This window comes from Urocampus carinirostris, chromosome 4 (genome assembly GCF_059441175.1).
Source record: "Urocampus carinirostris isolate Australia breed hairy pipefish chromosome 4, RoL_Ucar_1.0, whole genome shotgun sequence".
NCBI classification, from domain to species: domain Eukaryota; kingdom Metazoa; phylum Chordata; class Actinopteri; order Syngnathiformes; family Syngnathidae; genus Urocampus; species Urocampus carinirostris.
The window spans coordinates 42407586-42479674 of NC_142352.1; the positions used below are offsets into that span (position 1 = coordinate 42407586).

A 72089-nucleotide genomic window follows, 5' to 3' on the forward strand; every position below is an offset into this window, starting at 1 on the left:
TCAAAATCTGCAGCTGCAAAATGAGCGCATCAAACTCGTGTCGAGAGGCTAATTAAGTCTTCCATAAACCTGCACTTGTGCCAATTAAAACACAACCTTGATTAAGATTTGTTGTGTCTCTTTTAACGATGCAGACATTTATTTTCCCTTTTCTGCTTAACTTTATGCTCCTTCATTAACATCCATACATAAATCATAAACAGTAAGTGAACGCCCGTGTTCATTTACTCTCATTAAGTACCTAATATGCTCTTTCCTTCCATAATTTTGATGTTTTTTTGTCTTTAAGCCACATTACATATTAGCCGCCCTTCTTCACATCAATACACGCTCTATATCATCAAAGAGAGCTATTACAGTTGTGTGTGTTTTTGCTCGAGGGTGGTTGACCAGGAACTTGAGCCGTCTGTCATACATAACTTGTTCGTTTCAAGCATGTTTGCTCAGCTGGAAGCAATGTTTGCCCACAGGACGGCCGGAGGAGAGCTGCTCTCATCTGCATGCGTCTTTGACGGCCTCTTTGCAAGGACTGTTTTGACGCAAATAGTGCGGTATTTTAACTTGCGATGAGGGAATGCTCTCTCTAAAAACACCAGAGCCAGAGAAGAAAGACTTAAATGTACGCTTCCTGCCCGCAACAGTGCCCCACCTTTTCCTTTTACAAGTTTTTGCAGCTTTGACAGATGCAATGGACATAAAGCGTATCGTTTCGTGGATTAGAAAATTATAAAAACTGTCCTCCTCCAACATAATTGTAAACTATACCTCATATCAAAGATGCAGTTTGTGAAGCCAGATCAGTGATTACTTTTGTATCACATTGTAGCAGACATAAAGATACATGTTTCACTTAATTGCATTCAATGTTTGGAAAATGCTTGCCCATGAACAACAAATCACCTATTATGTGCGGCTGCACTGTTTTCTTTCATCCTTTGTTAAGTTTGTGTACACTGAAAAAGTTAGCGGTATCCTGCTGATCCAGCTTTCTTCTATCGCGAGGCAAATCCAGGCCATGGAGATGCGAGGCTACATAAAACTTGGCATCAGCTACGAGCTCATGTGTCAAACAAAACAGTGCGCAACACCATCAGAGGGCACATTGGAGCCAACGAAGAACTGTTGTGCGCAGACAGAAACTTCAGTGGTATGGTCACGTCACAAGAACATCAGGACAGCTCAAGTTTCAACATTCCAGGGCACAGTCCAAGGGGGCAGCAGGACAGGAAGACCGAAAAAGAACTGGGCCAACAACTTTAAGGAATAGACTGGTGCTAACTTTGCCACAACCCAAAAACAGGCCAGGAACCATCAACAGTGGAGAAAGCTGTCCAGAGTTGTGTCCTCATGGGTGCCCCGACAACCCAGGCGGTTAAGGGATACGTAACCGTTAACTGTGAATCCTTAAATATTCTGTTGCAGCAGAGGGCAGACATTTTCTCTCGTGGTATTCATATCATGTATTTCATCTAAAAAGAAGAGCAAGTTCAAATATTTATACAACTTATAGTTATAATGGGTAAAATGGTCTGTACTTTTAGATAATTATGTAACTTACTTCCATCTATGATGCATTAATACAATGCAAACAATTGCAATATGGCTTATCACTGGACGTTTCTTCTTTATCTCAGCAATACATTTTCTTATTGGAAAAAAAAAAAAAACAATAAATATTGTCATATTTTGTGGATGTGGCCCGAAATGAAAAGAAGCTGGACCCAGGTGTGCTCAGAACAGAATGGTGTATTAACAAAAAACTGTGACAAACAAACAAAAACAAACCAGGTCTTAAAACAACCTACAAAGTGTCCAAACTAGAAACGAACCCAAACCTGGCATAATAACCAAGACAGATGGAAGTGACAATGACCCGACAACCACAGAGCTGTCCCACCTGTCAATAGAAAGGCTAGGCTAGGATTTGGGACAGGTGTGTAGATTGGGGGTCAGGAACCTTTTTAACCCAAAGAGCCGTAAAATCTTTTTTTTTTTGTGAGAGCCACACCATATATTCTAAAACAAAATTCAACAAAACCGCCAAACCAGCTCTCCAGACAAAAGCTAATTCTTCAGCACATTTTATTTCACTGTGTGATGTTTGATAATTCGATAAAATTTAAGAAATAATAATAATGCCAGAGCCTGCTTGAAATTAGTTAATTATTTGGTTAATAACGCTTAAAATTGCTCTCCCTCAGTTACTTAAAAGTGAGGCTCATTTCGACTGTCATTTTCGTCCTAAAAATGGTTTTAAAACAAGGAGAGAGCAAAGTTCTTTTGTATAAACGTCACAAAATACTGCAAACAAGGATACCAATGTATTTACCTTCATTGCAGATGGCGCTGGGTGTGAAAGAGTGCGTGTGTCCTGCTCTGTGTATAGCTCCGCCCATTCCTAGCACTCACCCAATCAAATTGCCTTTGGTGCTTTGCAGGAATGTCAGGATAAAAACTTTTTGGGGGAGTTCATGTTCATTAAGTTGCTTTTCATCATAAAGTGTCTCACCAATGAACATAGATTGTTTATTATACTTCCATATAAAGAATTATTAAGTGATTTACAGCTAAAACAGTGTGTTGATGTGACACCCTGACTGTACCCTCTTATAAGAAATGTGTCCTAAAAATACTGGACGAACCCTGTTTACATACATAATTGCTTTGGCTTTCCGTCTGCAACAATTGACCCTGAATATCACAAAAATTAAAGTGCATTTTTCATTTTACGTCTGAGTCCTATGTACTCTTGAAAAGAGCCATATATGGATTGTGAGCCATTGGTTTTAATTAAAATTTAATTAAGGAAAAAACGAAAGGTTTATTAGTATTGTTATTATATTTGTGCAATATCAAAAACCACTATAGATGCCATTCTTTGGCGTATTGTTCGCACAACAAAACAGAATTTAGAGGAATCCAAACACATACTGTATGTGTTAAGTTAATACCATGACAGTCCCTTTCTTTTATGTTTAACTTGGAAGTCAATATAGGGGGTTAATAAAATACTCAAGGTATCTTTTTGGTATAAAAACAATTAAATCCCAATGACAAACCTCTGCATCAGGTCTCACATTTTAATCTATATACAATTTGACAAAGTATCACATTATTATAGTTTTAAAAAAAATATATATATATATGTAATTTATATTCAGATGGGAAATAATCCCATATTACAAGCATATGGCTTGAACTCACGTGATCCTACCCAAACTCTGACATAATTACATGATCCTTTCCGCTATCAGTTCAAAGATGGTCATTTAATTTAGGCTTTTCATTCTAAGCTAATAGAAGCAGTAGCTGTAATTTCCATGACTGAATCTACAGTAGACTGCAATTTGCTGGATTAATTGCAGATTATCTGTCTGAAAATCTGTGAGACGAAATCTACACAGGAAAACTTGTAACAAACTCTTCTTGACAGTCTGGTCATCGTTACATTCCTCTGCCGACGCTGTAAAATGAACAGAAGAACCTGCGGGCGAAGCTTGCGGCGGCGCTAATAATACGTGTCGGTTCCTATGACGTCAGGCAGGCGCACGTTTGGATTTCGGGCTCTTCAACTCTTGCCACCACATCCTGTTTGTTTTTGGCTGGCCAATCAACACAGTAGATCCAGAGGCTGTCTACCTTGGCCCGATTCAGATTTGTACAGAACCAACATAAGCACCTGGACAGTGGAGCCCAGGTTGTGTTGCAAAATGGGGATAGCTTTAAACCGTTCATGTATCACCTTTTTTTACTTTTTGCAGAGAAAGCTGTAGGAGACAGGATTGAAATAATCAATTTTTCTCTCTTAAAAGTACGAAGATGAAAAGTTCATCTTTTCACCTTTAAGACCTGTAAGACCATCTCATAATAGGCTTTTCTTCAGGTCAAAAAAACTAACCTGCAGCTCATTTGGGTAATTCTCTGGAGTCCTGTAAAAAATGATGGATTATTTGTGTTTAATCAGCAATTTACCATTCCTGTTCGCCAAATGAAATCAGTTTCCGAGACTACGCAGTGGTGACGTGAATCCTCAAAGTTTTAGGGCTAGCCCAAATTTAAGATTATCTGTGAAAATATTTTTAGTCTTTTCAAAGATCGCCAAGCATGAAGTCAACAAGCAACTTCATTTTGGAAACATTAAAGACATTAACTGCTTTTAGTTGTCTGTATTTATATATATACATATTTGTTTTTTTTTATTTGTGAGGGAGTAGACAATACTGGCAATTATTTTTTTCAAAATAGTGAGGAAAGCAAATGCAATTTTTAAAGATGAGTTGACTGAAAATGATCGACATGCTTAGAATATTTTTTTATACTACTTTATGAAAAGTTTCTGAAGAGGTAGAATTCATAAGGAGTGTTAATAGTTGACATGTTTATATTTCATTGGACACTCAAAAAAGGGACAGAATACATCAGTGAATTTTGAGCTTGCAAGGAAAACAGGAGTGGACTGCGTAAAAACACTCAATATGCAAATATTGCATTGTGTTCTACAGGTTCTCTCCTGAGCAAACACAATTTACATCCAATTTGAAATGTATAAATGAATTGCTCACAAGTTTCAAATTGTTTGACATAAAACTACTTATTTTTCAAATAACGGATATAGTTACTTTTCCTAGTAACTAGTTACTTTTACATTGCGTAATTTATTTACTAATTCAGTTACTTTTTGGAAGAAGTAGTGAGTAACTATAACTAAGTATCCTTTCAAAGTAACGTGCCCAACACTGCCCAGGACAGTAGAGTACATCCGTTCTAGCTACTTGCTCAGTACGGATGCTCCCCTACTTACGACCATTCAACTTACGTAAAACGGTAGTTACAAACATTTTTTTCGGGATGTCGATAAATATACAGACATTGCTATAAGTTAGATTTTTTATTGTGTGCACCTTTTTCCGAGTATAGAACATTACTATAGTGCTCCTTTCCGACGCTACCGCTATGTGGTGGCGCTGTGAGAGATCACCCAGCAAGAAGAAATCCGGCTTCTACTTCCTAATTTGCGTGTAAACATACAGTGGTACGTGTACTGAATCTCAAGCGCGCTCTGAATTTTGACGTTTGTATTGTTTAATATCGCGTTTATCCATTCAATATGGTTGGTGTAAAGTGTAAAGAAGAGGCAAGCCGTATCATTTGAAATGAAAGTGGAATAAGGAAGCTTGATGCGGTTGAGAAAATCATTGGATCATTTGTTTCGGCCACTTTTTGCCACGGAGGAGGAAGGGGCCTTACTCTGGAAGCACATCCTCCAAAAGTAAGTTGAACCCAACTTTATTTATCTTTATAGAGCATATTATTTCATAAAATCATTATTTTTTAGTACAAAAAATACAGGTTACTTTTACAAGCCTTAAACATACTTCAATAAACCTTGAACATACAAACTATAGCACTGAAGCAACTTACGAACAAATTCAACCAACAAATGATAGTTGGTAACCTATCTCGTTCGTAAGACGGGCACCGTCTGTATCGACAATATCAATATTTGGATTGATCCGTCCAAACGTATCCACATGTTTATTTAAAAGTTCACAAAGCTCATCTTAAAACAATGCCCCTATTCAAATATGACTTTCCTCTGTACAATTGCCTGTAATAATGCCATTTGCAAACAGTTACTTTAACAGTTTTTTTCCGAATAATTTGGTCAAAAATGCCGAGGTACTGACCGTTGCAATACCTAGTATCAAAATTTGCGTAACCACAAATTCCGTTGTGTACAAAAACACTAATGAGTGTTGACCCTTCTGCTTTAATCCACGCGTATCCTTGCTCCAAGCCTCCTATGCCGATGAACGCCCTCTATCGATACCCTCCCCCGAGGCCAGGGGGCGTCTTGTCATTTGTCCCTCCCCTCTTTCTTGGCAAGGTTGTACTTCTTCATTAGGGCCTCTGGAGGCTGCCAACGTCCCGCAGGACATCAGAGTTCATTAATTCTCATCAGGACGGAAGTGGCTCCTCTCAGGTGTGAATGGCAGCCAGCAGCTGGCGACGAAGCTTTTCTCCATCCCACCTGAAACTCATTTTTCACTTGAGTATACAATCACGCATAATGTACACATCCGAATATGCTAATTAAAATGCTGGACATGTTAGGAAAAGAAAGCCTCTTCCAGTAGAAGGTTTAGGCCCAAGCAAAATCCCTGGTACATGAAGATCACAATTTCAGAGCTGAACCATGGTAATTACAAAAGGAGACATATATATTAGGTCTTTAGGGGGACTGAGTATCAGCTTCATTTTCTATGACAATAAATCCTCTGAGTAGTCTATGGGATTGGTTTAAAAGCTCGCCACATAATGCCTAAAACCATCACCAGGATTTAGTCGTATGCTAGCTTTCCGCTGTTTGGGGTATGACGTATGATACCATGAAATATTTTGGAGCAATTGAATCCACTTTGGCTGTTATGACTCCCAGCTGATCTTTATACAATTCAGACACATTTGCTCTGTGGTCAAAACCACGAGGTGTCACAATGGACATTTGGTTAGCGGAGATCTGGGCATTAAAGCCATTTGTTGAGTTTGCACCCTTGCGTAGAACACAGACCAAAAAGACATAAACGAAAAGAGGTCAGCCTTGAGTTTGTTGCACAAGGCTGTGGGTTTATTCTGGAGACCCATCAAAACACATAAACAACCAGGCTTTGGTTACAACTGGATGTAAAATTCTCATTTCTTCCGGCAGGCCTGTGCATGCTAGAAGACACAATGGACTCGATCTAATAGACTCGGCAATCTTCCCAGAATTATTAGTGTTTCACATTATTATTTGTCAGCCAGTGATTATTTTGTCATCACAAAGCCATTTTCCTAACTCTACGGTTGTTTGGTAGAATTGCAGCGGTTATCATTGCTGTTACTAGATCTTTGCTGCCATTCTTGCATATGCAAACTATTTCCTCTGTTTTATTAGCACTGCGAAGTGTCCCGAATTGTATAATGGCTGAGAAGAGTTGAATTTTGAAGATTTATCATACTAAGGCTTTGCAACTTTAAAGTGAACGTGAAATCAAGTTTAGACTTAAAGCCCCTACTTAAAATTGGATTTTAAATTTCCGTGTTGGATCAGTTTAGCTAGCCTAGGAGACATTTGGGCTTGACATTTTGTGCAGATTAAGTTAAATAAGTATACCAATCAAAAATACATCAAACGTCATTCCAAAAGAAGAAGAGGGAAAAAAAAGAAGAGGAAAAACCCTGCTTGGGTTGGATTCAGTCACATTGCTTTCTATCCATCCATCCATCCATCCATCCATCCATCCATTCATCCATCCATCCATCCATCCATCCATCCATCCATCCATCCATCCATCCATCCATTCATCCATCCATCCATCCATTCATTTTCTGCACCGCTTATCCTCAAAAAGGTTGCGGGGGTTCTGGAACCCATCCCAGCTATCTTCAGGCAGTGGGCAGGGGACACCCTTAACTGGTTGCCAGCCAGTTGCAGGGCACTCAGAGACATACAACTCACTCGCTCATTCACACCTAGGGACAATTTGGACCGGCCAAAAAACCTTACATGCATGTTTTCGGAATGTAGGAGGAAACTGGAGTGCCTCGAGGAAACACACGCAGGGACGGGGAGACCATGCAAACTGTACACCGAGAGGCTGCGGTAGGTGAACTTGAACCTTGAACCTCTGCACCTTGGGGCTACGCGCTAACCGTGCCGCCTACATTGCTTTATACTTCACTTATATAGATCTATCAGCTTCTGAAACACCTGAGGAGAAAAACTGAGGAGTGGCTAAAAAAAAATCCTAAAATCATCAAACATTACAAAGTTTGGGAGACTGATGTGATGTATTTAGAGGTAGGAATGTATAGAGCTGTACGCAAAATCTAAAAATGTATGACTTATTTCAAAAATTAAAAAAAGCAATGCCGTCTTGAGCAGTTCTAATGTAAGCTATTTTTAGCACAGGAAAAAATGTAATTACAATGACCAAATAAACAGACGTAATAATTGATATTCAGTAAGCCATGCTTGTAAGGCGGTTCTAGAGCGACTATTAAGAAGTCGCAATATGAAGAATCAAGAGGCAATAATGGAGTCTATGCATTTCAGTTTGATTTTCCACTACTTGGCATTTCTGTCTTCCAACTATATGAAGCATAAAGGTATTGGTCGCCAAATGATTGGCAATGTAAATCTGGCAACTTAGCATGCATGGTCCGGATAGAGGAAGATTTAGGTATTTGTCTTCAAAACTGATTTTTTTTAATATGCGGACTTTGGAATGTTTATTGACTTCATGCAAATAAAGATCTTGTCAACGTGTCTTATCAAAAATAATGTATTACATTTTTCGAATCGTGATGATTTGCTAACATTATACATTTAATGACGAACCTTAAACTCTGAATTTGGATGTCAAAAGTATTGTTGAGTGTTTTCTTTTGGTGCTCACTCTGGTTTTCATCATTCCTGGCTGTCAGCGAACCTGCAATGCCCTGATGCATGATGATAAGGACTAGCTTGTGAGCTTGGACTCATGGAAAGGAAAATCAAAGTTCAACATCAGTATGCTTCTGCTGTAAATAGTCGGCTAATTGAGTATGTGGCACTCGGCGCCTCCTCCTTTTTTTTCTGTTTCAGAAAGCTCTTGAATGATTTACATGACTCTTGCACTTGATACTTGAAGAGTCAGCAACGTTTTTGGAGGCGACTAAGCTCTTTCTTCCTGCCCTCTCCCTCTCTTTTGATATCTGAGTTCCGAGTGTTTTGCCAAAGATCTCTGTATTACAGATTCAAGGCAATGTTTGTGTTGGCTTTGAGCCAATCACTTTTTCTATCTGTGTCAGAAAATGTTTGCTGGAAAAGGGTGCCATAGATGATTATTAATAGGCCCTGCGACAATCGTGAAGATTGATTTACAAAATTGATACATGGATAGATGGATGCATGGATGGATGGGCTGCCTGGAAGATGATAATCCAGGTTGTTTAAAAATTGTATCTTTTGAGATGTAAATATATGAGAAGTACATAATGAAGGCAAATTAATTTAAATTGTATTAATGTTGAAGATGCTCGCCACAGCGGATCAGTGGTTAGGGCATCGGCAGCACAGCTCTGAGGTCATGAGATCGGATCGTCCTGTGTGGAGTTTGCATGTTCTCCCCGTGCTTGCGTGGGTTTCGTCCTGGCATTCCAGTTTCCTCCCACATTTCTAAAACATGCATGTCAGGTTAATTGGCTGATCCAAATTGTCCCTAGGTGAGCACCCATCCATCCATCCATCCATTGTCTTCCGCTTATCCGAGGTCGGGTCGCGGGGGCAGCAGCGTTAAAAGGGAAGCCATGGCGGCGGACCTCCAGCCCGAGTGGATATGCGGTCTGCCTTCTTCATGGAGTTTTGGGGTGACTCGTGACGGACGCGTCTTCTTTGTCAACGAAGAAGCCAAGAGTACAACCTGGCTGCATCCCTTGAGTGGCGAGGCTGTTGTAACTGGGCACAGAAAAACTCCAGATCTCCCCACTGGATGGGAAGAAGGATATACGTTTGAGGGCGCACGATGCTTTATCAACCATAATGAGCGAAAGGTGACTTGCAAACATCCCGTCTCAGGCTCAACCTCTCAAGACAACTGCATCTTTGTCATCAACGAACAATCTGTCGCCAAAGTGCCAGTGAATGAAAAGAAGGAGCATCCAAGAAGCACCATGAGCGAGACCTCCAACTACGCTGGCATCTCGGACAATGCCACAAACCAATCCAGTACAGCAAGGACATCAAGAACCCCTAAAAAACTTCATAATTTTGGAAAAAGATCAAACTCTATCAGGAGGAATCCCAGCGCTCCAGTTATGAAGAGGAATTGGCTCTATAAGCAGGACAGCACAGGGATGAAACTGTGGAAAAAGAGGTGGTTTGTGCTGTCAGACTTGTGTCTATTTTATTACAGAGATGAAAAAGAGGAGGGGATACTTGGCAGTATCCTCCTACCAAGCTTTCATGTATCCATGCTGTCTGTAGATGATCACATCGCTAGAAAGTATGCATTCAAGGCAACACATCCCAACATGCGGACATACTATTTTTGCACTGACACAGCGAAAGAGATGGAGTCGTGGATGAAAGTGATGACTGATGCTGCTCTTGTGCATTCAGACCCCGTCATAAGGATCGACAAGCTAAAAGTGGAACCGTGTGGCCCTCAGGAGGTCAATCATGTGATCAATCACAGACCACCGTTGACGCAGCCCGAAATTGAAAACAATGAGCGCAACAAAGAGACAGACCGTGATTATGAATATGTAGAGGACAAGAAGCAGCAAGATGCCGAGCGCTACGGCTTCCAAATAGACGGCGCCGACCCCAATCGGCCACTCACCAAGATCAACAGTATCAAAATGCAGCCAGCACAAGCCGCAGCGGTCACAGTTAAGATTGCTACGCCACGGATCCCTACAGAGATTGATGGCACCCACCAGAGCCCAAAAGTCAATGGAGCAAGTGAACCGCATCCTGTTGACAACACTGGAGTTCCCCCTCATCGTCAACATCTTGTTCGGGGATGTGCTGACTTCCTCGACTGGATGTATCAACACTGCGAGAGTCGGACTGGGCATCAGATCTGCTGTCTAGTGAGTTATCCTCTACCTCTGGATGAACTTGCTCTTCACCTGCCTGTATCACCCAGTTTACTGTACGGACATCACTGTCTTCAACCGCGTCAGGTAAATCAGGGCATACATCACTTCCATGCATAGCAGCGTCAGACTCTGAGTGTTCAGATTCGCTGGCCAGATCATCCTCACAGGGCAAGAAGCTAACAGAGAGCAGCAAATTCCTGTGAACTACCTTCTCTTTGCCCGTCAGACAATCCTTGACTCTGTAGACATTGAGATCAGGCTTGACTGATATGACTTCATACGGGGTTGACTCCCACTTATCTGCAACTTTGCGTTTCCCCGGGACACCTCTGTTGGCGATCAACACCCGGTCTCCCACGACGAGAGGTGATCCTTTGGCCCTACGGTTGTACAGCTTGGCATGACGAGTCTGTTCTCTGAGACCATACTTCAAGTGACAATACGGAAAGCCCATCACAGTGCTCTGAAAACATTATCCCTTTGGGTATGGGTCTCCCAGACGAGACCCCATTGAACACTGACCATCTGGACGCAGACTCCCCTGATACTGACTGTTTAGACTTGACTGCCCCAGACCTTCAAGCTCAGGTTATTTGTGCTCAACCTAACCGTTATGGTCTTAGGGTCCGCCAGTCCATCAGGCCTCCTAGTCGTCTTATTTGTCAGATGAATGACCATGTGGTAGGTGACAATCCTCTGTCCGCAATATCTGCAAGTTCCTAGTTTAAGTTCAGTAGAGATGCACTTTCAGTTTGAGTAACAAAGCTTGAGTAAGAAACAAGAATTGTGCCTATGTGAGCACTTACAACTACAGGAACAATGTTTGATATTTCAGAGATGTAACAGGCATCTTTGAGTCTGTGCTTAGTTAGGAGTTTGCTCGCCTCCTTTCTTTTCACACTCCTTTTTGGGAGAGTTTTAGAACTGACATGCACTTCAGTTTGTTCCTTGTAATACTGTACCAGTTTTCGTGTCCTCTTTTTCATCAGTATTTGCCTTTTTGGCATGTGATTTTTTTTCTTTTTAGTGTAGCACTCCCATATTTAGCAGAATTTCAGGGGGGTGTATGTAACGGGTGTAATAATAACTTTTATTTTATTGAAATTCCTGCTAAAATATGTGTATAGTTTTTGGTAAATGTCCTGCAATGCTGAGTCCAACAGTGCCATCTGCTGGTATGGGGTGGGGTTTGGTTTTGGCTTCTAACATGTGACCAGGAGGCGGGGTTTTGTCAGTTTAACCAGAGTACTACAAAGGTAAGACATATCTTTTGGTGCTCCACAAAATAAGTTAATTTTAAACATTATAACCCCAGCTGACAAATCTCTCACCATGCATAGTAATGTGATTGATATTGTCAAGCTGTTTTGATTTATTTTCGTTTTGTTTCTGTTTTACTAAATATTAATTCCCCTTGTAGAGATCAAAGAGATCAAACCCAGCAGAAAAAGCTAATGTTGTGACTCATCCATTTGCAGGTAAATTGTACCCATTTTTATACTCATTATTGTTTTTATTCCTATTTTTTCATATACATTAAAAAAGGATGATGTTGGTTAAAATTCAGAGTAAAGAAAAACATGTTGAATTCATTGTAAACGTTAAAAATCCACTATACGATCTCTTGTTAAAAGTATCTTGTTAAAATGCAAAGATTTATAAATGTATTGTGATATTCTAAAATGTATTTTCTGTAAAGTGAAAAGACAGCTCTTTGATATGCTTTGTTGTCAGTTTAACCAGAGTACTACAAAGAGATCAAAGAGATCAATTTATGAGTTGTATAGCAACAAGATACCTCCATCGAAGAAGCTGATCTTTCAGGGGTTTCAGAGAATAGCGGAGACTGACGAACTGTTTTACACACCTGTACTTGTGCAAGAAGGCCCCACTTTCAGAGCGCTATTGGACAGCGGGTCGATGGCTTGTACAGTAAGTGAGGACACGGCTAAGTCCCTCCTGCAGCAATTCCCTGATATGATGAGTTACACGGCCAATGATTATGTCATTGTAGGCTGCGGTGGACACCAAGTTTCTCCCAGAGATATGTACGACATTCACGTCACAGTTTACGGGTGCCAAATGATAATACCAGTAATGGTGGTGCCAGGCCAGACAGAACAGATGATCCTTGGCAGCAATGCCATCAAATATATTTTGACTCAATTGAAAAGTACTGATGGCTATTGGAGATTAGTTTCCACTCCTGACAACGGTCTGTCCCATAACCACAGTCAATTCCTGTCAATGCTTTCCAACACAGAGAGATGGAGAGGTGATTGCATTCCAGACAAGGTAGGGACAGTAAAGATCAAAAGTTGCGTGACGCTGAATCCACGGACCGAGTACGTTATTTGGGGCAAGTTACCTGAGTTGGCCGGGGCATCAGCGGGCAGCACAGTTGTCGTTGAGCCAACCCAATCTAAGGCTGCGCCCAGACAAGTCCTTGTCGGACGAGTTGTTACTCCACTCTGGGGAGATGGATGGGTGCCTGTTAAAGTCTTTAATCCCACGGACAGAGTTGTGGTGCTGAGAAGAAACAGGAAAATTGCAGATGTGTCTCCTTGTATCGCAGCGGAAGACCTGCCCAATGCAGAGGAGGTCAAGTGCAACGTGCAGAGTGTACAGAGCAAAGAGGTCCGACCCAGGTCAGAAGAGGACATGATGCGTGCATTGGAAGCTCTGGGACTGCAAGACATTGACCTGAAGTCATGTGAGGTTTCGCTGCAGTGTAAAGACAAGCTCCTTCATATCATCGAACAATTCGAGTCAATCTTTTCTCGCCATAAGATGGACTGTGGAGAGGCCAAAGAGTTTGTACATCGTATCCACCTTGTTGATGATAAGCCGTTCCGTCTACCCTACAGACGTATACCACCAAGTCAGTATGAAAAATTGAGGACGACTCTGAACGAGATGGAAGAGAAAGGAATTATTCAGAAGTCGACTAGCGACTATGCATCTGCGCTTGTTCTCATATGGAAGCGGAATGGAGAACTAAGGGTATGCACTGATTTCAGAAGGCTTAATGCAAGAACAATAAAGGATGCCTACCCACTACCGCATCAAGCTGATGCTTTGGCCGCACTTGGGGGAAATGCCTTTTTCTCCACAATGGATCTGACGTCAGGCTACTACAATGTCCCCTTGCACCCTGACGACAAAAAGTACACGGCATTCTCCTCACCATTCGGCCTTCACGAGTACAACCGGCTCCCTCAGGGACTTTGCAACAGCCCAGCAACATTTATGAGGATGATGATGTCAATATTTGGTGATCAGAATTTCATGAGCCTATTATGTTACCTCGACGATCTGATGGTGTTTGCCCCCACAGAGGAAGTTGCACTCCAACGCCTGCAGATGGTGTTTACTCGCCTTAAGGAACACAACCTCAAGCTCGCACCCAAAAAGTGTTTTTTCCTCAGACGGACTGTGAAATTTCTTGGGCATGTCATCAGTGAGGATGGAATTCGGACTGACCCCGAGAAAGTGAGAGCGATAAATGACGTACAAGTCGCTGATCTAATGGAGTCGGATGGCAAGACGCCATGCCCTAGTAAAATCAGATCTTTTCTAGGCATGGTGATGTATTTCCAAAGCTTCATTGAAGCATGTTCTGCGAAGGCAAAACCTCTGTTCAGGCTCACATCTGAATCTGGTGACAAGCATAAGCGCAAGAGAGCCCGCAAGAAAGGTCAAGTGAAGCTGACGCCTGCAGATTGGTCCGATGCATGCCAGAACGCCTTTGAAACACTGAAGCACGACCTCGTGACAGGTGTCACTCTGGCCCACCCAGATTTTGATGCGCCGTTTATTCTGGCTGTCGACGCATCCTTTGATGGGATTGGAGCAGTCCTGTCACAGCTGCCACCTGGTGGAAAAGTAGCCAGACCAGTCGCCTTTGCAAGTAAGACGCTCTCTCGCTCCCAGCTCAACTACCCTGCACACAGGCTCGAATTTCTTGCCTTGAAATGGGCGGTATGTGATAAATTCAGCCATTGGTTGAAAGGAAGACACTTTACCACGTGGACCGACAATAACCCACTGACATACATTTTGACCAAACCAAGACTTGATGCGTGTGATGTGTGACAATGAAGTTTTATTATTTCACAGTCATGATGAATGGATGGGAGGTGATTCGAAGTGACTCAGCCAGTGTTTAGTATCCCCACAAACTTTACGCACAATGCATTATCATTTTCGTACGTTAGCACCGAGACAGAAAAAAAGGGATACAGTTTTTTGAGATTTTTTTTGCACCACAAAAAAAGCAACCAAACCATGGACACTTGCTCAGTCCTTGAGAGTTCAGGTTTCTTCGAATGAGATATTGGCTCACACTCTCACTGGCCAGAAGGTTGCTACATTTCATAGCAAAGTAAAATACAGACATTCACATGATAAACGTGATCTTCGTATTGGTACATAATTTTAAATAATGGATAATAGACAATAGTACAAAAGCAAAAAGTGATGGCAGAAGGTCTGTTTGTGTCGGCTAGAAAATGGCGCAATGCCCTTAAAGATTCTTGCAAATTACAGGTGATTCATACAAAATTAACCAAAGACGAGCATTGCAAAGATAAAAACTGGTTTGAGGAATTCTTGCATTACAGTATCTTATTGTTCAGCTATGCAGATAATAAGAATGATGTATTTGATGTTTTTTTTTCAAAGGCAGACATGGTAGTCTCCTTTTAAATAGGTCATTATCATCTGTGTGACCTCTGGGTGGAAAAAAAAGGAATTAAACCATCAATCACCCTTTTTTGTTTCTCATTTATCATTTGAAAAAAATATTTTACTGTAATTCAATAGGCAGACGTTTCAATGTGTGCATAAAAGGACGCACTAGCCTTCACCCTAAGCCGAAAACTAACCCAAATGCACATAATTAAAAGGCTTTTTTTTATATTTATACATCTGCTCTTAAAGCCTGCCACAGGCATGTGGTTCTGTGACACTGTTGTCCCCTCCCATGCAAAAAATCCAGGAGCGAAAACCCTTACAGTTGCGTTTTAATAACCACATTCCAAACGTGGAAATCTGTATTTTGTCAATTATCCTTAGCAAGCAAATCTCTTATGTTGTCTGAATAAATTAAATATCAGCATAAATAGTACATTTGCATATGAAAATAGTAACTTTATAGTTCACTGTGAAAAAAATTATAATGGATATGTATATAGTCTGCATAAGTAGGCTAGTTTGTACGCAGTTTACAAGAATGCTCATGTAAAAAAGGAAGATAAGGTGCTTTGTAAATAAAATTAATTGTTGATTAATTATTGTTACCATTTTTTACATGGTAACAATTGTTTTTGGTAGCCAAAGAATAAATTAGAAATGACTGATCGTTAACTATTTTTTGAAGAAAAGACAATTATAAAGCCTGATATTGCAATTGCAGTTCTGTTAAAAAATACCAAAGCACAGTTTCATGTCCATAGCTGATTAAATAAAAACTCTAAGCTGCCTCTAAATCAATTTGCAGCGGATAGAACGATATCAAAAGATCACACATCAGGTAGATTCCCAAGTACTCCTTTTCTGGCGATAGTCTCAATCGTAGCGATTTCTCCGTCCCTGTGTGCCCTGCGACTGGCTGGCAACCAGTTCACGGTGTCCCCTGCCCATTGCCCGAAGATAAATGGGATGGGTTCCAGCACCCCCGGGATCCTACTGAGGATAATCGGTGCAGCTAATGAGATGAGATGAGACATGTTGACAATATCTGTGCATTGTTTGGTTATCCCGGAAGGAGGATTACCTCAAGTGCGGTCCCCTTTCAAGGTTTCTTCATTTTCTTCATGCTCAGGTTTTGAGTTTTTCCTTGCCCTCATGTAAGTTTTAAATCGGGGATGGTTTAATAATAGTCTGTAGTTTGCAATAATCTGTGGTCCGTACAGCCCTTTGAGGCTTTTTGTGATTAAGGGCTATAGAAATTAATATGACATTTTACATTTACATCAGATAATAATTTTGTTCCTCTCGACTTCTCATCATTGCTGTCAATTATCATATTTTCTAGAGCATATCTCAGACTCAGAACAATTAATCATGTGAGTTTGTTTGTGCATGAGTAACAATAGCAGCCTTTAAATTTGGAGTTCATTATAGTTACTGTGTGTGTATGCGGCTAATAGACAACTAACTGGACAAACAGTGTCTAGTTTGCCATCATAAACTTTATGTGAATATCATCTAGGAGGTTGCTATCATCTGTTTGCCAAGTGCACAGTGTTTATAGCGTTCCTTCCGAGGTATACGGTCAAACACTTGTCAGGAGACAGCCATTGACGTGCGGCATGTTTGATATGAACTGAAGCATTATGTATCTCAAAAACATCCCCGTGCACGGCAAGTACTCTCATTCACTCTTTTTGGTACCGCTGCTGGCTCCTCTGAAAAATCATGATTGTATTCTTTCATGCTGGCATATTGGAACAAAAATGGAAAGTGAATGAACAAAGAAACTTAAAAAGACTGTACTCATATTGCGGCCCCGTTAAATTATTTTTTTATGGTCGTAGCGTAAAAAAGGAAATACGTTTTTTTGAATCATTCATGCCTGTCTCCTTATGTGAATGAAAGATGACCAAAAATGTTTATCTACTTTTCTCACTTTGTGTTTCCTTTGGCTTGACACTGGCCTTTGGATTTTGACTGTACCTTTTGCCATACAATGATCAATCTCCAATCATATTACTTTTCCCGCTTCCGTCCATACCTCTCGGTAGTCTTAACATATATTGTACTTAAAATGGTGTAGTATTGGGTTCTGTTTGCCCAGCTGCTCATTTAAAAGAAGGTTTGGACTTCTGGAGCACGTGTGATGATATAAAAACAATATTAGTGTGAGGAAGAAAAAAATGTATAAGAATTATTATTTCAATATTAGATCTGATGGTTGACAAAAAGATAAAAAAAACTTCCATCCATTCATTTTCTGGTGCTGCTTATCCTTACTAGGATCGCGGGTGCTGGAATCTATCCCATCCATCCTCAGGGCAGTGGACAGGGGACACCCTAAACTAGTTGCCAGCTAGTCACAGGGCACACAGAGACAGACAACCATTTACTTAGTCTCACCTAGGGACAAATAAGACCAGCCAATTAACCTGACATGCATGTTTTTTGGAATGTGGGACTAAACCAGACAACCCAGAGGAAACCCATGCAGGCATGGGGAAACCATGCAAACTCAGGGAAGGTGTTGGTATCTGCAATGAACCCTGGATCTGCACACCATAGGACTGTGCGCTAACCATGCAGATGCCGTGTAAGAAAAAAAAAAAAGCTTGTATTGCGCATGCACGTACTTGTCTTTCCTAGACTGGTCTTATTTTCCCATCTTTTTGGGGGTTTGGGTTGGTATTTGGACTGTATTTGAAACAGTCTTTTCCTACTTTCACTACTTTCATCCTGTGATGAAAGAAAAACTTTGAGCATACCAATCTCCCCCGCTTCTCTTCCTCCAGCGTAATGCGTTCCGTGGCTGGAAGACCGATTATAAAATTAAAATAATAGCAGATAGGCGAGCTGGAAAAATACATATAATGGCTCTTTGAACTCAGTTGCGTACTTTTAACACAGACTTTATTAAGAAAATATTGATTTTTAGATTTTTAAGGACACCTCAAACTACAGACCCTACCTTTAAAGATGATTTTTTTTGCAAATCGCTCTGTCATGTTGACTTGTTTTTATCAAAAGAGGATACTTTGGTCCATCCATCTATCATCTGAACCGCTTATCGTCAGTAGGGTCACGGGAAAGCTGGACAGTGAGCAGGAGACACCCCGAACTGGTTGCCAGCAGGTCGCAGCGAACACAGAGACAACTCACTCGCTCATTCACACCTAGGGACAATTTGGACCAGTTAATTAACCTGGCAAACATGTTTTCGGAATGTGGGAGGAAACCCACGTAACTACAGGGAGAAGATGCAAATGCCGGACAGAAAGGCTGGTATTTGGATTTGATCCTATGACCTTAGAACTGTGCTGCGGAAATGCTCACCACTCATCCGCCGTGCCGCCCAACTTTGGTCCATTGCAGGATTATTTTTACTACTTTACAATATGTTCAACTTATTCCTCAGGTAACTAACAAAGCAGATAGCAATCATTGCATAATTTGTTTATGTTCATCCATCCATTCATTATCTGCTCCGCTTATCCTCAGTCGGGTCGCGGGGTTGCGCAAGCCCATCCCAGCTATCTTCAGTCAGTGGGCAGGACACACACTGAACTGGTTGCCAGCCAGTCACAGGGCTTTTTATGTTTATTATATATTCAAAATTTCCATGAAAACTACCGTATTTTCCGCACTATATGGCGCACCATGTTATAAGGCGCACCTTCAATGAATGATATATTTTAAAACTTATGCCATACATAAGACGCACCCCATTATAAGGCGCTATAAGTGCATGCTGGTTTAAGATCAGGTAATTGTGCAATTTTGTAATTGTAATCCTGTGCAGTCCTTCGAGACATTTTTGGGATTAAGGGCTATTTACGGTAAATAAATGTGACGACTTGACTACAGTAGAGAATGTAGTTACTTTATGCAACCTCTAGATGTTGCCACGCTCAAGGGAATGTCAACAAAATATTCAAAAAGGTCAAACTTTATTAACAAACAAGCTTTCCACAACTCCATTCACTCCCAAAATAAATAAACAGCCGTTTTATTATTTTCTCTGAGGTAAAGCATTTTCGTGACACATCTTTGACATCTTTGAACAACATCGACATATCATTTTATTTTTTGTCCATTTAGTCAACACGCAAAGAAAAAAACGTCTGATACTGTTATTTTAAATGAAACGTTAGTGCAATCGCAATAAAGTGACACTCGTAATGTGCAAAAACAACGAGTGCAAAGCAATAACATAATAACTGTAAAATGTAAAACGTAAACACACAAAAGAAAAACAAAGATCACTCTATAAGCTCCTCATCGACGAATCCCTCGAATTCTTCTTCTGCTGTGTTCGAATTGACCATATCTCAGTGAATGGGCCATCCAACACGTCCGGTGTTTTTGTGCCAGCGCTGTTGCCTTCATACGTATAGTTATCGTACTGACACTTCTGCTTGCCGCTCTTTGTTGAACAACCCACTGTTCAAGTGTCTCCTCTAACTCTGGCCATCTTGCTTTATTGCCACGGAAACTTTGTTGAGTTTTCCTTACTTGGCGGAGCTTATCTTCATCCTTTCTCCACTTCCGTACCATCGATTCATTTAAGTTTAACTCTCTCGCTGCCGCTCTATTGAATCGTTTCTCCGGCGCCGTCACGAATGGCAGCCACTCCAGCAGCTCCCGTGTTATTTTCGATTGTTCTCAGTTATTTTTGATTGTTCTCAGCTTAGGGATGCTGCTGGAAAAGTGAATCTCCCTTCGGGGATGAATAAAGTATCTATCTATCTATCTATCTATCTATCTATTGCCGTGTTGTGCTGCGTGACTGATCGCTTTGAGTTTAAACTCGGCGTTGTACGCGTTTCTCTTAACAGGAGCCATTTTCTTATACAAATGCACGTATGAAAGAGAATCTCGCTCTCTCTCTCTCTCTCTCGCTCTCTCTCTCTTTCAAACGTGACATTCTGAATAATTCTGCGTTTGTTTAAGGTAAATTGTGCTTTACATCTTCACCAGTCATAACCCTGGATTCAGACAAATACTGTATTTGTTGAATATGAATTAAGCAGTTTAATGGGGTAGCCATTTTGCCACTTAGTAAACAAATACAACACGAGCCCCGGCAACTACCAATCGTTTAATATTTCCCAGTATGCACAGCGCGAAAAATGGAGTCGGCGGCTGTTTCTCGTAGTTGCGAGACCTTGCGAATTTAATATTGAGCCATATATAAGGCGCACTGTGTTATAAGGCGCATGGTCAGCTTTTGAAAAAAAACAAGACTTTTAGGTGCGCCTTATAGTGCGGAAAATACGGTAATAGATTTTTTTTCTTTGATTAAAACAAGAAAAAAATCAGGTTAACCTAAAGGATTTTTTAATCAAAAATGTAATACCAGCTCAGTAGCCTAGATGGTAAGGCGCCCGCTTTGAGACTGGGAGGTCGGTGGTTCGCGCCCCGGCCGAGTCATTCCTAAGACTTAAAAAGTGGTTGGCGGCGCCCTCTGTTGGCTGCGGCTGCATCGGCTCGCTACAACGGGTCAGGTGCAATTGACATTTCGTTCTGTGTACATTGTTACACAGAATGACAATACAAGGAAATTATTATTATTATTATTAATGGTTATATTTTTGCCTAATAAAAGACAAAATAAAATAATAATAACAAGAGTAATTTATGTGGGGATTTTTTTTTTGCAATGTCACAATGATATTTCACAGTGGATCAAAAAACTAATTTAAAAATATATTGAGGGATAAGCTCCCACTACAATATATTTAAATCATTTTCAAGTCTGACTAAAATATGAAATAAAATACAATTAAACCCCACAAAATAAAAACAATAATAAAAATAAGCAATCAGGTTCTGCCAATGGACAAATTATTTTACCGGTGCAAAATATGTGCTTGATTTCAGATGAAAAATGTACAGAACCAGCACTGCTGGGGTTTGCATTTAAGCAGAGCAAAATATTTTGTAGTATATGTACCTAATGGCGATTTCCTGTTATGCTCTGAGCCTGAGTTGAGTCACATTAAGCCCTTGAATGTTGTGCATGAAGATAGGCACGTACCCTCACGGGAGCCCAAAACGTCTGGTTGGCTTTGTGTATTCACAAAATCTCAAGGGCTGCACTTCTTTCTAAATATGCACGACTAATTAAGCAATAGGAGTCACAACATTTAAAATTCTGTTTAAAAAAAACATAAATTTTTCGCCCCAAGACACTTACAATGTAGGATGGTTGTTGATAAATAATACTGTCTCCGTTTACACCCCAACTTCAGTGTGTTGTCTTGGTTATGTATTTGATATTATTTCCTTAGAGTCTCTTTAATAAAGTGCATGCATTTCTTTAAACCTTCTTTATGGCTGGGTATTAAAAGCGCAGAGCTGTGTTTTAATCCAGCTGGGGTATTGCCCCAGACGCTCAGTGTCTTTATAGAGCGGTGACATTAGCTTGTTTATTGGTTGCAGGGGCGTAAAGATGCTATTGTTTTAATTGCTTGTACATGCTCTTGGGATCCATGGAGATTGCAGAGACTGCAGATGCCAGCATATTGGAAATGGGATTACAAAATAAAACTAAAGACAAAGCCAAAATATACATTAGCTGTATTTGATTGGCCCCATTGTGTTGGAAGCGATTGACGCCGTCGCATCCGTGTCGCTGTCTAATCGCCTGGTTGTGCTGCGGGTTGTGAAAGGATGCAGACTTGAGTGAGTCTTTGATGCCACGATTTACCGGGTAGACCGAGAGAAAGTGGCTTTCACACTGACACCCATCATAAGCCAATATCCGGCAACATTGATATTGTGTGAAGCATACAACAATGTAGAACACAGTTCTGTGGATAAGCGGGCTCTGTATAATTGAAATTAAAGTGGATTGTTTGGTTACAGGTTGGAATGCAATATTGAACGTTAAAATAAAATAAGATAATTTATCATTTACTCATATAATAGGTTAACTTATTAGTACATTTGCTCCTGATAGTACACAATTTACCCCATAGATGAGTCATGTTTCACAAGAATTCTTACAGAGGGTAATGTGCAAAAATAAACATCATGAACTAATTCTAAAGTCATTTACCGATGACTGCATTTTATTTCTGTTTGAAAACACAGGTCAGACCTGTAATAAAGAAATTGGTAAATATTTGTTCAAGGAACACTGTATTATTTGATGACCAGACGAAGCTGTATTGTTTCATGCAACCAGAAAAAGGGGATGAAACTAAAAAGCACAAGTAAGTATATAAACTTCACAGACGCAAAGTGACCAAACCCTTGACTATGTTGAATTGTCTTAGCTGGTCTTTGTATTATGTTTTATGTATTTTTTCATTAATCATTTTTTTCTCCCCCTTTTTTGTGTTCTTAAGCTGTTTATAAATCTTGTTGGTGTACTATATCTGTTTTGCACTGTTTCTCTTAAACAAATCAAAAAGAAAGAAAATGCAAGGAAAGCCGAGGACAGCAGCTTATCAAAAAGAGCGTGGGACCAGACCTTAAGTCATAAACCTGCGATACGTCCTGTGCTCTGCGTTGGGCTGGATGTCCTTACTGGGTCTCCAGAAAAGCAGAAATGCAAAATACAGGTCACAGCAAGTGTGGTTGAGGTCAAACTCGCATTAACAGACATTTTGATCCGGAATCACTTCATTTGTATGCATACATTGTTGATCATTGTATATAAAATAGGTAATTTAAAAAAATATTATTATGACTAAATCTAATTTTGTCTATTTATCTATTCAATTGTCATTTCTTCAATTCATTCAACATTGTGCATCTCCATCTGGTCAACTTCCACTAAATGGAAGCAGCATTTAAATACATACAAAGAACACAAACATTATTTTAAAAACGAATTAAACGTTGCACTCTGTGTCTTCTTGTTGTTGTTTTGTCGGTTGTTTCAGGTTTTTACTTCTTTTAGTCTATGAGTATAATTTAAATGTTTTCAATGTTATCGATATGTTAAATTGACTTTAGATGAAGCTGTTGGAATATTTGAAAACCACTAATTACTTGTTTCTCAAGTCTCTGGTTTCAAAATACATTGAGCTTCATTGAACCGTACCTCTTTAATCTCCACTCTAATGCAGTTTTTTAATAAGTATATAATAGAAATGAGAATGTTCAATTTCCCAGGCCCCAGCTCTCTTCACCCCCCTGTAGGTTGCTTTTAACACTCTTGTTCCTTCCATATGCACAAGCTGAACTTTTAACCAAGGTCCTCTGGTGTGACATTAGCCAGGAAAGGAGGGAGAAGGGAGCAGTTGGCTTTAACAAGTTCCTGAGAGGTTTCGTTCTCAGCTCAAATGCCGGCGGAGTCATTCCACAGTGCTACTGGGGGACTGTTTAGCAGAGCGCAAGCGGCTCAATACAGACTTTGCCTGTGGTTGTGCGCCTTCCCTATTTCCCTATAACGCCCCTCCTCACAAGAGGCAGCTTGAGCAATCCCTTCGAGCTTGGCTTGTGGGAACCCCAAATCATTTACCAACCAAGGAGGTTGATAGCTAAGTGGCAAGGAGGATATTTGACATAATCTTGGTGACAGAACAACTCTTATTGTTTCCTAGATATGAGGGGAAAAAGTTCCGGTTGCGGAAAAGAATCAGAACACAGCAAGCCAGCCCTCCTCCTTGACTGCCTGCGGAGCAAATGAGCCATTAGGACAAAGGAACAGACTCATAATTGGTGATTAGGAGTGAGGGAAAGGTTAGGGAATGTGTCTGAGCTATGTAGCAGGACAGACCAGTAACTGGATAGACACTTGCAAACCACTGCTTATACAATGGCCCACTCACTCCACAAAAGGGCATACAGTGAGATTGCAAGTCACATCATGGATTCGGATGACTGGGACAGGGTTAAAATGTGTTGCCTTGATGCGCAGTCAGGGGAGGCGGGTAGTGCTATGCCTCATCATTGAAATATGAAATTGCAAATATGTGAAATGGTTCTATTTACTTTTTTTTAAAGTTCTTTCTCATTTAAACTAAATGTTTCAACTCTATCTTTCAACCCCTTAATGTGACATCAGACTGTTGATAAACAAAGTTGTGTCTTCAGTATGTCACACATCCTTGGAAAGCTTAAATTCTTGGGATTCAAGATATGATGACATTTTCAAAATATCACAGAAATATCACAATCAGTGAGAAGCAAGATACCTGAAAACTATAAAGCCGTAACAACTGTTCCAAGAGTGCTGTAAAATTTTACTCATTGCACCATTCCCCTCAAACATGGTCTGGATACATTTATGAGAGTTTAGAAACACCAACTGAGTAAAATGTTTACTCCAAAACACACAATAATGACAAAAGATTAAAACAAAAACGCTTCAAAGCGGTCCTGTCTTGTTTGACAATCCTTGTTTTAATCAGTGTGTTTCCTTCCAAAACTCCCTTTTAAAAAAAAACAGACTCATCAGATAATTTCTAAATTGGTCGTTAACCTCTGATCTTTTAATTCCAGCCACTCTTAATTCCACTTAATTCCAGCCAGATTTTTTTCATGGTCCTTTGCCTGTGACAACCCATAAGAGCCTGTATTGAAAAAAAAAAAAAAAGTCATGAGCTACTTCGGCTAAAATGTGACTGATTTAAATATGAATTGGCACATTGGTTAGCCAATGAAATTCCCAAGTAATTTTATGCGATTTTATGGACTGAATTTTTACGCCCCATTAAAACATGCAAGTGTGCACAATCAGTGATTGACTTCTGGCAAGAGAACTCAAACATTTACAAATCTTTTACAATGTCTGAAAAAATGGTCAAAGCAAAATACACAGTTGAAGAGATTTTAGAGCTTTTAACTGGTCGTCTCCCAATGGCCACTTTTGGAAAAGCCGTGACATTCGATTTACTTTGGGTACGTCTTGGATTGGGGTTTTAGGCAAATTTTACAGGAACATTAAAGGGTTAAAATTGTTGATTTTTTTCACGTTTTTTTGGTATATATTATGAATACAATTAGTATGTAACGTATTACTGTGCTGCAAATGCATATTGAGGCACATAATCCTTTTGCCTAATGGTAAAAGGCGATAGAGAAACTAAGGATTCAGATTCAGCGCACACCTCAGCCCTAAACATTCCAATTAGAGCTAGTAATAGCAAGCTAGCAGGTCAAGCTATCCAGTATTTTTTTTTCTCTTTGCATGGCCTTTTTACATATTGATGCTCTTATTTAAAAGGAACAGTATGAAACGTACTACTGTGCTGAGCGTCTGCAGATGCATGCAATCCTCTTGTCTCATGGGTCATGGGAGAGGGCTATGGCGAGACCAAAGATTCTGATTGAATGCACAGTTAAGCCCAAGACAACATAATTAGTAATAATGTTAGCAAGCTAACAGAAAGTCAAGTTATCCAGTAACCTTCTTTTTGTCGCTTAGACTTTTTTATATCATGGATGATTACCCATCTATCTTTGCTTTTATTCAAAGGAGCACAGACTTTTATGTTTGTGTGTTATTGTACGAGTTCCCCAGCCGATTTGGAAACTAGGATGACGTCTGTTGGAATTGTTGTCTTAGCAACCAGGGAGGCTGCTGTGACCGCCAGTCTACTTCCTGCTCCCTATCTACCACATTAGCCATTCGTGTGCGTGAAACTTTGTCTACCGTCAGCAAAATGAGAAAGTGAACATATTTTCTACGATTTTTCATACTGATGTTTATTTTAGTCTACTTTTGTTCATGCTGCATGCACAAAAGAAAATGGAACACAGGACAATGTTGTAATAGGTAATCTGTCAGTGGGCGTGGCCTTTTACTTATGGGTCAAGGCAGCAGTGTTTTTTTTTTATGATGTTCAATGTCAGACAACCACCGTGAGCATGTTGGATTATTATATTGCATGTTTGTAGGTCATTCATAATGCTTTTTAGTTTATAGGCAAATGTCTACTCAACAACTTTTTTTCTCCTGTGTCTTTTAGGTCAACACTGCTTGGCTCTTCCGAATCAAATTAATGCCAAACTTTGGAAACATTTTGCAGTGGAGCACAAATGGTATATTTTAAGAGGTGTGGGACAAAGTTATGGGTCCCCACCCTGAGCAAGGAGGTGTAGTCAAGACACTTAGTCTGAACACAAATTGGCACGTAGCTAGGTATGAGAGGATGCAGAAAGTGTGCATGTGTGTAGTAAAAAGTCAGCAATCCCATTTGCTAATATTGACATGGGTGTCCCCGCTCAATCTTGTTACAGGGATTATTGTCTATTGAGATCCCATTTCATTAGGCTAAAACACACACCTCAGGGTGCACATCGGGGTTCCAGCGTGGACCCCTCCTCCCCCACCTTTTAGCTTCATCGCTGGGCTGATGGGGGACTCCTGTAAGTGGTTTTACTGAAGATCACTTCCCTGTACAGTTTGTTGCAGGGAATACATGCTGTACAACTGATGTGTAGATATGGCCCGAGAAGATACCTTCGGATCCCCCACATAATTGAGCATTTAACATTTTTCAACGAATGTTTAATGCCGATATCCTCTTGTCAGATTAGGCATTGACTCCTGATATGAAACCCTCATTTCATAAACAGATACTGCAATACCAAAATGGCCCCTGGAAACTTTGCATTCATCCTTTTATTCAATTCCTACTGACAGTCTTTACAAGTTCTCTTTCTAATTAAATCCATTGATGGGCGGTTTGTGTTGTGCATGCACGGGCCCAGGTCCCATTCTAGATAAAGTGCCATTGATCCCTATTAAGCTCACCTCTGGCTCTGCCGTGGACTTACAGGAAGAATTAAAAGTCTTCATGTTGAATATATTTACTCTTAGCTGGGCAGGACTAAGTGAACCAAACAAATTGATATGGTTGTAATATTGAAATGTGCCACTGCATTTATAGTCATGGTTGTACACATTTTTAGCTATAAGATATTTTATTGGCACCGCTATCTGTTAGTCTGTGCCTTTTCATAATTGAGTTTATACATTCATTTTGTAATATGTTTTTATTTTAACGATTTTGTGTGTGTGTACCTGTGTATTTGGGTTGTTAGGTGAGGGGAATGGGGGAATTGTATTTTCTTGACATGGAAGTTTATTATACAAATTCTAATTCTAATTCAAAAGTGTTAATTGTCGTATGCATAGTAAAGAACCACGTTTCCCTGCACAATTAGATTTTTACTTTGCTTTCCAGTCATTTGCTAGCGTAAAAAAATAGAGACTAAGAAACTATATACATGTATCCATAAAATCATATAAAGAATAATAATTAAAAAAAAACAATAAAAACACAAGATAAACTCAAGATGAATTAGGGCAATAAGGTAAAAATAAGATAAAACACAGTTGAAAGTGACTGCAGTGCAAGGCTAGTCCAAGTACGGTCCAGCATTTTAAGTTGAAATTTCTTTCCTAAATAGTGCTATACAAAAAAATAGTGCTATACAAAAAAAAAATAAATCAATTGAAATAAGTAACCGAACATCAATTTATTATTCATTACACTGTCATGAACCGGAACAGGATCAGGACGCAAATGAGTGACGTTTCTCACACAAGCCTTTTATTTTACAGGAAATGGGGAGTCATGCACGTTAGGCTGCAGTCTGGCGTGGAATGATAGGAAGCCAGAGGCCCACGAGATCGTTACCAATTGCCTGAGCAGATATAAGACTGATGGGGTCGATACCGGACAGGGCGGAACAGACAGGTTTGATATCAAAACAGGATATCGAAAATAAAAGGGAAAAACTAGACGGGAAGGAAACTGGAACGAATATTAAACAGGACAAAATAAACGGGAACAATACCGGACAAGAAATACCAACAGGAAACAGGACAGAGTCAAAACCCATGTCTTGCGGGGCAGAGGTTCGTTGATGGACTGACAAAGGAAGAGTGAGAGCACTGAGCTTAAATAGACGTAATGCCAATCTGTCAACGAGCCGCAGCTGGCGCCACACGGGTGGGGCCGATTGGGCGCTATGGCAACCGTGACAGACACAATTAATAATTGCATGACAAAAGTGGTGTGACAAAAAACTCTAAACCTTTTATTTTTGGCTTTAACTATTCATATGTATACATTTGTCCTCGTCCTGAGTTAGATCATCACATTGCCACCATCTCACTTTACAGTTGGCATGATGTTTTTTTTTCGTCAGTTTCTGTGCTGTTTTTATGACAAGTGTAACGGGCTGCACACCTTCTCAAATTATCAGTTTTTGACTGTTGTTTCCACGGAATAGTTTTAAAAAATTCTTCGGGATAATCAAGATTCTATTTGGCCAATGCAATACAATGCGTTGTGTTCTGTTATGACAGCAGTAGTTTTTGCCTCGAAACTCTCGGATGGGTTCCATTTTTGGCCACTGTCTTTCTTATAGTGTAGTCATAAACATTTAACTGCAAGGTCTGCAGTTCCTTGGATGTTTTTCGACTTTCGTTTGAAACCTCCTGGAATAGCCATTGTCACACTCTTGGAGTAATCTTAGCTGGTCGGTTATGCCACTGTTCCCAGCCATTTGTGGATAATGGCTCTGACAGTGGTAGGGTTGAGCCAACCAGCCTTTGAATAACTTTGTGACCTTTTCCTGACTGATAGATTTCAATTACTTGTTTTTCTCTTTATTTCTTCTGGATTTTATTTGGATCGTGCTATTGTATTCTGTACTTCACTTCATTTAGCAGATTCAATTGAAGTAATTTCTTGACAATTAATTATAGGTGTGACTTATAGAATTGAACTCAGTATTCCTGTCAGAACCCAGAATGGAATCTCGGACTCAAATGTGTACGTTTGAAAGGAATCTTTATTGACTAGTTGACAGAGCTGGCTTAGGAAGCTGGCGGGCGTCGGTCGCTAGCAGCGTTGGGCGGAACGGCAGTTCCGTGACAGGTAAGCAGAATCAATCTTAGCGGACAGGTCGATGGCCAGGGCAGGAGAGAAGGTCGTAACGTGGGGCAGAAAACGGGATGGAACCGAAGGCAGGAATCAAAACAAAGAGTAGTCTTTAGTACTTGATAATCTGGCATAAACACACAGGAACACAGAGGTATGCTCGGACAAACTGGTCTGGGCTCTGATCGCTTAAGAACAAAACGTCAGCCAATCAGGAAGCGCGCTCCAGCGCGCCACACGTCTGCCGCAGGTGTCTTCACTTCAGCAATCGTGACAATTCCAAAAACTGTGATTATTTACAGTTACTTTGTCATTTATTAAGGAGGGAAATTACTTTTTCACATAGGGCCAGATAGGTGTTGATTTGTTTTTTGTACCTTAACAAATAGAATCAACGTTTCAAAACTGCATTTTGTATTTTCTTGGGTTTTCTCTGTGTTATAATACAATTGGTTTGATTATCTAAAACCTTTGTGAGTGATGCATATGCAAAAAAAAACACAGAATTCAAGAAAAGGGAAAAACATTTTTTCACTGCACTGTATAAAAGCAACTCCGAGGAGGGACAATCCAGTATCATAACCACTGACAATTATTTTCACTAGTGCATGGGTCGGCAACCCAAAATGTTGAAAGAGCCATATTGGGCAAAAAAAAGACAAGAAATAAATTGTCTGCCCCCTGACCCCGGAAATTCAAAGCCTTTTAATGAATTCAACACAGGCTGTATACAACTATATTACTTATATTGGCCTACTGTCAAAATAAGTAAATTGGAAGCAGCACATCCTGTTGTAGAATCCCATCTAAAGTATTACTTCATTTCAACATTAATGCATTACAGGGTGTTTATGATAATGTTGGTGTCATTTTTGTTTTGAGGTTTGAAAAAAAAAAAAAAAAAAACAACAAGATGGAACTAGATACCATGCCCCTTATTTGGGCAACACTAAGAGTGTAATAAAACACAGCATGCATTTCTAAAAAATAAAACCACTGTCATTTGAAAATACACTTTCAGTTTGATTGCTGTGTAAATGTCAAACAAGTCAGGGCATAGGTATAATGCAGCAGCATCCTCGTGTCTCTCTTTGGATATCAAACCATCATTGGTCTTGAGCAATAAAACACCAATAATGTCCTTAATTGTCATTTCAAATTTATACTGAAGAAAATAGTCTGAAATTAGTACATTAAAAAAACGACAGGATTGTGTTCTTACACATTGAATGTGACTTCTGTTTTTGAAATTAAGAAGTGTAGCATCACATCGTGACGCTGCTCCTTTAAAATGGGAGGAGCTTGTGTCCTGCTCGGCTCTAAAACAGGCAACACGGGAGGGAATGGAAAACAAGCACAGGAGAGATGCGTCAACATTTTTGAAACATTATATTTTCTACACATTTTACAGCATTGGAAAACGCAAAGAGTTGTTGTGTAATAGTTCATGTCTCGTAAATATTTTTGGAAAACCGCTAGGGAGCCACTCCACAGAACTTAGGAGCCAAATGCGGCTCCAGAGCCGTGGATTGCAGACCCCCGCAATATGGGTAAATAAACAATGAGGACAATACCAAGCCAAGAGAAACGTTTAAAATCAAACCCTGGACAACAAACATACACACCCCAGGCAGTGATATTGTTTTGGGTCATTTTCAGGATCTCTTGAAGTGAATCTGATGGTAAATGTAAGCCAGATATTCTGTTTTGGGGAAAGCAAGAAGAAAGAAAGCTGAAGTCATTAATCTGACTGGTGATAAAAGAATACATTAGCCTCTGTGTTGCAAAATACCGTAGAGTTTGGGCATGTTCTGTGAAGTGATTAAAATATGCAGTTTTTGTTTGTTTTTTCGCAATGAGAGGAATAAATGTCAGCTCAGATTTGTGATTTTGCAAGCGGTTGTCTTCTTGCTTTTATATACAGGATGAAGAACAGCAGTTGACGGGTAAACTGTACAGTATTTACATGCTTGTGGTGACAAAAAAATCTCATATGTGGAACCACGTGTTCTTGGGAAAATTAAATAGTGAATGCATAGCATTTTTGTCATACTTCATTTATCATTGCGTGTCTAAAGTGCTTTAGAATATTGCTGATGATTTAGTGTCTCACTTTGGTGTTAATACACTGATGGCGGATCTCATGAAAGGTGCCAAGCAGATCATCAGCAGCAATTAGTGATTCAGTGTCCTGCGTGACAATTAATCAAATCAGAAAAAGCTTCCGCTGCTGTGGCTACATGAAATAAATCATTACTGTGCATGCGTTACATCTTTTTAAGTTACAGAAATTAGTCAATAACTTTTATGGTTACTCCAATAAAAAAAAAAAAAAAATGCATCAACACAAATCAATGCATTTCAAATTGAACATAAGCAGAAGCAAACGAGTATCTCACAACTGCTAAATGAGCAAACATAGATGTGTTCAGACTAAAGTATTTTGCACCTCCTAGTTGTAAAAAAGAAACTCTTAAAAACATGCATGTCAGGTCATTTGGCCCGTCCGAATTGTCTCTAGGTGTGAATGAGCGGATGAGTTGTCTGTCTCCGTGTGCCCTGCGACCGGCTGGCAACCAGTTCAGGGTGTCCCCTGCCCACTGCCAAAAACAGCTGGGGTGGGCTCCAGCACCCCTGTGACCCTACTGAGGATAAGCGATGGAGATAATGAATGAATATACTATAATATACTAATTTTGTTACCTTTATATCTTTGTATTTCACTGATATTTTATGAATAAATACATGTTTCTACATAACAGTTGTGACTATCGCGGGACTTTTTTGGAACCCAAGTCAGTGAAATACAAGGTATTACTTTACCTTTATATTACCGTATTTTACGCACTATAAGGCGCACCTAAAAGCCTTTATTTTTTTTCAAAAGCTGACCATGCGCCTTATAATACAATGCGCCTTATTTATGGATCAAGTTTTCCAACTAACTTGCAGCCGCCGACTCGATTTTCCCCTGAACGCCAAGTAGTACGCGGTGGATGGTGGGATTTATTTACTGGCGTTTCATTGGCTAACCAATGTGTCAATCATCAGTTGAATCGATCACTATTGGCTAAAGTTATTCGGAGGTCAAGAGGCGGATCCTTTTTATCATTTACAGACTGCCATTGGCTCAAACGGCAAACAAAGCCTGCAATTGGCCGAAAAAGATGTGTCAATCATCAGTTGAATCGATCACTATTGGCTAAAGTTATTCGGAGGTCAAGAGGCGGATCCTTTTTATAATGTACAGGCTGCCATTGGCTTAAACAGCGAAACAAAGCCTGCAATTGGCCGAAAAAGATGAATGCGTATAGCATGTGGCCGATGGCATAGAGAAAGCATTTTTTTCTATTCTGTATTTGTAAATATTGTATTCTCCTGGATTTACTACCCTCACGGATATAAGAGGACATTGCCTGCACATTATTATGAACACAATGACTTCGGTGAGCTATTCCCGGTTTTATATTGTCTTGTTTCAGACTGAACTCGATGTTTCTGTGATAAGCGGTGCAGATAATGGATGGAATGGAGTGTCTATTTTTAAATTAAACTCAATTCCAAGTGTTTATTGTCATATGCACAGTAAAGTTCCCATTGTAGCGCCTTATAATCCGGTGCGTCTTATATATGTCAAAAATAGGACTAAAAACTATTTTTTCGGGGTGCGCCCTATAACCCGGTGCGCCTTATAGTGCGGAAAATACGGTAGTTTATTTGCATATATAGGACAGAAAATCAATACCAAGTACCCATGCGATCATTTTCTACGTATGAAAATCAGTTTAAGTGCCTAGCCCCAAGCGTTAAGAGTAAAGTGCAAACAAAATGTTGAAAATAATCAGCCAAATTCCTCTCAACGGCACGTTCATCATCCCGCGAGCTCCACCTGGCACCAAGCGGGAGCAGCAGTTGGCTGATGGAGAAGGAAAACGCCGGCGTCCTTAATGGAGGCAAATAGTGGAAACATGTTCCATCAGAAGTGATTACTGGCAATTAAGCTTTTTTCACAGCTGGCTGCTCTGCTTTAATATTCAAGCGCGCATAGGAAGCGCTGACGGGAACAATGAGACAAAAGAGAAGCACAACACTGATTGTATTGACTCCTATTACTTACAAACTAACAAAGCAATTATTGCAATGTTGTCAGACATGAATTTACAAAAATGCTATGATAGCCGTGATTGTTTTACCTTCCAAATATTGTAAAATCCATGTACGGATTCTGATTGCAATTATCGGTACAAAGAGGTCCATTAATTGGTCGTGGATAAATTGTCATAGTTTTGAAGGGTTCATGTGTATTACGTAGCACCTGCTAGTGGCAATAAAAAAATCCTTCATCAAAAAAAAAATAGCTGGTTCATAACTCTGCTGGACATATCATCACCAAAACCTCCTCTCGCCATGACATAACCCCTGTCCTTCAGCAACTCCACAGGCTTCCATTCAACCAGAGTCAACTACAAAATTCTCCTTTTCACATACATGGCCCTTCAAAACCTTGCCCCTCTCTACCTCTCCAACTTTTTTCAAATTTACACGACATCCCAGACTCTCAAATCATCTTCCTCCTTCCAACTCACTGTACCCACTGCCCCTCTCAGTTACATGGGGAACAGAGCTTTCAGCCGCTCTGCCTCCCAGTTCTGAAATTCATTGCCGCCTGATTTTCGGAATTCTACCATCCTGTCCACCTTTAAATCCAGACTCAAAATCCACCTTTTCAGACTTGTCTTTTCATGATAATCATCCTCACATATCGCCCCCCCCTTTTAACTATACTATGTTTTTATTTGCTATTCATTACTTGCTTGTTTTATTCTTGCGTTATTGTTGTTTGTTACTCTTTGTACAGCAACCTTGGGTGTCCTGAAAGGTGCTTTGAAGTAAAACGTCTTATTATTATTATGTATTATTATTACAATATTGATTTAAATATTAAGCAAAACTTTGTAAACTATCAAAAAATTGTACATACTTTAAAGATAGATGAATTTACATCTGCCATTTTGCTGCTGCAGGTACTCAAAAACCCACATTTTGCAAAAGGCTGTGTAAAGAAATGAGAATAAAATTGGTGTGGATTGGTCACTTTGAGTCTCCATATTTTGTATCCGTCCGCGTTTTCAGTGCACGACACAACACAGTGACAGGTAATGGTCAAATAATAGACACTGTCCCTTTAAAGTAGTTGTAAATAATTCATACTGGACTGTCTCAGAAAATTAGAATATTGTGATAAAGTTCTTTATTTTCTGTAATGCAATTAAAAAAACAAAAATGTCATACATTCTGGATTCATTACACATCAACTGAACTATTTCAAGCCTTTTATTATTTGAATATTGCTGATTTTGGCTTACAGCTGAAAAAAACTCAAAAATCCTATCTCAAAATATTAGAATACTTCCTCAGACCAAGTAAAAAAAATAGTTTTATAACAGCAAAACTAAATCAAACATTTGAAAATGTCCATTGATGCACTCAGTACTTGGTTGGGAATCCTTTTGCACGGATTACTGCATCAATCCGGCGTGGCATGGAGGCAATCAGCCTGTGGCATTGCTGAGGTGTTATTGATGCCCAGGATGCTTCAATAGCGGCCTTCAGCTCATTTGCATTTGTAGGTCTGGTGTCTTTCATCTTCTTCTGAACTATACCCCACAAATTCTCGATGGGGTTCAGGTCAGGGGAATTAGCAGGCCAATCAAGGACAGTGATGCCATGGTCAGTGCACCAGTTACTGGTGGTTTTGGCACTGTGGGCAGGTGCCAGATCATGCTGGAAAATGAAATACTCATCTCCATAGAGCTTTTCAGCAGATGGAAGCATGTAGTGCTCTAAAATCTCTTGGTACACAGTTTCATTTACTCTGGACTTGATGAAACACAGTGGACCAACACCAGCAGCTGACATGGCTCCCCAAACCATTGCTGACTGTGGGAACTTCACACTGGATTTCAAGCAACTTGGATTTTGCTCTTCTCCAGCCTTTCTCCAGACTCTGGCGCCTTGACTTCCAAATGAAATGCAAAACTTGCTTTCGTCTGAAAAGAGGACTTTGGACCACTCTGCAACTGTCCAGTGCTTCTTCTCCATAGCCCAAGTCAGACGCTTCTTCCGTTGTCTTGAGTTCAGAAGTGGCTTGACCATGGGAATACGGCTATTGTAGCCCATTTCCCGGACACGTCTGTGAACTGTGGCTTTTGATACCTGGACTCCAGCTTCAGCCCACTGTCTTTGAAGCTCCCCCAAATTCTGGAAGCGGCTCTTCTTCACAATTTTGTTAAGGCTGCGGTCATCTCTCTTGGTTGTGCAGCGTTTCCGGCCACATTTTTCCCTTCCAACAGACTTTTTGTGGATATGCTTTGAAACTGCACTCTGTGAACAGCCTGCTCTTTGAGAAATTTCTTTTTGTGTCTTACCCTCCTGATGGAGGGTATCAATGATGGTCCTCTGGACAGCAGTCAGATCAGCAGTGATTTAGTTTACTGAACCAAGCTGAGTGTTTTTAAGGCTCAGGAAACCCTCGCAAGGTGTTTCGAGTTAATTAGATGATTCAGGTGATTAGTTGAATAGCCTACTTGTATACTTTTTCATGATATTCTAATATTTTGAGATAGGATTTTTGAGTTTTCTTAAGCTGTAAGCCAAATTCAGCAATATTAAAATAATAAAAGGCTTGAAATAGTTCAGTTGATGTGTAATGAATCCAGAATGTACGACATTTTTGTTTTTTTAATTGCATTACAGAAAATAAAGAACTTTATCACAATATTCTAATTTTCTGAGACAGTCCACTATATAAGTTTTCAAATGAAACTACGCATTTAAACCTTTTTAATATATTTCATTTTATTAAAAACATCTCTACCATATGTTTAACAAAAAGTAATTTTATTTATCTATGCTGTATCAGGCCATTTTGTTTTGGAATGATTCTTTAAACTTTTGCTCGAGTTAATAATAATAATGATAATATTAATCATAATAAAAATCTTATAATGTAGAAGAAAATGAAAAACAACATTTAAAACAAACATAACAATCTGCCAGTGGAAAAGGACTTTACTTTTTGCAGTATCAGTAGCTTTTGGTGAATACGCTTGCTATGGATGGACTTTTTTTGCTTTGTGTATTCTTTTAACAGGTATGACAAACCCTAAAGTGAAGCAGTTCCATTGAGGTTTCTGTTACAGTAAAACAACTAAAATGAATAAAGTAAATATTCTGGGCTTGTGAGTAAATAAATAAATACAAAAAAACAGAGAAATGAAATCAAAAGCAGGAAAAATAGGAAAAAGAGGAAAATGCAAGAAAATAAGTAAAAAGCTCAGAAAAAAGGGAAGAAAATACAAATAAAACAAGCAAATAGAAAATTAAAGAAGAAAAAAGTAAGAGCAAAATAAATAAATCATCTAGGAAAAAAACAAATGGGGAAAAAAAGAATAAGGAAAAAAATAGAAAGTAGAAAGAAAAGCAAAGATAAAGAAGAAGGAGTCAAGAAAAAAGAGAGGGAGAAAAGAGTTTTTTTGTGGCCTCTTTGATTGGTCTTGTGTTGCATTTAAATATTTTTCTAAATATATCCAGTCAATTTTGTTGCCAACATTGTATTTCCACTAAAAAGTGTGATTAGATGCAGTTCTCTGATAGATAGATAGATAGATAGATAGATAGATAGATAGATAGATAGATAGATAGACAGACAGACAGACAGACAGACAGACAGACAGACAGACAGATAGATAGATAGATAGATAGATAGATAGATAGATAGATAGATAGATAGATAGATAGATAGATAGATACTTTATTCATCCCCACAGGAAAATTCACATTCCTGGTTCTGATGTGCAACCAGCATGATAAATCCAAGATAATGTCAGTATTATGGAACAATATATACAGTAATGATCAAAAACTAGAAATCTCATGTAAAAATTGAGGTAAAAACAGCCGACATTTGTGGGCCGTACAACCTTTCCAATAGTATATTAGTCGATTCATTTATACTGTACGTTAAAAACAATTTAGTATTGCCGAAAACTCAGCTAAATATAACTTGTTGTTGGGTTTTGGACATGTTTGATAACGGTTTGGTTGCCACACTAGTGATCAATGTTGCTCACCGTTATTCCAAGTGACACTCACAGACTGTGTAAACGCTCAGATCTGTTGAAAATTGAAAGTAACATTGATGGTAAGTCTTAAATAGTGTAAGAGTTTACAACAAAATTCTGTTTTTGGCCTTCTTGTATATTTTGAATGACTTTTTAATTGTTCTCAGCCAATCCCCGTGTGGCCTCGAGCTGCTGGCCAACATCAAAGCGCACCCGGGCATCCGGGAAGCCACTGCTGTTTGCGCGCTTCATACAAAAGCACTTAGTAGCTCGTAATCCTTTGCGTAGAAGAGGGATAAAATACCCACAATCCCTCATGCTGACACTGTTTTGTGGTTCTGTCGCAGCCTACGGAGAGAATCAAAGGGCATCAGGTGGCCGGTCATTGATAAATGTCTAATAATCTGTCATATCACCATCAGTGTAACATTCAAGAGAATATCTTAGGCTGATCTGTTTTTGCTTGACACTATTTGTTGTGACACATTTCCCCATGTGGAAACATGGAAATGGATAAAAAAAGATATATTTTTATTACATGAGCTGCCTTTTTCCATTACTGTTTCTTGCCATCCAAATGTGATTGCCATATGACCAAGAGAAATATAAGAGTGATGACACCTGAAGGAGAACTGTGAGAAGTGTTTTACTTTCTGTCAGATATAAATTTGTGGGCAGCAAATAGGCATACTCTAGTAGTACTTTGAGGTCGTCTATTGTATCCACCAATAACTTAATATATTAATGTTATCATATAATGCAACAGTTTATATTTGATGCAATATCTAAGGATATGATATTACATGAAAAATATAAATAATGATACAATATGATATCAAGAAATTACAAGGGGCAGGCATGGGGAAATTTGACATAGGTGCATTCATGGTGCCCTCCTGAAAAAGAAGGAATGTAAGCTCTTGACATTTACAACTCTCCAAAGGGCTGGATGCCAGACGGCCCAAACCAGCTCCCAAAAAACAATCACAGAGACAATAGCAGACAGTCTTTCTCCGCCAAACCAGTAAACGAGGGTAGCCGAGGGTCCTTGTCCTTCCTAGTCAAAACAGGAACCAGAAGCAGCAAAGGGACCTTCTCATCACAGGTACCTTCTCCTTTCTCGCCTGGTAAGGGACCAGAAGCAGCTGAAATACGTTCTCATCACAGCAGGGACAGGGACTTTCTCCTTGCCAGCGGTAAAGGGACAAGAAATAGTCAAGAGAACTTCTTTTGGCCTGGCTAAGGAATACAGAGGGACCTTGCTACTTCGGGGTTCCACGTTTGCGGGTTTTAGAGCTTCGCGGGTCTAAAAAATAATAATAATTAAGTAAAATAATTAAAAAAAAAAAAATAAATATATATATATATATATATATATATATATATATATATATATATATATATACATATATATGTAAAAAGAATATATATATATATATATATATATATATATATATATATATATATATATATATATATATATATATATATATATATATATATATATATATTTATATATCTGTGATTGGCTGGCAACCAGTTCAGGGTGTCCCCTGCCCACTGCCCGATGATTGCTGGGATGGGCTCCAGCACCCCCGCGACCCTACTGAGGATAAGCGGTGCAGCTAATGAGATGAGATGAGACGATATGAGATGAGATGATATATATATATATATATATATATATATATATATATATATATATATATATATATATATATATACATATATTGTATCATTTATTTTTGTTTAAGCATTTTTGAAGGGGCGTCACTACTTCGTGGTTCTACGTTTGCGGGTTCAGAGCTTTGCAGGTCTAAAAAATAATACTAATAAAACAAATATGTAATTTATTTTTTTTTAAAGCATTTTTGAAGGGCCGTCGCTACTTCGTGGTTCCACGTTCGCGGGTTCAGAGCTTCGCAGGTCTAAAAAAAATAAAAATAAAAAACAAATATATATATATATATATATATATATATATATATATATATATATATATATATATATATATATATATATATATATGTATATATATATATATATATATATATACACATTTTTTAAGCATTTTTGAAGGGGCGTCGCTACTTTCGCGGGTGGTTTTGTTCCCCATTAACCGCGATAACCGAGGGATTACTGTATCGTACTTCCCCACCAGAAAATAGACCAGAAGCAGTGGGAACTGAGGGACCTTGTTATTCCCATGCTGTAGCATGGACCAGAAGCGGCCAAATAACCTTCTCTTTATTTGAAAAGCTGGGTCCCTTGGTGGTCATTTCCATCTTCTCATCTTTTAATTCTATAGTCATTTTTACTTCCATGCCAAGTTTAGTGCGTTTTTGTTTTGTGGCTTGAATAGTTAGTTTATTTTTTATTCTTTATGCCGCTTCTTTGGTTATTAATTCATCATTATGTTATTGAAAAAACGTCTTTCTTTGAGCACCCCTGCCTTGGTTTCTGATTTTTTTGTATTTTGGTTCCACCCAATTTTAACAGCGTTGATGGACAATACCAGTACAAGCCGCTGAATCTGGCTCAGATGGTTAGGGATTTTAAAGACTAGTCTTATCGTTAACTAATATTGTTACCAAGTATAAGTATCAGTGACTTGTTAAGAGTCAGTGAATGTTTAAGTACATTAAATACATCGTGTCAGAACTCTCTTTAACTTTTACCATTCCTCCTTCTGGACTGCACATTCAGTCACTTGATTAATATCTTAAGAAGGGTCGAGAATCCAAACGACAGAAAGCCTGTCATCTTCTCACAGCCTGTGTGCAACGCATATCCCCCTGTGATTATTGTGTATTGTTGTGTTCCCAAATGACGAGCCAGCCATTGAGTTAATGCTAATATTTGACCACAGTAGGAAAACGAACTGGCCCCTGCTCCAGGACTTCTCCCCTCCAAAACACTCTTATTTTGCTCCCCGAGATCAAACACACTTTCACTCTGGATGCCTTTTAGTCAAAGGAGATCTGATTGAAATCCAAAAGGAGGGAGCTCATGTTATTTCTTAAAGCGGTACATATATGCTTTATATCATCATGGACGCATTGCACGGCTTCCCTCTTAAGACTTAAAAGTGCTAGCAGAAGATACCTTCAATTTTCCTCATGACATTTGAAAACCAAGCGGAACCAAATTATTCATGAATATGAAAAAAAAAAAAAAGGCGGGTACTCCTTTGCACGTTTTAACATTACTCTCCAGGATAGTTGAAAAACAGTTTTATTGTTTTGTTGTCGGCAAAGTTTTACTGCCTGCTCGTTGACAGAGAGCTCGCAGTTCAAGATTATGTAAGCTAGCTAACACATATTGATCCGAGCAACTGAGAACAATTCCACAACTTCCAAAACGAAATGCGGGTAGTCAGATAAAGCAGATTCACATAATCTGTTATCGTTCATTTTTGCTTTCACGGACAACTTGAGGAAACATTGTGTACACCGTTTTGGCGAATTTGAAATAATTTACATGAAAAGTTATCAATGGATTGTTTTGTAGCCACATCAGAAACATTGAAAAACTAAGATATTTTTTTAGGATTTTAATTCCATGAGTTTGTTTATTGTTTTTTGACCAGTCTAGTAGAAATGAAACCTTCCAGGAACCCAAAAAACACATGAACAGCAAGCAAAACAATACTCCATGCAATAGCTAATAATAATATTACAAAGAGTAATACAGTGGTCCCTCTACTTATGAAGTACCTGAACATCAAAATATTGCACTAGATACAAAGGCGTTTCAAGATACGAAGAGAAAAATACGCGCTGCTACTAGCTGCTCCCAGAGTTTCCCGTACGTGTCATGAACCAGGAACAGAGACGGGAACCCAATTGTGTTAGTGTCTTAGTTTTATTTGAAAAGAGATGTAAGCTGGCACCCACGATCCAGTGATCGTTGATTGTGGGGAGCAGGTCGCTCGGGAAGCGGAAGTGGCACTTCTCTGGTGAGCGATAGCGGTGTCGAAGAGGAAAAAGCAGGTCGGGTTACCGGGGCGCAGGAGCAGAGACGTGATCAAACGGAAACAGGTGGAAGCCGGGAAACGTACGGGAGTCAAAAACAGGGAGTCAGGTTCGGAAGGCTTGCCTTAGCGGGAGCTGAAGGTTCGCAACAATCGGACGCCGGTAACAGGGAGACGGGGGGTTTAAAAAGTGGCAAAGAGCCCATCAGCGACCAGGGCTGTTGGTGCCACTGAAAGATTACGTATTTCAGTCAATTTGAAACATCATACCTCACCAACTAACATTGACATATAATTGTATTTATCCGAACAAACATTCTGTACAAATCATCAGGACAAGAATAAATCTGTTATAATGCAAATTTCACATGTGGGTCTTATAAAAAGAGTGACTAAATTGTTTAAATCTGGCATGCCAGCTTCCCCCAACGGGGGGCCAACCACCAAATGTTATCATCCATCGATTTTCTGCACTGCTTCTCCTCACCAGGATCATATAGATGCTGAAGCCCATTCCTGCTTTTTTCGTCAATGGGCAGGGGACACCCTGAACAGTTTGTATCCAGTCTCAGGGCACAGGGAGACATACAATAATTCACACGCCCACTTATACATAGCAACAATTTGGAAATGTCAATAAATGTCCCCTGCCCACTGCCCGGAGATGGCTGGGATGGGCTCCAGCCCCCCGCGACCCTAATGAGGATAAGCGGTATGGCTGATGAGATGAGATGAATAAATAGATCCACCAGAGTGATAGGCCACGCCCACCATAGTTATGGTATCCATGTATCACACACGCAGCAAATAGGGCGCCTAAAATAACAGCGAGATACTCTTTAGTAGCTATGTCATGATCGCATAGCCATATCACTTCTTCCTTACCATGCAAAATACAGTAGAAAAGGGTCTTAATTATCGATGCTTCGCCCCTAGTTCTATTTATAGCATCATGGTGTCCAAAGATGCAACATTTTGTCTATCTATGAGGAAGTCAAAAGCCCCGTACCAACTACAAACAGAAATAGATTTAAATCTGATTTATAATAGAATTTTCACAATAACTTACTTTAATTTCACGATGCCACCTTCGCTTTTATTTGTTGTTGTCATATGCTAACGAGGGCTGAGTGACAATACTCAAAAAAAGCGCGAGTTAAGCGGCCGCAGTAACTTGTAAACCTCTCTCACTGACAACTAACTGATCCAACAGCAGCATATTAAACATAAAACACCGTGGAACAAGTCAAGTCAAGTCATGTTTATTCGTATAGCCCTTAATCACAAAGAGTCTCAAAGGGCTACACATATCAAAGACTATTGCAAACTATTATTACAGACTATTATGACACCATCCTGTCATCTATAACCTACATGAGGGCTTATGATACACATATTATCAACATAAAGTTTAGGTTATACATATGCTATAGAGTAGAAGTGTGTTTTGAGCTTAGATTTAAACATTTCCATTGAGGTTGCAGGTCGAATCTCACGGGGAAGCAACGGGGCCCGGTTGGAACAAATAACTTTCTTTCAGTTCCGATCAATTTTATGCAGGTTGAGTTGATCGTGAAGCCGCAAGCATGCCATGCTTGTCCGTGATACAATAAGGGCCGGGATGTCGTCTGCCTCAAGTTCTGATTGGCTGAAAAAAGCGCTGTTGGATCTTTTAATTGACCTGCATGGCAGGTCTTTGAAATTTGGTAGAAAGCAGGAGTGCCTGAAGGAAACCCACGCAGGCATGGGGGCAACATGCAAACTCCGCACAGGGAGGCCGGTACAGACGCTGCCTTACTTACAAACAAAATGAATGGCCTTTATAGTCAAAATACAATAGTACATTTACATAGTAGGGCTTCTCCTTTCAGAGGATAGAGTTCTGAGTCAGAAAATGTATTGTCATTGTCAAAGAACCATTCACAGTTAAAATAAAATACAAAGACAACAAAATACACACAAACGCTGCCCGACCTACGAATGACTTTCCGGACGATCGTTCGTAAGTCAAAGTTGCTTCAGAGCTATATTTTCTATGTTTAAGGTTTATATAAGTTTGGTCGAAGCTTGTATAAGTAACCTGTATTTTTTTGTACTAAAAAAATAAATGTTTGATGAAAGAATATGCTCTATAAAAATAAATACAGTTAAGTTTAACTTACTTTTGGAAGATGGGCTTCAAGAGTCAGGCTACTTCCTCCTCCGGGCGGCAATAGCTCAGGAGGTAGAGCGATCGTTTTAGGATTAAGGGATCCCAGTTCGAATCCCGGCTTGTCCATGTTACATGCCGAAGTGGGTAAGACACTGAAACCCCACTACCCCCAATAAGCAGGTTAGCGCCTTACATGGCTGCACAGATCACGGCCGCTATTGGGAAATGTGAAGCACAATGTAAAGCGCTTTGGGAAGTCATTGACTTGAAAAGCGCTATATAAATGCAGATCATTTCATTTCATTTCCTCCGCGGTAAAAAGTGGCAGAAAAAAAGCGATTTAACCATTTTCTCAACAGCGTCTAGGTTCCATATTCCATTTTCATTTCAAATGAAACGGCTCACCACTTCTTTACACTTTACACCAGCCATATGGAATGGATGCACGAGATACTAAACAATAAAAATGTTAAAGTTCTGACACACGAACGACAGAGAGGAAGCGGATTTCTTCTTCGGGGTGGATGCTAGGTTACCTCTCACAGCGCCACATGCCAGTAGCGGCGGGAAGAAGCTCTACTATAAAGTCCTGTACTCAGAAAAAGGTGCACACAATACAAAATTTAACTTACAGCAATGTCCGGATGTTTTTCGACAAATGTTCGTATCTACCGTTTTACGTAAGTCGAATGGTCGTAAGTATGGGAGCGTCTGTATCTGGATTTGAACCTGGGACCCCAGAGCTGTGGGGCTGACCGGCTAACCACTCATTTATGTTATCATTATATCATTAACATTTATGCTTGGCAGGCTGGATAAAAACGAAGAGCGGAGGGTATGTGGTCCACGGGCAGTAGTTTGCCGACCCCTGCTCTTCAAGACATAATTGATTTTAAAAACATTTACCCATTTCCTCACTGTCCGTGAATACAGCCTTCGATACACAACGCCAACTTCCGTAAATCCGGCCCTATTTAAAAGGCCGTCTTGTTATCCGTCTGTTTCTTTTTTTGGTGGCACACGTATGATCTAATGTTGGCGTGTGTCGGATGTACCCTGCATGTCGGGGGTCTTATCCAAGGCCTTGAAACAGCAGCTGAGGTGTGTAAACTGTCTTATTAAACCTCGGCGATCACTCACTTAGCTCGCCACTCTCTCCGGGGTGCTCCTGTTTGTCTACGCCACCGTTCCGGTTCAGTAGACAGAGCAACAGGGAGGCGAGAGACTCTCCTGTCAAGAACTCCTTTACCGTAAATGCACACACATGCACAAGCACATACATGCACATGTGCATTGCTCTTAAGCGAGTCCGCAGACTCTAAAGGCTGGAGGCATGCTGGCTCCAATTGCGCTCACCTACTGTGGTTCCATTCATTATTGTTCTAATTAAAACCTTTAAAGCCTTAATAAGGCCCCCTTGATTATGGCTGCAACCACTGTTATAGTTGAATAACATTTGTAAATTAATACTACACTGTTCCGTGGTAGTTAGCGGGTTAATAAGGTTAGTCTTTGAGGTTCGAGGTGATTGCACTTCAATGGGATTTGTGCTGAGTGTGCTGGGAGCGTGCAGGCCTTTGTTAAGGAAACAGGTGCTGGGCGCCACCGATAGAGGGCATTGTTGTGTAGCTGCAGGCACTGCAGGCGTCCGTCTTTGTTTGTGCAGGTAGTCATGGTTGCTCTGTTTTACTTTTCCCTTGACCTCAGCCAAGGCGGATGGTTTTGCAATATGTTCATATGTGTGCTTCGGGCTGTCGTTAAAAAGGGAAAAAAGAAAGGATAGAGGGAGAAAAAAATAATTCCATCTGCTCTTTAGGGAACAATTACTGTATGTATTGCTCTGAGGTGGTCCATAAAGCAATTCTGTTAGAATATTTGTATATTCTTGTAAAAAGCTTAACTTTACACTATGTTTTTGATCTAGTCAGAAAAAAAAATACACTTATCTAATTTTATTATTGACTGTTGATATAAATACATATATGTGCTAATGAGAAAATAACAATTAATAATTTTTATACTAAAGGTAACAAATGGGTTTAAATATTTGTGGACTTAAAGGTACAGTGTGTAAAATTTGACCACAAGTTGTCTCGTTTGTGTTTCCAAAAATGAGTGCTAGAAAGCACAATATCATTATTTTTCCCTCACCTTTTTGTCTAGGATTAAGTGAAGAAAGAAAAAAAAAACAAAAAAGAAAGAGAAGATGTCGTCAATGACTATGAAGCTATTGTCGCAATAGGCCAATCATGTTGCTGGTCTTTGGTATCCACACCCTTTAGGGCTGATCAGTTTTTTGTTACCTTTAAGATTTAATGAGAAGAGACTCAAAGACTTGGAGGAAGGCTATAGGATGGGATGGGATTTTCTTATCTGAAAGCCCCTCTCGGGTCCTCCTTGATAAGTAGAAATTCTTTGATGCTTCTCCCCTTATTTTGAGTGTCTACTCAAGTTTGAGATTAACAGTTTTTATTATGTGTTCATTTATATCTGTTATACATTTTACATGCATTGATATAAACATATTTTACGTTTCTTATATGATGTGAATGTTTCTATATGTGCTGACGAGTGTGATCCTTCAATTTTGTTCCAAACACAATAATTATTCTATTCATAATAATAATACAATTAATGGACTTCATTTGATTTCAGACCAATACTGATGCAATACTCAAATCTTGAGTCGTCACCCATACCTTTTAGAAATACAATCGTGAATTAAATCCCTCATAGATTTGAAGGAATTCCTCAAAATATCGACAAAATAGTTATTTTCTGGATAAATAAATGCATGAATCCAATATTCCTCTAATTCTCTTTTTGTGTTTGGAAACAGGCAATGAGAGTGCAGTGGATACAGTATCAGCAATACTTTCAGGTCCCGATGGGATGATGCTGGTATCACTTAAACAATGAACACATATTTGTACTTTCTCAGTCACACTCAATAATAATAACAACAATTCATATCATTTCTAAAATAAAATTGTGATCACACATTGCTCAAACATAATATGTGTTAATATCTTCCTCATCGTACATCCCGCTTATCGTTTACACTTAAGATTTATAATCAACCCCAAACCCCTTAAGGAAAAGTTGGAGTTCGAAAGATTAAGCCAACTGTAAGTTCAGTAATAGATAAAATCCAGGAAAAATCCGAGTTTCTTATAACAATGAAAACATGCATTTGGCCAAAAAGGAAAAACCTCCCCCACCCTCATGTTAGCACAATAGTTGAGTGTTCAATCAAATACATATCAATGTATCGATTCAGGAGAGTGCACAAACAAAAATAATTAATTCTATATACAGGCATTGAGTTGTGAATGGCAGAATAATCAATTTGTAAATTCATATACAATAATCCCTCCTTAGTTCTTTTCATCGTACTGGAGACATTGGAAAATTGGCTTTAAAATTCCTTAAAATTTGTTTGAATTTGGAAAAGAAAAGGTGTACAAACCCCGTTTCTTTTGCATTGATAGCAACCACGAATATCTCAGTGCGAATCGATTTTCAATTTGTCAACAAAACTAAAAACTACATGTCAGAAAAATGCGATGAAACATAAAGTCACAGGTTAACAATCAAGTTTTTCATACTCTGCATTAACATAATCTTTTAAACAGGCCGCTACAAACACAAAAGCAAGTTGTAGGAGACGCTGACAAGATACATTCGACGGCGCCGGCAGCACGACGTCGTCCCTTCATCGGGTACACGCGTGTCATCCCGGCCCCGAGTTCAGCATGCAATTGATATGTGATCTAGAAATGGGGAGGGCGGCTGTTTATTGATTACTGTGGGGATTTAGGCTGGAGTATGTTGGTGTGTGTGGACGGTTTGTTCCGCGGTCCTGCAACACTTAAGCCCTCATCTTGCTGGTACTGAGCCTCATACAGTAGGCGCTGTTTGACGAGAGGAGAAGAGCACCCCCTGGGAAATACACCAAACATAAAGCGCGCTCGGACCACTAGATAAATACAGCGCAGTATTATGTTGGACAGTCTTTACTGTGTTTTTACAGGAGGCTTTTACTAACAACATAGTACTACTCTATATTCGGTTAACGTTGAACAAAATTCAATACCATGCAATTTTGACGGATCACAAAAAATACAAACACCAAAGTGCTTTTAAAGTGGGCAGAGTTCCCAATACTGCACTCAGGTATAATGTATGCTAGTTTGAAATTAAGGATTGGAAATTAAGCCGTCGAGGGAAGTACTTCTGCATGCTGCGGAGGCTACTCATCTTTGAAAGAGATGGAGGTCCGATCTAGACTGACCAGAAACTGGGGGGTGTTAGGCTTAAAATGTCAATCATTACATTAGGGCGATCTGACCTTCTCTCTTGCTAACTTTTTTTATTTCATTTTTTAACCCATCATTGTTCTTTGTTTTTCAGCCTCTCTCTATCGGTTCCACACGTCCAAAGGAAGCACTTTGCTGTAGAGTATGGTCCATTTCTTATTTTTTCAAAAGGACGGACAGCTTTAACATTTTCCTGTCAACGCTTGAAAAAACCCCCGCAATAATGGCAAATTGTCGAGTAAAGTAACCTCCGCAGACACAGAAATATAAAAGTATGTACATTTTTATACAATCTTGTTTGACTAAGATTTCATTACAAAAGACAGACTTTAGATGTCACGTGGTACGAGGTCCCTTGTGCCTCCCCCTTTCTCGCGCAGTCAATGTTGCCAGAACCAGAGAAGCGGCAACGCTGCGGGGCTGGGGTTGGCCAAATTACCCTTCCTCCTCCCATGATCTCAAAAAAAAAAAAGAAATTTCAGGTTTGATTTGGGCTTGGTCCTGCAGATCAAGTTATTGGGTTGGGCCCTGGCTGGGTCGGGTTTTAATACCCACAGGCCTGGGTCGGGCTGGATTTTCAGTGGATTTTAGGAGTTTTTTTGGATCATTTTAAAATACACATCATATTTTTACATGGACATTCTTTTTTTTTATTTATTTTTTGTTAGACCAGTCTTGTTTGGTGCATTTTAGCTCTGATATGGATTTTATTGGTCACTGGTAGCAGATGAAAATGTCCTTGTAGATTGTTAATATTGTTGCAGTATTAACATTGTCCGTCTTGCTGGGAGTAAATATGTGCTGCATTGTGTTTGTGAGGTTTATTATCCCCAATAAGGACAACTGCAATTCTTAATAAGGGAAGCAAGTTTTCATTCATTTGATTGATTCATTTGAATCAGCAGTATTGGAGAAGATCATTCTCCAAAAGCAGCATGATTTTAGCCAGCAAGGACCTAATTTCTCCGTCCCTTTCTTGTATGTTAAAACAAATTTACCTTCAAGGGACATACTGTATTATTTAGTGCCTCCTAGTGGTAAAAAATCCTTGATTAATTAAAAAAGCAATATTGTTTTGAATAATAAGAAAATTGTCAGCCACCTGTGCCCGCTCCTTTGGTGCCTTCGTTCCCGATCCCGACCACGTTTTTTGCTCTCTACAGACCCGTTTTTCCGACACCGCCATCGCTCGCCATGGAAGTGCCACTTACGCGTTCAGAGCGACCTGCTTCCCGCACCCAGCGATCACCGGATCGTGGGTGCAATCCTTTCCTTTATTCCAATAAAACTGAGAGAAACCTAACGCAAGTGGGTCCTGTCTCTGTTCTGGTCCTGACAAAAATAAATTATGAAGTATGACTTACTTTTTCTAAATGCTCAAAGGTTGAGAAATGTGTATTTATTTAATGTCTATTTACGTAACATGAGCCTTGGGTACATTCCTAGTTGTGTACAAAGTATAACAATTTTAGTACGGAATTTTTTTTGTTTGAGGGATCTTGTCTTGCCCCTCTCCCATTTATGTGGATCGTCTCAGTCACTGGTAGCAGACCACAATATCATCATAGTTTTCTAATGCTGTTTTACTCAATCAAGTCTTCTAGACTGAGCAACCGCTGAATTTATGGGCTGGGTTTATTGTTGTTGATATTGCTTAATAAGGAGAGTTGCAATCAATAAGGGGAACGATTGGCTGACAGGTAGACATGTATGGAACAAGCAAGACAAGATGTCAAAAAGACATGTAAAAGGATACAATTGTCAAAATAAATTCTAATCAGAAGAAGTATATAACACACAAGACCTGGAGTTATTGTTTTAAATTGACTGGGACTGTCCAGGTCACTCTAAAAAAGGACAGCTCTTCCTAACTGATTGGAGGGTGTCCAGGGGGGCCGCAACGTGAGCTTGGCTGCGGTCTGTGTTCTCAGGTGATGGATAGACTTGGAAGTAGGTGCCGGTTTGACCTTGAACGTGGAAGAGTAAGCGTTTAGCTCGGATAGCTCACACGATACCAGTACGCGGCGGTTGATTACGGAAGAGCCCGCTAATGTAAAGTGCCGAGCTCAACACTGGCAACGGTCTGGCCGAGCACTGCTGACCGAACAAGAAGACAGTTGGCCTCTCCTCTTGCTTTTCTAGATGCCTAGTCAGGGTTACTTCACCTGCACTGTTCTGCAAAGGTTTCAACTTTCCAGTGTATACCTAATTTATTCTACGATTTTTACAAACTAATCTTTAGTGTCAGACTGTTACCGTCCTTGGATTTTTTAAGCAATAGAACAGGGTTTTACAGACTCTTAAAGTTGTGGCCCGCATCAGTTAAAAAAACAAAACAAAAACAGCCGAGATCTGGGCTACGGAGAAAATATATTAAATTGATGGGATTTTTCGTATCTGCCAATACAAAATCTAAAACCTAATACCTGGGAAAATGAGGAAAAAAGATAATGTAGACTCCTCCAATTTGTCTCACATGTATTTATAAATGAATCATCTACATCTATTTCATCTTATATCTGTGAATAAGTAGACTATTTTCTCAAATCTCTTTTGAAACATTGAGAATTAAAGTAAAGTATTTCCTTTTTAAGAACTAAGTTGTCAAAACGCAACATGCAATAGGTCTAGTTTGGAAGTGGATTTTTTTTTGCATTCAATTTAATAAATGTGTTCAAGCAAGTGATAAAAAAATCATGTGCAGAAAAATGTAACCAACAGAAACAACAGTGATATATTCATATCGTATTTTTACCATTTTGGTTGGTGGGCGGGATTAGCTTGCTCACCCCAGCCCTACAATGTATCTTGTTTAATTTTGGCTTGTTGACATATTCTCTATTATAAATTATCTGGATTTTTATATAGCGCAAGTCAAGTCAATGACTTCCCAAAGCGCTTTACAATGTGCTCCACATTTCCCAAAAGCGGCCTTGCAGCCATGTAAGGCGCTAACCTGCTTATTGGGGGTACTAGGGGGTTCAGTGTCTTACCCAAGGACACTTCGACATGTAACACGGACGAGCCGGGATTCGAACTGGGATCCCTTGATCCCAAGACGAGCGCTCTACCTCCTGAGCTACTGCCGCCCCTAAATCTAAAATACACAAGAAAACCAAACCCCTGAAATTTCCCAAAATTAGGCAAAATTCAGAATTCCATAAAGCAGAGGGAGGTGTTTACACTAATATGTGACATAAAATTACAATTTTGGTATCATTCTAAATGTTTTCATATACAGTGGAACCTTAGTTTTCAAACGCCTCTCAGTTCGAACAAATCGGAGTCCGACCAAAAATTTCGAAAAATTCTTGCTTCGCTTTTCGGTCAAAAAATCGGAGTTTGAACGCCGGTAATGCGTGAGTGCGTACGTTAGGGTGCGATGCTGAGCGGCGTACGGGTGTAGATCGCTCTTTTTGTGACCAACTGTTATCGCGTGTACGAAGTGTTTTAGCCCCTAATTATGCCTCCGAAGAAAGTCAGTGTGCGCAGCAAAGTTGCTACAGGTGAACAAAGAAAAGTAGTGCGTACAACTACGATCCCTCTCCTCACTGTCCAACTGCGCCTTCTGCTGACCACCACAAAAGTAAGAAATCCTATTCATAATTATTTTCTTTACCCTTTTTTTATTTTACACCTTCATTTTAGCGTAATCTTTCATACGGAAGATTACGATAACGCGAACGTACGATTGGCCTGGGTTAGCTTTATGTTTACGTTAAACATTCAAGGTAAACATTCAGGGTGTTGGAACGGAGCCCAACATTCAGGGGGTTTGGAACGGAGCCCCCTTTCCAATGAACCGCTCACCACTTGTTGTGGAGACCCGGGTGCTAAATGACTTGTAAACGACCTGATTTTTTTTATTTTTACACGTTCACGATAGCGTAATTTTTCGTACGGAAGATTACGATAACGCGAACATACGATTAGCCTGTTTTAGCTTTATGTTTACGTTAAACATCCAAGGTAAACATTCAGGGTGTTGGAACGGATTTAAACGATTTACATTATTTTTAATGGGAAAAATGATTTCGGTGATCGAACAAATCGGTTTTCGAACAGGGTTCTGGAACGGATTATGGTCGAGAACCGAGGTTCCACCGAATGCTGTGAACCGTATGTGTTATTGATTGAGAGAGAGAGAGAGACAGAGAGAGAGAGAGAGAGAGAGAGAGAGAGAGAGAGAGAGAGAGAGAGAGAGAGAGAGAGAGATAAAAAAACTTTTGGACCAGGTTTTGTCTTCACTGTATCAATGTTCTGACTCATCATGACAAGATCTGAGACCAAGCGCTTTGGCAACAGCTTCAGTGAGACGGGAGCTGAACTTTCCTGAGAAAACACGTGTGTATGTGCTACGCGTGTGCGTAGATGTGAAAAGACTTGAAGCGAAGGACCCATATTGTGGATGTCGTCTGGTGGACAGGCCTATCTGCTCCAGGGTTACCTCTTATCAGAGCCATTGGCATATCCTCAGCAGAATGACATAATCAATGATCAGAACTGTTAATCAATGGTTTTATAAATAAGCATTGATTGGGCCTACAAGGTTACCCAGCTTTATCGGTTTACATTAAGCAAAGCAATACAATAGACAAAAGGCCTGTGACTAAGATGTGCTGGTATACCCCCACACGTCTGTTTTCATAACGAATATGAATATGGCTGTGACACAAATATGACTTCAAATATGTATGCGTATGGGTACCTAAGAGTTTTTCTTTATTTTTGACTCTTTAACATGATTGTCACGCGCAGACTCATTTGAATACAATGAAGCTCCACTTGCATCTCATTATCGACATGGTCAGGTAGACAGAGGTCACTGATTTGTGTCACCTTTCACGTAATGGCCGTTTTGCTCTCTCTGGGGGGCTCTGTTGGATTTGGTGTGGGTGTGGCAAGAAGCTAGCGGCATGCAACCCTTCAGGGATGATGCAGGCCCACGTCTCCCTAATTACCAGCTAGTGGAACACTGTCACAGCTGTCTGAAGGGTGGCTTTAGGTGACTCTTGAGAATACACAATTTAGCATCTTGTGCAAAACAGGAGCATTTTCTGAACAAATGATGCATTTCTACTATGTGTGCCATCACCTTGCCACATACTGTATAATGTTTGGACACTGTTATTCCACAGTTATCATTAATCTCACAATTTTTGAACTACTGTAATACAATCTACAACTTGTAGAAAGTGGACAGGACAAAATTGGAGTTGCAATTTAGATAATTCATTCAGCACAAGTTGACAATCTTTCTCTGTTTCAAGACATTGACACAGATGACCAGTGTTGGAAGTTTCTTTTTAACGAGTTTCTGGAATACAATTAACTATTTTGGTTACGAGAATCGCAAAGCGTTATCGATAACATTTTGTAACTTAACTGTTGTTATTACATGGTGTGTTACTCTTCTAACTTTTAAAAGAAGATATTGAATTTGGAAGTTGCTCTTTCGCTCATGAAGTCTTATTTACCAAATTTGAGTTTGTTTCCCTTAATTGCAACCCCCCTAGACAGTTGCACTCATGCAGCCCCAAACCATGACATTCCCAACACCATGTTTGACTTAAGGCACGACACAAACATGTTGGTACTCCTCACCTGGTTGGCGCCGCACATGCTTTACACCATCTGAGCCAAATAACATACTCGTTTATCTCATCAGACCAGACAAAAAATAATTACCTTCATGTCATTAAAACATGCCCAATTTGAGGCATCAATGCTACTTAGTGGCAGAGAAATTCCTTTTAAAATTAAGATCATATATATTATCCATCTCTGAATCAGTTCATGCCAATCTTATGTTTACACAATTATTATTGTTCTGTATATACAAGTACTAATGAATCAGAGGACATTCAAAATGGACCACAATTGAGTTAAATTGTTTGAACTGATAAAAAAACGTATTTGTTTAAATGGACAATTAGTATCATATGTAATGTATTATTCATACTGAATTATTTCACTGCGTTCTGGAGCATGCTAAAAGCAAAGAGTGGCGAGCATTAATGATACTTGTCTAAGTTGTGTAACTGTGTCGATTTTTCGACTCGTACTGTGTCTTCACCCACTGTATGGTGAGCACTAGCTTCCACTCCTTTTGTCCCCCATGAAAGCCCCCTGTCACCTCTGGCCCCTCCTCTCCTCCCCCTCTGCGAGGTTATTACGAGAAGCGCTCCTCCCTCCCTGCCTTGCCCATGTATTGCCATTAGAAGACATGCATCCTGGGAGCAGCAGCTCACTCCTCTGTGTTTTGATTAATATTTTAGCAGCCTCTGGGAGGAAATGGGCCTTCCTCCCAGCTTATCCGTTATGCGGTGGATGCTCGGACCAAAGGAAAGATGATAGACGAGGAAGGATGCGTTTCGGCGTTTTTATTTTTCGTGTCGGAATGTTGTTGTGACAATCAATATACAAATAAACACACCTTTGAATAAAACAAGAATTATCTTGTGTATTTATTGGGCATTACTAGGCACTACAAAAACAACTAAAAAAACAAATGTACTGACTGACTACCCTGAGGTTTCACCACAAACATCACTTTTAACCAACAAGAACCTGCACCTCACCAAATTTCAATATCTTGGAGCTGTCATATAAGAAGAGGGGTTTGAAACCAAAATCATGGCCTGGATAGTTAAAACTAGTCGCTCTTGCCAGAATTAAATCCATCTGGAGAGACAAGAACATTGTAGTGAAATCAAAGATCAGGCTGAAGTGCTGGTTAATTTCATCACCCTCTATGCTTGCAAGACATGGACTTTCACAGTATAGCTGGAACGGAAACTCCAGGCTATGAAGATGTGATGCTCCTGGAAACTTCTAGGCATCATCTACATAGCCCATGAGACAAACGAAATAGTGGCCAACACCATCAGCTGGAACATTGTTCCCTACGTAGAACTGTTGGCAACTGTGCACGGATGAAAACGGTAGTGGTATGGTAACTTCAATAAACATCAGCACTGGCCAAGATCGTGCAAGGGGCAAAAGAAGAGAAAGACAGAAAAATAACCAGGCAGACAGCATCAAGTAAGGGACATGTGCTAACTTTGCTACAACCCAACTCAGGCCAGGACCCGCAGCAGTGGAGAAAGCTGACCAGAGTTGCATCATCAGTGCTGCCCTGACTGACTACAACTCAACATGCTTGCCAAATTCTAGCAACTGATGTTTTTAACTTGTTATGTTGATAGTATTGATTATCCACTGAATGTTATTGTTTATCCATTCTTGCATTTTTATACTGTTAAATTTATTGATTCTCAATCGCTTTTATTTACATTTGTTTACGGAGCAGCATGAGTTAAGAGGAGCCATTTGTTTTTATTGTACGATCCAATGAAGGGTGTTTTCATCACCATTTGCTTGTGGGTCAAAGGTGAGAATTGAGCCGACTGCGCCAACTGCACAACAATGACTCAGGTGTTCCAAGCCGAAAGTCATCCATGTCGTCTTCTATCATTGTTTTCATAGACCAGGGGTCTACAACCTTTTTATACTGAGAGCTATGTTTTGTTACTAATGAAGGTGCAAACAGCTCCCAGTTTAACAACATTTCTAAAATGATAACATGTTATTACTATGTTGTTCCTATGTTTATACCAGTTTAAATATTCAAACTATAGTTAAATAGACTATAATTTTACACGAAAATGGTAAGAACCCAGCACTGGTGAGATATTTTCAGAACAGATCCCGGGTGCTTCCAGTCCCCATGGTGGAGACCCCTGCTCTGAACATTTGCCTTGCATTACCTTAACCCCTCAATGTTTTATGTTTTCTTCTAGCTCTTTTTGTTTGTATGTTTTTAATGAAAAAACACCTTTCAATTGGATTATTTGAGTGTACTGTGTTCCTTTGGGAGCTGCACGACTTACTATGGTTGATAAAACAACAAAGTCTGCATAGGAAGTAAAGCAACTGATAATAATTAAATACAAAAAAACTCTTGATAGTTACCTATTTTTTTACTTTTGACCTAAAGAAATACAAGCACATGTGTCTCTTAATGGCTAAATTGCAGACCACTCAAGGTTTCTGTCACTTTATTTAGAGGAGTTTCTAATGGGACGGATTTGAAACAATTCTGCAAAGTACCAAAATTACCACAACAATACATAGACTCAACACCAATGTTCCCTCTAATGTTCCACCGGTCTGAGCGTTCACACAAAGTCGGTGAGCAACGCTTGAAACAACAGTGAGCAACGGCCATCCCAAGTGTGGCAACTAAATCATTATCAAACATGTCCAAAACTTGACATCAAGTTACATTTTGCTGAGTTTCCGGCAATGCAAAAAAAAAAAATCACTTTTGAATAATTGACTAATCTATTATTGCAAAGGTTTTACTGCCTACAAACGTCATTTGTTTTTACAACAATTTTTTCACAAGATTTTCATTTTTTTTTTCCTGGTATCTTTTGACGCATGTTGGTTTCAGATCAGGGGATGGTTTAATAATAGTCTGAAATAATAGTCTGTGCAATAACCTGTGCAGCCCTTTGAGACTCTTTGTGATTAAGGGCTATACAGATAAAAATGACTTGACTTGAATAACATTTTGGGGGGCTTATTTAGTCGGTTGCACAATACAGAACTGCATTTAATCACATTTTTTTTTAGTGGAAGTACAATGTTGGCAACAAGATTGACTTGGTATAATTGGAAATTATTTGAATGCAACACAAACGTTTCTTCTTTTTCCCTGCCTTTTTTTCAATTTTTTTAAATTCCTTTACAAAAATCGCATTGTGTTTATTTTTTCCTAGCTGTTACTTTTTTCTTTTTGTTCTCTATTCACTTTTCCTTTGTTTCTTTCTTTTCTTTTTTTTGTTTTTGTTTTCTGAATTTTTCCTTTTTTTCTCTTCCTTTTGTTTCTTTTTTCTCAACTTTTCACTACTTTTTCATTTTTTTTTCTATTTCGTTCTATTTCCCACCTTCCCTTCTTTTTGTCATTTTGTGCACAATTTTACATACTAATTGGTCGTGTAGGGATTAAAGAAGCAAAAACAACCTGAAGAGCCGTTTGGGACCAGAAAGAGCCGGTTCTCTTTAGTGAGCCGGTTGTCGAAAAACTACTGACTTTACTTTTCAACTTCGTTCGACATTGACTTCAAAATACCGCATTTAGAAAACAGCGTCAGGGGAACCCGTGTATTTTTACCTTCATGCACTGTAACTCTGACTTAATTCGCTTCTTAATTAGCGATTTCGAGCGCTGATTTTTGTGCGCTGGCTAGATTTTCTTGTGCGCTGAGAACGTGCAGGCAATTCGCGAATGCGCACGCGCGCAGCTTAGAGGGGACATTGCTCAACACCAATTCTCAATTGTGGCTAAAGTATTTATTACAAACTGTTTGACAAACTGAAAACCGAGGAAGAATACAAAGTCAAACGAGCAATCAGAAACAATATATTGTCATCATAACTCTCATGTGTTATATTGTTTGTGAATTAATCCCTCTTCCTGCGCTGATGAAAAGGATGGAGGTCAAGTGTTAACAATTACTCATCAGGCGCGTGGAGCAGCAGACATGTTGAGTAAGTAAGGTTGGCACAGGAAAAATGTTCAAATAAAAACCTTCCTTTGTGCTATGAGTGATCATTTTCTCCTCTGCCAGCCCTTTTGGCACAGCATCGTCAGTGCGTGAGGTTTTTCTATTACGGGGTCTCCACTCTCTAAAGCCCATGTTTAATTTGGATAAATCAGCCGGGATTTGGTGTTATATGTGTGCATGGATGATGCTTTCTTTAAGTGACCTTTGGTTTTGCGCCAGGGTAATGTGGCTCTATTTCATTTATGTGACATATTGAAAGTCATCGAGTAACTTCAGGACCTCAGTTTCCTCTTTGTATCATGAACACAATTTCAGCAATTTGCATGAAACAGACCCACTTTTGGTCAGTTTTAAGAGACCCGCAAGGTTTATTCTATTTCTGTCTGGTTTCCAAAGGAGGCCACTGACAGTCTACCCAGCAAATTTGTGAATTACCGTTCTGCGTGTCTTTGTCCTGCAATGTTTCTTCATTAAAAGTGACAGTGAAGCCAGAGGCAAGGGAAGTGTTGGAGCTCCACAGACCTGTCACCTCCTTCTCCACTAACCATAATTTGATGCCTGTTCCATAATTGAAATAAGGCTGCCAAATGGTGAACCAGAAAAGTGCAGAGAGAGGAAATAACGTTGGCCTTCTTGACATTTCCAGCAAAAATGTATCCTGTAATTTAATGCTAAACGTAAAAATTCACCAACTAATAAATCGTTGTAGGTACAGAAGTGGTCCATCTAATGTTGCAATGTAATGCCTAAAATAAAACTGGAATTATTATACATTACAATACAATCCATCATGTTCTTCATTGCCCTAAACGTCTGCTTAGTAAATCTCTTTCTGGAATCTTTGTACTATTTAAATCCTGACTTTGACTTGGCCATTCCAGAACCTTTCTTTTTTTCTGAGAATTAACTACTAACCACAGCAAGTTGTGAAACAGTTGGTGTCAGGAAAGATGCAACCAAGAAAAGAGATGCAACCTAGTCTTAACTTTTTTGTCTGAGCGCCCCCTGGCAGCTGTTAGAAAAAAAATGCATACATTAGCCCCATCTATGCATAAGCCGCAGGGTTGAAACTCCGTGACAAAAGCTTCGGTTTATCGTCAAGATTGATTGTCGATTTTTTCCAGGATCCTGAACAACTTGTGTGATACTTACTTATTTATTAGGGATAAGGAAACCAGACATCACATTACTCATCCTCAGAATGCGTCTCTCACTGTAAACTGGGATCTGTGAATATGCCCTCACAGACTGATATTTACTTAATAAATGTCACTTGTTTGCAGACAGCGTTCCCATACTCTAATATATAATTTAAGAATTGTTTTTGTGTCAGACACAGATTGGTTGAACTGGGAATTCCAAAGCTTTGAAGGGTAAAGGATGTCCTGGATCCAGCCGTGTCTTATTTTTGGCAAGTCATCAACAGCAGAGACACTTGTGGCACAGTTTGCTATGTCAACATTATCATTGAAGTGCTTCTCACTTGCACCTTTCAGGTTCATCAACTTTGCATATTTCCTCTTTTTGTAATCATACACAAATTTTATTTTCAATTTTGTAAAATCCATAGTGTACTAAGGGAAGAACATTTTTCTCAGCACTTTTTCAATAGACATCCGCTTTTAAGTCTGTTTTCAAATTAAAAAGTGTTGTACGGAATTTGAAAATGTGTTTCTTTCTGCCGCCATCCCCCGGCTTAAAGTAATAATCTTAGCTCATGCATCTAGTACCTGCACTTCTAAGAGGCGTTTGAATAAAAGGGTTTTTTCTCATTCGTTTGGGGTTTGGGTTGGCTTTTGGACTGTATGTGAAATTGGCCTTTTCTTACTTACTCCTACTATTTTCATGCTACACTGACAAAAAACTTCGATGACAATCTCAATCCCCCCATCCTGTTCCTTCCAGTAAAAGGTGTTCTGTGGCTGGAACAGCTCTGATTAAAGTAAGATAAAAGCAGATAGGCCATGTGGAAATAAATTATAAGGGGTCTTTGAACTCAGTTGAGCGTTGTTAATACATACTTAATATTGAAACTATTCTACTTTAAACTTTTTAAGGACACCTCAAATGACAAATGCCACTTCAAAACGTTTGCTCAATTTGGGAGGTATTCATCAACATAAGTGAGACAGACATTGTTCAACAGCCTTAATTATTGGTACCCTGCACAGTGGTATAATAGCAATTACTGATACAAAGTATCAGTGAGGAGTTATCACAGTTTATAGCTTTGATTTAAGGTATGAGTACTTATGCAAGGGCCTGTAGGCTACTATCAGTTTCAGACAACAGACATTTGAAGACCCCCCGAAACAAAAAACAAAAAAGCAAAAATACATTTAAAGCTTGCCATATTTGCAGATGTTTTAGTTATGTTGTTTTACTAGTAATATAAGAAAAATAATTGTTAAAATGAGCCACATTCCTTACAATAGCAGATGGGAAAAAGGCTTATCTTAGATATTATTTTTTTTTATTTGAGTAAAAAGGTGATACTTTAAATTAGCATAATTGTTATTGAATTAACAAAGGTATTTTTGTTCATATTTTCTTCAAAAAATAATACCGAAAGTCAGAAAAACCATATGCCATTTTACTTATACAATAATTTTGCTTTTGTAAACCGTATTTTGCGACTGTGTCAACTCCAAATAAAACTAGTTCCCAACAATATTCATTTAAACTGCCTTCTCACTAGGCAATTATAAAAGTACTGATCCGCCGCCAACTACTGGTTAAAAATACATATTAGAATTTGACTTATATATTTTTTATTATTATTATATATATTTTTTATTATTATTGAAAACAAGGTAGTGAGCATTGTTTACGACAAGATTAGACAGGGCACTCAAGGATAAATATGTCATAAAAACAAAACAATATATTAAAAAAATGTCAGGGTACATAGGCAAAACTTTTTACAAAGTGGTTCTTTGAGACTCGCCTTCTTCAGTTGAAGACAGTACAGCTACTCCACAAAGGCACTCTGTTTGCAAATAATTATCAAATTGTTTACAACAAAAACATGGATTTGGACATTTCCACCTTTAAGGCGGTGGCACTGGTTGAAAAACACTGCCAAATTGTTTTAAAATAATATATTCTTGCAATGAATTTCAGGGCAAAAAAGGCATGAAAGGTTGTGATTTGTGGAAAAATATCTGCGCTTGATAACCAAAACAGCTGCACTCTATCGCTGCCATCAATAAGGAGAGGCGTATGATTGATTCATAAAGGATTTGTCAATACTAGGATGAGAAAATAAGACCCTTCACGTGCCACCAAATCCACTTTTAAATCAGTTTGGAACCTGTATCCATTTTCCGTTAGCATGATTTGTGTGGGTAGTCGATGGAAAGAAAAACACCGGCTCCTGTGGCTAACTTAATGGAATCACCGACGAAGTTGGAGTGCACCATGGCCTCGTACTCAAGTAGCATTTACTTATGGTAAGTGTACAGATTAGCGTTAAAAAAGCGAGCCAAATAACAAGCCACACCTCTAATTGAGATATTGTTCATGTAAGCGCTGTGATTTTTTAGCTCAGGCCTTGGCGGATCTGTGCGCCTTCCCAAGTGTGTGCGAGTGCATATAAAAGGGAACTTATAACTTCAGATTGATCCCGGCAAGTCAACAGGAAAGGACAAACAGACGCTAACTCAGCCAATAACGAACGGGGTGCTTAAAATGTGAAATCCATGGCCTCTCAATCGGAGCCATTGATCAAAGGGACTCCCGTCTTTTTGATTGCTGGCGAACGGCTCAGCTCTTGGTGATGTAGAGCAAGGACGCGGGAGGCTCCCTGGGGTGCAGCTGAAACAATTGTGAGAAGCACGAGCCAGGATGAGTTTTAGTCACCTTGGTACAAGCTTCCCTACTGCGCCCTGACTTTGACTGGACTCACAAAGCTTTTAACAGGCAGATGTAATAGCTCTGCGGTTTGCAAGGAGACACGAATCAAGCATCAAGCCGGTGTCTCTCGTGGCCTCAGATGTGGTCTGAGTTGTACTTAATGCACTGACACGGTAATCCATCTGAAACGGTGACGATTTATGCTGATTTCGACAGGAAATCAGAAACCTCTCGAGAAATTAACCCAAATGTCTCTTTCTATTGTCCCTGACCCATTAAGAAAAAGTGATCTTATGTTGGCTCCCTTTTGGAGTATACAGATTTTCTTGTCATTAGTGGTGTTATCGTAGAAGCAATTGCTGAAAACCACCAGCGATTGTCATCCGCTTGCCTAAAAATATTCTTAATTGTTTCAAATGTTAGCGTTTTATGCTGAAATACTGCAATCTATGATCAGAAAACAGGTTCAGGTTAAAATCAATTACAACTTAAAGATACTGCAGACAATTATTTTGCAGTTTGGCTGCCCCAAATTGAGGCAGGATTTTTAAATAAGCTCCTCAATACTGCACTAATATTGGTCAGTTTATGCAATTCAATAATGATTGATGACAAAGATGACAACTTCTTACAAAGGGCCATCACCGCCCTAAATGAGCTTGCAAAACTGTGAAAACATATCTTGCAACTAATTTGTGAAAATATTTACCTTGTGATTTATTTTAGGGTTTTTTGTCACTGCTAAATATAATTACACAGGTGGATTGTTCATTCTTTTGCCTATTTATCAGCAAAATTTATTTTCTTAACATAATTTAAAATACATTGTGTAACATTTGACCACTATATGGGACTGTATTGTTTAATCTGAACGAAAACCATTGACAAATGAGCACAGCGTAGCGGCAAGATGGCAGAAAAAACATGGCGAGGGCTATAGGGTAAGGATTCTGGTATCTAAGAAAACTACACATTTCTCGACCTATGAATATTTATAAAAAATAACATTGGTATGATAGTTCATCTATTTTTATATATTATTCAAATTAATGTACTTTTTTCTACTACTAGGAGGCACTAAATAGTACACACTCTTTGGAAAACAAACATATTTGGTAAAACATAATAACAAAGCTCTTGAGTGTATATCTATTTTTTCTGAATGCAAGTACTCTAGGGTAGATTTGATCCACATAGTGTGAGATAGAGGGACTGATGATTTCCTTTTTATTAGGACCAAACGTCACGCTAGTAAGGTGATAAAGGTGATGCTTTGTGTGGCTTTAGGTAATTTTAATGTGATAAAAGAAGGTCTAAATAAAGCTGTCATGTGGTCCGGTTTGGTTGGTGAGACAATCTTCATTTAAATAAAAAACAGTAAGTTAAATGTGCTCCTCAACTATGCAATAATGTTGTCACTCTCAGTGATAACAAGGACCTGAATTGTTAATTTTTTTTATGCAAATACGTGTCAAAGTCACAGAAATACATTTACTATATTTCAAAATAAAATAATCACCATCACTTGTTTTCCATTGATTCTGTTTGTGTTCAATGACACGGATCCACACATAAATAACAAAACCGAAATTTTAATTAATGTGTCGTATCTAATATACACAGATTATAGAAGCACACAGTACCCGGCTGTCATCTGCGGTGATACTTTAATGCCGCCATTCCCCCACCACGGCATGTTCTCCCGAGACCACCGAGAACCGCTTCCGGAGGCTTCTCTCCCCCTGAAACTCAAGACACCCATTACATCTTTTCATTTTTCAACTCGTTTGCTTTGCTAGGTCTGTCTCCGTTTTCTTTTTTTTTTTTTTTTGGTCTTGATCCATTTCATGTTTGGCGAAATTCCCCTGGCGAGCCGACATGAGGAAACATGATGCGGAAAATCTTTGATATCTTAAACAAAGGGCACGGTGCCAGTGCTCTCGCCAGATAGGAAACGGCTTATCCAGGAGAGGAACATCATCCTGAATCAAACAAAATGAATAAATAATCGGGGTTGCAGACACATTTTGGTACTTGCGGTGAGTGTCTGCTGAGGATTGCTTTACCAGCCCGGATTATTAGTCTATTGGCAGAACTGTTTGGTTTCAATCATTCACAATATGAACTGGCGGTATGTCCGACTTTCCTAGGCTTTTCACTGTGTTAAATGAGAGGTAAAAAGGCCTCTGTTCACTGTCAATTCGGTTTTGCAACCAATGTTATTCCCGCCAACTGCTCTATTTGAGTTGGCCACTGTGATTTCCAACGAGTTCATTCAAATTTAACATTTACCAGCCCAAACACAGGAGAGAAAATGGGTCTTTTCCTCAATAGCATATGGCTACATCCCGAACAAATGAATAAACATGCAGCCAGAGATAATATTTTAAACGCAATTTCGATTTTCATGAGGTTACATTCCTAATGTTTATAAGTCAGCCACCTCTATCCTGTTTATACAATGGTGGGTATTAAACGGGAGATTAAATTTTAGCCAGCAGACTATAATACAAACACAAAATTATGCCTCCATTTTCAGGGTGAGCTGAGCATTGTCATTTATTTATGAGGTATTTTTGCCCTCCCCTTTGCAAAGCAGACAGTGAATATGGAAATTGTGTTTGCTAGTCTAAATGTGTGCATATTTGGATTCATACCATTGTTTGGCCATATTTTCATGTTCTTTAGTACTTTCAATAAAAACTTTACCAGTACATAAATGGGAGCAGCTTCATCATGTATTTTTTGGTTCTCCGTCAATGAACATACATACATCTTTCCAACGCAGAATAGACACTCAATCACATGTTTTTACACACCCTTTGTTACCTTTTTATCCCCACACAGACATATTTGTGTTGAGACGTTTACAGTTGTCCCCCATTATCCGTTTAAAGGGGTGGCGAGGTTGGAAGTGGGTAGGTAGTTGGTTACCAAGGTTATTTAATCAAAAACACTTGAAGTTTATGGAAGGAAACCAGTTGTAGTTTCTCTTATGTTCAGGATTTTCTTGGGGTTCTATTTAATGGTGCACCAATTATCAGTCAGACAATTTATCGTCCCCAATTTTCAGAAATTCTGAAGAGTTGAATTGGCTTATCCTTTCTTAAAAGAATTGAGGTCAGCTACTATCCTTTACTGCATCTCATCTCTCATCTCATTAGCCGTAACGCTTATCCTCATTAGGGTCGCGGGGGGGCTGGAGCCCATCCCAGCCATCAATGGGCAGTGGGCAGGGGACACCCTGAACTGGTTGCCAGCCAATTGCAGGGCACACGGGGACAAACAACTCACTCGCTCATTCACACCTAGGGACAATTTGGACCAGCCAATTCACCTGAAATGCATGTTTTTGGAATGTGGGAGGAAACCGGAGTGCCCGGAGGAAACCCACGCAAGCACGGGGAGAACATACAAACTCCGCACAGGAAGTCTGGAGCTGGATTTGAACCCACGACAGGTTCCCATGACATGAACTGTGCCGCACAAGCGCTAACCACTGCGCCGCCGTGCCGCCCTCCTTTACTGCATAAATATTTTTAAAGAATTTCCCTCTTACTTTAGGCAGAAGAAATCGTATAGAATGCCATTTTGTTATTTTGACTATAATATATATATATATATATATATATATATATATATATATATATATATATCTCATCTCATCTCATTAGCTACACCACTTATCCTCAGTAGGGTCACGGGGGTGCTGGAGCCCATCCCAACGATCATCGGGCAGTGGGCAGGAGACACCCTGAACTGGTTGCCAGCCAATCGCAGGGCACACAGGGACAAACAACTCACTCGCTCATTCACACCTAGGGACAATTTGGACCAGCCAATTCACCTGAAATGCATGTCTTTGGAATGTGGGAGGAAACCCACGCAAGCACGGGGAGAACATACAAACTCCGCACAGGAAGTCTGGAGCTGTATTTGAACCCACGCAGGAGGTTCCCAAGACATGAACTGTGCCGCACATGCACTAACCACTGCGCCGCCGTGCTGCCTATATATATATATATATTTATATATATATATATATATATATATATATATATATATATATATATATATATATATATATATATATATATATAATTTATATATATATTATATGTATATGTATATATATATATATATATATTATTTATATATATATATATATATATATATATATATATATATATATATATATATATATATATATATATATATATATATATATATATATATATATATATATATATATATATATATATATATATATATATATATATATATATATATATTATAGTCAAAATAAAAAAATGGCATTCTATACGTTTTCCTCTGCATAAAGTAAGAAGGAAATTATTTAAAAATATTTATGCAGTAAAGGATAGTAGCTGACCTCAATTCTTTTAAGAAAGGATAAGCCAATTCAACTAGAATCAAGAACACGTTCACATTTCTGACTCTTTATGGGAGATTGATACAGAGGAGGGGATACCAAGCCCCCTCGCTCAACCCAACTGATGTGTTGGGAGTCATTAGGTGAGCAAACCCCCCAATTGCAACCCCTAATGCTGAGCGCCAAGCAGGGAGGCAATGAGTACCAATGTTGTAAGTCTTAGGCATGACTCGGCCAAGGCTTGAACCAGCAATCGCCCAGTCTCGGGGTGGCCGCCCTACCCCCAAGTCCACCGAGCTGGTTTTGACTATAATACCTAACTTTTTTTCGTTTATGTGACTATTATATACTGGTTTTTGTACATCATTGCCACTATTGACAAATCATGTTGCTATTCTTTGAAAGCCACAACCATTAGGGTGGATCTAACTTTGTAACCTATGAGATTTGATAAAAAAAAGGCTCAGTGGAGGGATTTTACAACAGGTTAGAATTTCTTATCTGAGGTTTGGGCTCTCCTGTGATACTTCAGAGCTTAAAATCCATTGATGTCGTCCTTCCTCGTTTTTATTACTAAACAAAAAAAACACTTAGCAGTAGTTTTTTTTAGCCATTGGACAGTTGAGAAGCATTATGTGTCTGTATGATGTCACCAGTAACAAAAATATGTATGTCAAGCCACATATCGTTGGAAATTGGGGGGCGGCAGTAGCTCAGGAGGTAGAGCGATCGTTTTAGGATTAAGGCAACCCAGTTCGAATCCCGGCTTGTCCGTGTTACATGTCGAAGTGTCCTTGGGTAAAGACACTGAACCCCTGATACCCCCAATAAGCAGGTTAGCGCCTTACATGGCTGCACAGATCACGGCCGCTATTGGGAAATGTGAAGCACAATGTAAAGCGCTTTGGGAAGTCATTGACTTGAAAAGCGCTATATAAATGCAGATCATTTCATTTCATTTCATGGAAAGATTAAACTTTTGGGATTAAAGATATTTTGAGCATTTGAATATGTACTCATCACAGAAACATCACGAAACAAGATACCCAAACATATAAATCTGGCATAGCTCACCAAAGACGTCGTCTTGTAGCCATCATATTTGATGATAGAACGTAACCATGGCCTCCTTACAAGAGCCTAGTGAATTCAATCGTGTAAAATATTCACTCCAAAACACACGACAATGACAAATCGAATCCACTGAAAAGCATCTCTGCATCGATGAACGTTCCTTGTTGCTAGCTTTCTGTTTCACCCCATATTCCTGTTTGCAAATAAAGAGACGAGTAAATTTTTTTATAGGCTCTTAGCGTTTGAACTTTTGATTTACATATTTTTTTAGCCAATTGCAGCCCGCTTTAGCCTATATGTGCCTGCTTTGCTGACAATGATACTTTCTTTAGCTACAAATAACTTTGGTCAATAGCGACCGATTCAAATCATGATTGACACATTGGTTAGCCAATGAAATTCTGAATGAATCGATATGAAGATGTCCTTGCATTCAAATTAGACCCTGAAATAAGTGTGCGTAACGCCACTAGCGATTCATTTGTATGCACTATTTTTACACGAAAGTGTGCACAAACGTAATACATACAACAAAAAGAATTGATGCGGTTACGACTAACAATGTCTAAAAAATTAGACCAAGTAAAATTCACATTTGCAAAGGTTACAGTGTTGTAAACTGGTCGTTTCCGATATGGCCACTTTTGGAAACGCCTAAATCTACCCTGGGAAAAAAATGAAAAATACAATGTTTCGTTTTTCAGATTGTGATCAAATTTGACGAGGTACCGGGTAAGGCTTTAAGCTATTGTATCACCGGTTTTGCATGCTACACTCATCTGCAGGCATGTAATTGCAAAAGAAAAATATGACGAAAATATAAACCTTTTACTTCTGTGTGTTCTAACTCATGTTATTCAATGATAGTAGCATTGACAGTAATTACTTTAGTTTGCGACAAAACTTCAGAGTCTTACCTTTCAAAAGAGACCAAAACTGTCTATATTCTCCAAATGGTTTAACAACAGAATTTAATTTTATTTCGGTGCGGCTTGGATTGGGAAATTAAGGCAAAATTTACACGAATGTGAAGGGGTTTAGAGATCAGTGATCAGGTGATCGTATGGAAAATTCAATGAATCCCTCAGCATTAACATGGCGACATAATTTTCCAGCTAGCTATACAAATAATACTTTTGGAAAGGCTGACAGCAGCCTCACAAGGAAGTAAAAACTGTGAGGTGTAGCTTTCATCAGTGCAAATTTTTTTTTTTTTTTTTTTTTTTTTTTTACTCTTTTACTACTGCTGCCAGCTCTGGCTTAAAGATTAACTGCAGCATCTGTGTCAAGCATGAGCATGAGGCCAATCCACCCTGAAATAATCAGTTGGGCCCTTCAATTGCATGAGTGGTTGCTCAGGGGCTTGTAGTTCTACATCGAAAGAAAGATAAAATCATAACAGTTAGTCGAGACTTAAATGTGACAAAAAAAACAAAGCTACCAAAGTCCTCACAAAATACTGACTCAAAGCATCTCAAAGTAAACTCTTTGAGGTCAGGGGTCACTGAGGTTGGACGTAAAAAGCATTTGATGGCATTAATGGCTTTTCAAATTCTTGTACATCAGACCCATCTAATCATGGCTCGATTGACTTTTCTTTAAGCACTGGAAAATGGAAAAGGCCCTTCGACAAACTGTTCCCACAAAGTTGGACATGGGATTGAGTGGTCTCGTCTAACCCTTGATTGATTCATTAATTGATTAAAAGTTGTGCCCTTAGACTTTTGCCCATATAGAGTTACTTATGCTATAGTGCATACAGTACCTACTGTAATGTAAACCTTTCACTTTTTCCGTCTTAAGCCCAGGCACCCACTTACAGTACGTAAGTTGGCTCTGTGAAATGCCCTGATAACATGGGTCAGAGATGGAGAATCCATCTGGCCTTCTTTCGCAGGATATGAAAATAAAAATCCTTGTCCGGTCAGTTGCTGTGCTCGCTTCCTATAGATGCCCAAGCATGAATAAAGCATAAGGGCTGCAGTCCACCCGACACCGGGACTAAATCACCCTTATTTACAACCACTTGAAGGCTTTAGTTGGCACGCAGAAAGCAGAAATATCTCATTAAGAAGCTTTTAGATCTTCTACGGAATTGCTGCCTTATTGGAAAAGATGTTTTTATGTCCACCAAAGGTTTCAGGGGGTTCAGGAAGTTACAGCAAACTTTATAGTTGTAATGTAAGCTTCTTGATTTTACTTTTATCCTTAACCTTGCACAACAAGTCATCCCAACACTTTTCGTATTATCTTGAGAAAGTGTCAAGGGACAAACACCTATGATTCGTTAATTTCTTTGCACATTTAAATCTGTGATGAGTCACTCAAAAAATGACTCAAACATATCATATCAGATCCATTTTTTTATGACCGCCCTTTGCAACCACAATACAATTTAAAATGCACTTTCCTCTCTCTCCCATTCTAGCTTCAAAATTCTACATTTCCGGCTGGCCAGATCACTCTAAACCACAATGCCATTCCCCAGTAACTTTAGAGCCCCCATAGGTCCCTTTCAATAGACCCCTTAGCCCTTACCCAGATCTTTGTTCAGCGATGCACGCAGTCTGGTGGCTGTGCAAGCATCAGTATTAAAGTATCACTGATGCTGCAGATGTATTTGGTTCATGATGTCCTTGTAAAAGTAGAATATTTTTGGAAATCCTTTACTTTTCCCTCAAAGCCCTCATAGGATACACAAGCACACATGGAATGCAGAGTTTATTATACATGAATTTAAAAGCAAGAGTGATAGAGAAAAATGGTAACTGCAATCATACTTACAGGCAACTATAATGCAGTCCATATGGATGTGGTTTCGTGACTGGACAGTCTCATGTTCCCCATTAAATGTGGTATGGACCGAGATGGCTCAATCAAGCCTACTTTCGACACCTCATTAGTGTTAGCAAATCTTTGGAACTCTTGCACTTCCTGGACGACCGGTTGAGCCTTGGGCCTTTGGGCAACTAACATACTTGCTTTTGTTAGCAGGACAGAACAACTTTGTCAGTAGAACAGGTCAAATTACTTTACATTATCACAATTGTTTTTTCAAATTCAATTGAAATTGTGAGTGCAGTCAAACCCTACTTTGAAACACACCCATTTACAACCTCAGTTAAAAGATTGGCCATACCCTGAAACCTAAACCTAACTTTGAGACGGCTCAGTTGCATTTAGAAAATTGAAATTATGTCAGGCAATATCAGATATTTTTTTTTCAAATTCCCATTCTGTTTGCACTCTGACATCCACCAGCCAGCTTCATGAGAACAAAAGTAAGAAATATGTTTCAGATTAAAAAGATTCCCCCTTCTCCAATGACCTACTTAAAGGATTTTCGACCATTTAGCACCTCCTGGTATAAAAAATGAAATAAAAGAACAATCGTGATTTAAATAGTAAGAGAAAATACATGAACTATCATATAAACTTGTATTTTATAATATTTGCCGTTTAAGAAATTAGAATTTATTTGACATAACATAAGGGTCACCTAGATGGGGGTTGACATAACGGTTCACCATCTTGCTGCCACGGTGACCCGGCTGGAAAAAAATATGAGAAGAAAAACGGTGCCGTTCGGTCACTTTTAATCTCTGTCAATTTATTTTCTTCTTTGTGCTTTGTAGCACTTTTGGCTGCACTTCACATTGCAGCAACATGTAGTCAAGTTAAGCCTTGTTTATTTGTATAGCCCTTAATCACAAGAAGACTGAATGGCTGTACAGACCAGACATGGGACCAAGTCACACATGTGCAAGTCTCAAGTAAGTCCCAAGTATTTTTTTCTTGGGCAAGTCAAGTCAAGTCAAGTCACAGGCTGTGTCAAGTCAAGTCAAGTCAAGTCCTGTAATAGGTCAAGTCAAGTCCAAGTCAAGTCACCTTTGGCGTACTGTTGTAATTTTAGCTTCAGAATCTGATCTTAATAAAGTGAAAGGCAATATATAAGAAATCAAGTAATCATCCTTGGCTAATGTGCCTAACCTGTAATAAAATATTTGTATCCTAAATACTCATGTTCAGTAAAATACATCATAGACTCAAACAAACAGTGATATCGTCAGTATTTGGTATTTATTGACAGAAAAAGTGATCTGTAGATCGAAACCCAAACTTTTACTTTTTTTTTACTTTTACAAAGTAACAATAACAGCTAAAACAAATACTAACTTACAGAGGATTAAACTGTCACATTTCTCTTGCTCTTTTCTTTGCAGATTTCTCTCTCACACGCTTTCTGTCACTCACTCAAACAGTATATCCATAAGTCAATCCCTTTTTATGAGGAAACAAATAACAGCTAAAACAAATAGCTTATTATTATTAAACTTTGTTACATTTCTCCTCTCTCTCTCACTCACACACTCACACACACTCACACACTCTCACTCACTCACTCACTCACTCACTCACTCACTCACTCACTCACTCACTCACTCACTCACTCACTCACTCACTCACTCACTCACTCACTCACTCACTCACTCACTCACTCACTCACTCACTCACTCACTCACTCACTCACTCACTCACTCACTCACAATGACACAAATTAACTCACTCACTCAGTCACTGTATATCCATCAGTCATTCCCTTTTTACAAGGTATTGCATTTGCAAAATAGAAGATTAGACAGGGTCTTATCTGCAAGCCGAGCTCGATGGGGTCTCATAATGATTCCACCATGGCTGAAGACTCTTTCCACTGGGGAACTTGAGGCTGGCACTGACAAAGCTTTCATTGCAACAGGAAAAAGGGCAGGGAGGACAGCCCTGTTTGCGTCCCAGAAGGACAGACAAGGCTGCCCACAACAAAGAGAAAAATAGTTATTTAGTTATGTCTCTGGGTTGGTGGTTGGGTCCTGCTTGCGGCGTTTTTTGTAGCCTGAGAATAGGCCAGTGCTGTCTTCTTGCTGGCTTTCGCTTTCCTCCTCTAGGAATTCAGGACTCTGGGATGTTGTGTGAGGTTGCACCTCACGTAGAATCAGATCTAATTAAAACAAAGAAAAAAAAGGGCAAGCGTAAGATCTCATGAGCATTATTCAAAATTGAACATCCACAGTTTGATACGCTTGCAAAATCATCTCTAAAATGGATTATAATACTCATATAACTGTTTTGAATTACATTTCCATAATTTGATAATGGTGACACGCCTAAGTGTACATCACGTTAAAAAAAAAAAATCCACTGACCTTTTACCATGTCAACAATGTTATTCTTGACATCATCGGTGACAAGCACATCATGCTGAAGCCACATCATGGAGAAAGCCGGGTCCAGGACAGCTGACCTGATGTAGACTGGGTCTGCAAATGGCAGCTCTTCCCCTGATGCAGCTGATAACATCTTCACATTAACGAAGATTCCCCGGAACCGTTTCTTCAAAGAGAATTGCAGGCTATGGATCATGCTTCCCAGGAAGCGCACTTGCGGCTTGAG

General features: G+C 39.3%; 1 protein-coding gene across 1 annotated transcript; it reads left to right on the forward strand.

The window, feature by feature from the left end:
* Nucleotides 1-9333: 9333 nt before the first annotated feature.
* On the forward strand, nucleotides 9334-33138 carry LOC148367630 (pleckstrin homology domain-containing family A member 5-like). The gene is made up of 2 exons (XM_088334897.1): nucleotides 9334-10591; nucleotides 33023-33138. The coding sequence occupies exons 1-2, from the start codon at nucleotides 9334-9336 to the stop codon at nucleotides 33136-33138; spliced, it is 1374 nt and encodes a 457-aa protein (XP_088191023.1).
* The last annotated feature ends 38951 nt before the right edge of the window (nucleotides 33139-72089 follow it).

What these genes read in the sequence shown, in the direction of transcription:
- LOC148367630 (XM_088334897.1), top strand. Translation starts at nt 9,334, where the DNA reads ATGGCGGCGGACCTCCAGCCCGAGTGGATATGCGGTCTGCCTTCTTCA. An exon ending in GATGTATCAACACTGCGAGA is followed by an intron (nt 10,592 to 33,022) that starts GTCGGACTGGGC and finishes GAAAATAATCAG; the next exon opens with CCAAATTCCTCTCAACGGCA.